Raw genomic sequence first — 72,089 nt, 5'->3', positions numbered from 1 at the left:
GTTTGGAGGTTACTTTTAACTGACTGTAAGTCATGTGCAAACCAAGGGAGGACCCAGCAGTGTGAGCAACCTCATTTGAGTGTCGTGGCCGTGGTCAAACATTCAACTGTCAAAAAAAAAACCCTATAGAAGTATATAACACTATAAAGGGCAAGGATAATTATCTACAGATAATGACCTCTGCGGAGTATATTAATGGTAGTATTAACCAAACAAATGTTTTTTTAAATGTATTTTTAGGTTATATTTTGAAGGCATCTACCTGAACCACACCGCAAGAAGGTTTGTAATACACTTTGAATGTGTCGTGTCCCATACAGTTTTAACAGGACATCTGTTTCCATGTTTCAACTGAAGGACAATACAATTTTAAAATGTCCAGTTTGCACTGTTTTCCTTGGGTTTCCAGCACACAGTGGCTGCGGGAATCAATTCACAGGTGTACCGTGGAGGAGACATAACCTATTTTGTTTTTATTAGATGTAAGTCCAAATTGCAATAATATTTTTGATCATGTATTATTAATGTGTGTCTTAAACTTACAAGACACTGGATTTATTTTTTTTCTGTTGCTGACTTAGATGTTCTTTTGTGCATACTCTCTCTTTCACGTCAGCTCAGGATTTTAAAGGAATGATACTCTACCTCCCAAGTACAGGAAAGGCTGATGCTGACTGTCTGACACCACCCATTGCTTCCCAACTAAAGTCAGACTTTTGCCTTACTTTGCAACTTCCTCTATGCCTGTGTGGGCTGCCTGTCGGGCCTGATCTGTCATCGCTTTTGCTGTTAGCCCTTTGCAGGCTGCAGCTCTGCATCAGTAACACGCTGCCGAGACACTGCCCCTTTTCATCTATGATTGCAGCCCTTTTGTTTCTAAGCTAACTTTCCTGTTAGTCACGTGACACTACAACAATTGAATCAGTGTTTCACTGATTACTGGAAATGATTTACTCTTTCAATACTGTAGACCTCTGAAGTGATGTAGGAAAAACAACACAGCATAGCAGTTATCTGGTCCTGGTCTTGGGTTTCTATGTAGTTTTTGTCTGAGCTACTTTCAGAAAACTGAAATTATAAAATTAACTACACTGGTATTGTGTTCATGTGCTGTACAAGTTATAATATACAATTGTTTTTCTGAAACAGTACTTTCAGGGGTACTCTGCACTCCTGGGACAGTTATGACTTATTTCTTCTGGTATATGAGAATCAATAAAAAAAAAATAAAAAAAAAGATTAAAAAATAAAAGCTTTAATTCTTAACATTTATACAGGTTATTCTATAAACCTTTTAACTGTACATCCCTGCACCACCTGAGCACTTTGAGTATGCTTTTGTCAAGGTCTAGCTAGACCACTGGCTTCTGCTTGATGCCAGATTGAATAATTTCAGTGGAAGTACATGAGTTTAGCTGGCGCCTGTTGACCTTTACTGGCTGATCCATTGTACCTCCCATTGCAAGTTTTAATTTGATGAAACAACGCTGCTGCCCTCTTCAGGTCATTAAAACAATTATAATTGAATGAAATTTGACAACCAGTGTATACAATCAAAATTAAATGTAAAGCCTCCAGACTGATGTCAGGTAGCACCAAAAAGGAGAATTTATACAACAGATACCACCGAGCTCACTTTCCAAATTTCCCTTTTAACTCATCGGTGCGTCGACCCGAAAATGAATGTCAATTCAAAGCAATGTGACGACTCATGAGAAAAACAAATTAAGTCATTTTCATTATGTATTCTTCATTTCACAGTTTCATTTTTTGAAGAACAAACAGATTAAAATTATAATCTATAAGGGAAGTCACAAAAAGCCTTCATTGGTGTGTATACACAGCTTCAATACCTCGATTTAGATATACAGAGTTTAACAGGTAATTACAACTAAGTAAAATATTAGTTCATGGGCACACAACACAAATTATCAACTGATTTACCACACCTGGTATATCACAGATACATGTTCATCAGTTTTCATTTAGATTCTCCAGCACTGAACCTTCAAATACCCCATAAACCAGTGATATAGAAACACTAATAAATTAATAACCCATAATAAATTAATAACCCATTATTTTAATTATTAGTCAATGTTTAGTCACTATTGATTTTTGAATGTTAATGCGTAATTACGTGAAAATAGTTTTTGTTGTTTTGATTTTTTTAACAAATAAACTGTCACTCTTGACACTTTTGACTTTATAAATTTGTATCTTTAAGCCATTTTTCTATCATCCCCGTGACAGACAGTGGTCCAACAGGTGTCTAGACTGTCACTCAAACGCCAAATCACAAATCCTGCGCAATCTAAACAATTGGCTAATTGGAAGTCCTCTCTTTAAGGCGATAGGATGATAACTGTCAGCTGATAATAAAGTATTTTTATCTGTTGGTTTTCTGTATGCAGCGGTACTCAAACGATTTACATTCTTATATAAATAAACAACCAAAAAATGTATCTGATTGAAACTTGTTTTCTACGGTGAAAGTGGTTGACCCGACTCTTGTATTGATGTAGTTAACAAAATCATTTAAATTAACTATCCCAGCTACAATTGGTCGTATAGGGGGATCGATTAACGATTTGTGAATTTTAGGTAGAGTATATAAAACATATCTTATAGGATTTTCTGTTATTAAGAAGTTGAATTCTTGTTCCAAAAGCCAAGTCCAATCCAAAATGAATAACGTATTCCCTTAAAGATGATAGCCATCCTAAATAAAAGATTTATACCACACAACAGAATATTTATACAAAACTGTCAGCCGTAAAAAGCATGATTTCTACAAAAAGTGCCAGATCAGCCTTATAAAGAACAAAACTCTTACTTTCCTTCTTAAGCCTAAACCTGATAGCTCTGGTAAACATTTATGTGAGCAGCTTTTCTGCTGTTAACTATGACTGGCCCAATATGAGGTTTGCCTTCTGTAACAGCCTCAGACAATCACCATGGCTTACATTTTGTCATCCTCTGAAAATTGTTTTAAGAAACACCCATAACACTCAGATAAGCTGATCCTCACAGTACAGCTAAAACTGTAACACCGATTCCGACAGACAAATGTGTTGCTGCCCATAGGGGATAATTAAGAACTGTTGTAACTATTCGATTTTGATTCCAAAACTAAGGCAAACCGCTGGCTACATTCCATTGGTAAGGTTTTTTTTTTTTTTTTTTGGAATCAATACAGATGCAATTTTATAGGGGCCGCATAACAATGGGGTCATTAGAAAGGCTTGTCAGCTGAAATGTTGAGTATGGTCCAAGTCGTTATAAACTGTTAAAATAAGCTACACATGATCTATTATTTGAATTGTTAATGCTGAGTTCTGGACATAGCACCAGCAATATTTAGATTTCTTGTTCTTTGTTTGTGTGTGAATTTGTGCACAGGGACCAGTGAAGTTTACATTTATTGTTGTTGCTGTTTTCCTTATAAACAGGTTTCAATTCCACAGTTTGATGCTTATTTTTAAAAAAAAAAATAATTCATATTGCAAAATCACATGTTACAGTAACTGGACAACTTGTGAAATGGACATGTAATGCTCCAAGACCTGTATGGCCAAGAGTGTAGCCGCATTTCACACATTACAGTATATTATTGAAAAATATAGGTGACCATGCCCTAATGGGTGCTTTTGAAAAGTCAGCTGTCATTTACAGCAATAGAAATGAGATCGAGGTGATTTCTCCACATCAGCACCAAAAGTCATCAGTGAGCTTCTGGTGCTTGGCAGAATGCTGGGAGACCCTTTGTACTAAACTTCACTATCCCTGCTGAGAACATTTTCTGTCTGGATGATCCTCCACAGGCTAGCTCATTGCTGTGGGGCTGCACTGCTTCAGTGTCTGTGTAGATCACTGTCCTTAGATTTCAAAAGCCAAACACCGATTCCACCTCAGTGGTCATGTGTATTCACATGTATGTTGGTTTATTCAATATTTAATTAAAGTCTTCTTTACACCAATCTTCTTGTCTGGGATGATTTAAATAGGGCAGTATGGAAGCTGGATACATATGGAAGCTGTGCCCTTACTTTGGTTTATGTTTGCACCTTAGTAAATTGGTTTCCATGACCTACAATTTGCGTTTTCAAGTGCAGTATTGAAGACCCCTATTTGGGGAGTCTGCGGTTGCCAGTTTGCATCCATCTTCCCTCCTGTTACATAAGTAAACAGTCACAATATCACAATGAAACAATGCAGTGTTCTCAGTGGCTGCTTGTACAAGGGGAGTTCAAATCCTGCTTGTGTCAAGTCGTAGATTTTGGCTGGGGACCCACAGGAGCGGTGTAATGGTTTGCCCAGTCCTGCTGGGTTACAGAGAATCAGCAGGTTTCAGAAACTTTGTAACACGCATTTAAAAGAGACAAGTGGCTTGACAGCAGGGTAGGAGTTTGTCCATATATTGTCCATTTATGTTCTCTCCTCCTGGTCGATAAATGAGTTTCTGCAAAAAGGCCACATTGCAATTTGACATTTTAAATGGGAACCAATTGTACAATTTTATTTCATGGATTCTTTAAAAAGAAGCAAAATAATTGTGGGGTTTTCTTAATTAAGCCTAATTAATTTATTAAAATACAGTACTCTATGACTAAGAGAACACCTCTTTGGGAAGCAAGAGAAATGTTCTTATAGCCGAAGTGTTCTCTAAAACGAAGTTATCTACCAGACAAAATATGAATAAATAAATAAATAAATAAATAAGTAAATACACATACATTACTTGTCATGAAGCACGTGCATCAACATATGAAATTAACTGAAGCAAAAGATAAAAAAGTAAATGTTAATACACTATAGTAATAAAGTAACAAACTAATATTAATAAACTAACTGTCAAACTAAAGTAACATTGGCATACAAGGCATGCACATTATTTAACAGAATGTTGAAGCAACTCACCAGACGGGGAATCACAAAATTGGTCGATGACCTGTGTCTTATTCAGGTTTTTTTCAAGAGCTCAATCAATTTCCAACTTTTAGCAGCAAGAGAAACAGCAGTACTTTTTGCCGTTTATTTACATGCCATTTTGTGGCGATAAGGTGCACTCATGGAAATCAGAATACAGTACAAATTAATTCAATGATATGATAGTGGTTCTGGACAGATTTAATAAACCAATCAGTGTCCCTCAAGACACTCTCGTGATGAATTGCTATTTTACAAAACAGTGCTTTATCCGTTGTGAACGAATCGCTGTCGGTGCCAAGAAGATGTTCTTTTGTGAAGTTCCTGTTCCTTTAGCCGGATCATTTACAAATGAAAAAATCAGTTTCACCACAAGGGTGCTCCCTTAGGTGAAGTGTTCTCCTTGCAGGAGTTCCTATATGCAGAGACGACTCTATATATTTTTGGATGCCAGTATTCTATTATTATTGTACTGATGATTTCTTTCTACTGCAATGGGCACCCAGGTTCAATCTGATGTACGCATCGGACTGATTACACAACTCTTACTGAACTGAGAATTTAGTAGGTAGCATGGAGGCTGCCACCACCTTTGATCGACCAGAAGGTTTGGCAAATTATAGAGAGAAGAGAGGGATCAGGAGACAAAAGAAATAATCAAGGGTCTTTATTAAGAAAATAATAAATATAAAATCGATTAAATGCAAGGCAGCTACCCTGGGAATCAAACCTAAGACCATATTTGGGACAACACAGAAAGTGATCCCTAGAGGCAGCTAGTTGTAACTTCTACAATGCCCAAAAGAACCAAAAACAATCAAAGCTAAATACAAAAAATGTGACACACAAACACAAACAAGTAGACTTATATGTCAGTGCAAACCAATATACATAATAAACCAATATATGACAACACAACTGTAAAGGAACAATCATGTGAGAATAGAAGCACCTAAACCTTGTGCTCTTTAAACAAGTAGTCGCCTTCAGCGGGTTCACAATATGTTGATGTATCTTTCCAGGAGAGCCGTCTTTAGCCTTCGATGTAAAACGACAAAATAAAATAACCCTACCCAACTTTATTATAAATTAACCCCTTTAAAAACTATTTATAACAATTATCTTAGACAGACAATTCAAACTTCACATGTATAACAATTACTGAAAATAGCACTGTATATAAAAATGTAAAATGAAAATGAAGAGTTAAAAATGCTGAAAGGCAGGCTATAAAAGTATAAAAGAGAAACACTGCACTTGAGAGGTTTAAAGTTGTCCCATTTCACCTGGCTGAATGAGTCCAAATAAAACAAAAACTGACCAGAGTCCAGGCACTTGTGGAACATCAAACAAGAGCTCAGTTCGTCCAGAAATCCACCTCTGCTTCACAGTGTCTCTGCAGCCTCGCTCCATCACACCATCTATAGCAATGATGACTACTGATTACTGATTACTGATTACTGATTACTGATGACAGATTACTGATTACTGATTACTGATTAGACTGGTTATTACAGTTCAGCTGTTTCGCTCCAGCTCCTGTCTTGTTCTCTGGGAGATGACTATATGCAGGAAGGTTTGAATTCTATGTGTAAATAAGTGTTCAGACTTTACAGGGTTCAATTAAACTATTGGTCTCCACAGGGTGTGACCAGAAATGCGACAGTCATTACATTTATCCCAATTTTCCCACATTGTTCCATGTCCAGATCCTGTGTCTATTATCCCAATCACATTTATACCACACACATGCATGGAAAAACTATTTGGCTGTTTTTAATTATGGGACAGATGCTTCACCGTACATTTTTGGTTCTTCATTTAAGTTAATACAAGTTATGCAAATATTTCAAATACAGCACTGTGTATAAACTGCTGCCGCTTAGTATATTTGCTGAAGGTCACATGGCCCTACTGTAGATCATTTGATTGTGTTTGAACAAACAGGAAGTGATGAAGGACTAGGAAGCAACAGCAGTTACTGGCTTGCATTTAAAATATTAGCAAATCCCAAATTAATATAGAAAACAAGTAAAGAACCAACATATCTTCAACATAGGAATTACCCTTTCTTTTTTGTGTTTATTAAACAGAATACTCAGTGGGCAAGTGCTGGCAGCATTAAACACGTTACCTGCCAGCAATCAATAAAACATCCCAGATTAGCAAAAAACTTAACCTATGATGTAGATAAGAGACATACTGTACTTTTTGTATGCTATTGATTAATTGCATTTCAGGTATTGATGTGACAGCCCATTTATAAAAAAAAAAAAAAAACATTGAGGGTGTACAACAAGTCTGCTACAATATTTGATTTACTGTTACTTTGCTGTGTGATTGAGAAATAGGTTTGGAGATAATACAAGATTGTGTCTGGCCACTCTCCATCTATCAACCTGTTAAGCTTTTAATCTTTTTTGCTGCTCATTTTAACCCCTTGAATGTGATCTTGGCATTTTTTAGGATTTGTTCTGTGACACAAAACAAGGATCAGATATTTGAAAGTCTGCATTGTGTGCCTTCAGTTATACTATATGCTGCACTCTAAGAAAACAGCATTCAGGAAAAAGAGCCTGTGCCATGATTTTTTTTTTTTTTTGAGGTTTGAGAGATCTACAACAAATCAGAAACAATGTTTTACAAATAGGGTTAAGAGGAATGGGAAACAAAACCAAGAGTTTAGAATTGTGAAGACGTTATTTATTCCACCCTGTGCATTTTGTCCTAGCAATATTTGTACCACATTTCAAGAGTTAAGAACTTGACAGTCATAAAAAGCTCTTGAATAAATGGGAAGAAATAATTTATACTTAAACGAACATGTTAAAAATGACCAAAGAATGGTGTCCCCAGTGACTCGCCTTGTAAAAATATGTCATGCAGGCATGGTTTAATCCAAGTCATGCAAAGTTTCCTACAGTATATTGGCCTTTGCAATCCCACATGGACTGTAGTGATTTTTCCTCATCACACTCCAGTGACCATTGCTAGTCAGAAGCTCGACAACTCCAAGAGGAGAATTCCCAGGCTGGGCACTTGCCTTTAGGGCTCGGTAGCTTGGTGACATCTGTTGCTTAGTTTCAGCAGATATGGAGACAATGGCTTGACAGTGGAAGCAGAGGTTGTCCATCGATCTTCAGTCCTCCTTAGCAGTAAGTGGGAACGAAGGACACATTCCAGCTGGGCTTAAAAATGTATTTTAAAAAATGAACAAAACAAAAAACTGAAGAAAGAATACGTCAGCTAAACAAAGAATATGTAATATGTACATGTATGTTTTCTGAAATTGCATTTTATGATGTACAACAGTACTAAAAAGAAACAAACCAAGTATTCTGGCTGTCGATTTGATATACCGTACCGTCTGCTGGTAAATGAATAACAGACGAAAGAAAGGAAATGTCAGAATGTTAATAGACAGCTTCATTTTCTGCTATGCAGTACAGTAATTCCTCACAAGCTCAGTAGCTCAGAGGTTTTCTTAACTGACTGCAATAAACAAATACAATAAATACAAACTGTACATCAATACTAACTGGACTTCATTCACTAGATGCTTGTGCCCTTCAGTTTAGCAAAAAGTAGACCCGAGTCCTGCTAGGGAGTTTCTTAAGTTTCACAGCCTTGGTAAACAGACATTCACAATTGAAGTGGCACACCAAATGTTATCTATTTAATACAATACAGAAACACTGGATAGGATATATGTTCTTCATTTGACCAAAACAAAATAGATGTTTGCAATGGTAATTGTCAAGACTTTTGCACTGTGATACCAGTGTTAGAAGTCACCTTTGAAAAAACACAAAGGGTAGAAGAGTTAATCAGTAATAAATGCCCTAGTCACAGTATTTTATGTCCAAATATTTTTGTAATTACTATATGTAATTTGGGTTTATGTATGATTACTTGATTATTTAATTGGCAAGCTTTTTGTCATTGACATATTATGTTTCAAAGACAAGTTTTTAAGCCTCCTTAAATAAAAAAAAAGACACAAATAAGGTATTAGGAGTAATGGTGGCGCCTCAGGTCCAGGACTTCTGAACACATTCCAAACATCTGCTTAATATGGCAGATGCAGAACTTTGTGTGCCAAAACATGGAGTGCTTTTCCCATGAATTAATTATGTATTAGTAACTTAGGGCATAGCTGTGGTGGCCCAGTAGTGTTTTTTTTTTTTTTTTTTTTTTTTTTTATAAAGGAGGCACATCGTCTTTAATTGCCCAGTTCTGTATGCAGTCTAAACATGAGTGACTGAAATTTCACTAGAGAGACAGGTAGAATTCCAGTTCACCTGGGCTAGTTGCATGGGTAATATTTGATAATTTATGTTTAATAGCTGTATATTAACAAAAGTAACTTAACAAGTATGTCAGTAACATGCATTCTCTGCCACAGCTATATATTTAAAATGAGATCTATTGGTATGATAAATAAAGCTCATAAACATAACATATATTAACAGTATGCTGAGTAAAAATTAGAAATAAAATGTTTAATAGCAATTTGATAAGAGATTTTCAGACATATATGTAAAAAAGGAAGTCTGCCATATAGACATCTCCATATCAATCAATCTTTATTTTTTATATTGCCTTTCATAGTGGACCGCCATCACAAAGCACTTTACAAGATGCAGTAACCCATAATACCTTAAATACAGAGAAATGCATAATACATGATATACAGTGAAAAAATAAATAAATAAAAGCACAATACATTAAATACAGTGGAAAGTGCATAATACATGATAGTATCATATACATGTAAATAGTCATTTAATCCTGGACTTTACAGTTGAATGTGCAGCTGGGCAAAAGGGGGGGGGGGGGGGGGGGGGGGGGGGGGGGGGGGGGGGGGGGGGGGGGGTGGGGGGGGGGGGGGGGGGGGGGGGGGGGGGGGGGGTGGGGGGGGGGGGGGGGGGTGGGGGGGGGGGGGGGGGGGGGGGGGGGGGTGGGGGGGGGGGGGGGGGGGGTGGGGGGGGGGGGGGGGGGTGGGGGGGGGGGGGGGGGGGGGGGGGGGAGGGGGGGGGGGGGGTGGGGGGGGGGGGGGGGGAGGGGGGGGGGGGGGGGGGGGGGGGGGGGGGGGGGGGGGGGGGGGGGGGGGGGGGGGGGGGGGGGGGGGGGGGGGGGGGGGGGGGGGGGGGGGGGGGGGGGGGGGGGGGGGGGGGGGGGGGGGGTGGGGGGGGGGGTGGGGGGGGGGGGGGGGGGGGGGGGGGGGGGGGGGGGGGGCACCATACAGAGAGTTGCAGTAGTCGAATCGAGTGGAGACAAATGCATGACAAAGTATTTCGGCATCCAGGAGGGAAAGGTAAGGATGGACTTTGGAGATGTTTCGAAGATGGTAGAAGGAAGATTTGACCACGAATACACCCAGATTTCGTACTGTGGGGGAAGGCAGCAGCAGACAGTTTCCAAGGTTCCGAGCAGCTATATTTTGATTCTTAAGTTGAGTTTTAGATCCTACTAGAAGGAGTTCAGATTTGCTAGTGTTCAGCTGAAGAAAATTGGAAGACATCCAGGCCTCAAGGTCTTGAATGCAAGGCAAGAGGCGGACCATGGCAGAGGGGCTTCCAAGGTCGAGTTTTAAGTAGAGCTGGGTGTTGTCAGCATAGGAGTGAAACATGTGGCTGTGTTGGAGGATGAGGTGACCCAAAAGAAGCATATAGATATTGAAGAGAAGGGGCCCCAAGAAAAGATCCTTTGGTGACACCACAAATGACTGGGTTTGCAACACCACTACGACCAGCATAGAAAACAGATTGCATGCATCCAGATAGGTAAGAGGACATCCAGGAGAGACAGGTTCCAGAGATCCCAGCATACTTCTGAAGGAGGTCAAGAAGAATGCCATGATTTATGGCATCAAAAGCGGCTGTTAAGTCAAGGAGAACAAACACAGAGGGAGCATCAGCATCAGCATTAAGCAGGAGATAATTCCCAATCCGGAGCAGAGCAGTTTCAGTACTGTGATGTGGCCAGAAACCAGACTGTAGAGATTCAAGCAGTTTGTTATTCATGAGATGTTTCATCAGCTGACTGGCTACAGCCCTTTCGAGAGTTTTTGAGAGAAAAGGGGGATTAGAGATGGAACGGAAATTAGATCAAAGTCAGCCGGGTCGAGGTAGGGACAGGTTGAGAGTGTGCATAATTTGGGGAACGCCACCCTAAAATACTTTTTTTTATTGAAGTTTCTCTATCCTCCTGTGACTTGTGGTTCTGTAGTTACTGTCTAAAATATTAAAATATTGCATTGGCCACGGTGAGGTTAGTTTTTGAGTATCAATGACCATATATGACCATTTGATCTTATTTTCTACTGATTTTATTGTACTTTATAACTGCTCTTAACTGTAATGTGATATTCTATAATGTGAATTTCTGCACTTTGCGTATATATATATATATATATATATATATATATATATATATATATATATATATATATATACACTCCTACTACACTTACGATCATGCTACTATCATTTTATTATGAGCCAGTTTAAAATATTCAAACATTCTTTAAATGTTATGTTTTCTAAGTGCACATTTCAAGATGCTCTTTAGTTTTTAACTGTAATCTGTAATAATCTCACACTGAAAAGTATATATTAAACTTGTAGTAAGAAGTTTCACCACAATTGAAGTGTCATACACAGACAGCCAGAACCATGTTCTCCATGAAACAACTGCTGCTGCAGAGTCACTTCAATAGGACCTCGGTTTCTACGTCTCATCACAAGGACAGAGCACAAGGAGATTAAGTGATTCGCTCAGAGTCACACACAGTGAGTCGGTGCCTAGGATTGAACAGGAAACCTCCTGGTAACAGTCACTGGACCGCCAAGGCAGGTTCCAGAGAAAAAGTGGGGTTTATGTATTCTCTATGCTACAATACATTAAATGTGTTGTTTAATTGAAGATTTCTCTTTGCTTTGTTAATAGGTTTAGCTGATGTGTTAGAGGCACCCAAATAAATAAACCTTATACAAAACTATGGTGCAAACACAGTATATAGAGTGGTTTGGTTATGTAGCAGGTTGTAAAAACAATGTACCATAAGATGGCGGATGTGAAACATGAAGCTAGATGCTTGTGTCTTCCTGTTTTTAAGTGCAGTTAACATTGTTGAAACTGCTTGGAATTTTCCAGCCTTTTAACAAAGTATTTTACAACGCTGCTTTTATAGCTTCTGCTAAAATGACCTTTCCTCCACCCTACACCAGAAATTTCCATTCTATAAAGGTACAATAAAGTACCGAACATAGATGGAGACATTTGTTTGCAATTTTGTTTAATTCTCATTAATACTGCCTGAAATGTCCTAAACTTTTTTTCATATGCATGCACCTATTTAGTATCTTTATATCCAATATGTTGCAGCTGGATATTAAGGACACTGTATTAAAGAGTAGGTGAAGGAGAACTTCCGCCTGGAACCACTTTCATACAGTATATCGTGTGGACAGTATCCTCTCACAACAGCTAACCTTGGCCAGTCTGTGTCGTCGTCAAACACCGCTGAGGGCCTTGTGACCTCCTTATGACATGGCTTGGTTCTAACAATCTACACATTTTTTATATAATAAGACTGCCTGTTTTTTTCTTTTGTTTTGGGTTTTTTTTGCATAGAGGCTAAAAACGTGTTTAATAACATCAATGTTTTTTATTAGTAGTTACTCTGTATAATATTTTAAAAAGACCATTGACACCTTTACAAAAGTTTACTATAGTAATTTTGCAGTTTGCCCATGCTTTTTCATGATGTTATTCTATGCATTTACCACAGTTTACTATAGTTTATCTTTATTACTGTATGCTTTATCTTACTTCTCTGGGCTTTACGATGCTTTGTCACATTTTTACTCCACTGAATTACGCTCTGCTATTCTCTTCTTATGGTAAACTTTGATAAGAAAAGTACAAAAAATAAAGTTTCATACATTCATTAGACCTGGCCAGGTTATTAAGCACGCCCCACTGCCCTTTTGTAACAGCAACTCTGCACACAGTGCAGCTGGTGTCCAGCAGGTTTTGTTGCTATCCAGGTGATCAATTAGTGTGCATATCCAATGATTCCCAGCTACAGGTGACCTGCCAGTTGCACATTTTCAGCCACCACAGATTGCATTGGCAGAGATGTTTTTTGTGATGCAATCTAACTCCTTTAAATGTCACCGCATGATTTCCTGATTGTTATATGAGAAACATTCCACATGAGATGCTGGGACCAAACTTCCAGTGTGTTGTTTTGATAAGGCTTAACAACAAAATATTCTATAATCCCTCTTTCTGTAATTCTAAGTTAAATGTTTTTTCATATTGGATGTCTCTTAAAAAGTAATTAGCGCAGTTACGAAAAATATAGAATTATACCTCGCCACTTGTTTCTACAACTGTTTAAATAATATACCTGTAATTTCTCTTTTCATTGTTAACATCCTGACAACTTTTCACACTTATAACTTTAATGTCTGTTCCAAAGCTCTTTTCAAAATGGCCGCTCCAGTGCACTGGGGTTTGAGCTCTGTCCTCTAAATCACTGCAGGAAGAGCGATTAAAAAAAAAACAAAAACAAAAAAAAAAGCATAACAAGTGCTCTGGCTTTTCTTTTCCATACCACATCATGGATCGTTATTGCTGTGTTACCTGTTTGTCAGTGTGGGCAATGATCTTTACACTATACAGAAAGAAGACATCCACTTAGTAGTAAAAATAACAGTTTATTGGTTGTGAAAGATATGCTTGATGGCTAATGAACAATTGACAAACAGTTATGCCCGACATGAACATGATAACCAATAGATACATAATACATTCACATTACAATTGGCTCAATAGAGCTCGATAGCTGCCGCTGTGCTGGCCGAGCTGAGATGAATGCAATACAGTGATTAAGAATGGCTCGGCCAGCGGGCAGGACAAGTGGCACTTGGGCCACCATCCCTCTAGACAAGGCACGCTGCAGGGTGGAGGCAGGGAGGAGGATCAAACAAAGAAACGACAGGGGTTTGTGGTCAGAGAGACATATTTAACTGGTCAAACTGATTGATGGGTGGAGTCTCCTTTCGGAAAGACAACAAGTTATACATATATATATAGAGAGAGAGAGAGAGAGAGAGAGAGAGAGAGAGAGAGAGTACCAAAGTACAGTAAAGCACCATGTTTCTGTAGAATAATGAATTTTAAAAAAATGTATGACAAATCTTCGAGCCATGGTTGTGTCCCAAGAACTACCATTAGGTGGAATTCATTTAAACTGCACTATCAACAATACATGCTTACTGAAGAACACTTAAGACTACAAACTAGGAAATATAATAATATAGAATAAGTACGACTGAAATTACAGCAGGGGAGTCATATTTGGTTAAGTAAATAAAGCCATACATATAAAACTAGCATATGTTTTATGCAATTATTATTATTATTATTAAATTCGCAAAACGGCCTGTATTATTTTGTGACGTTTCATTGGGCCTCTGCGTGGCCCTTTTACCCAGAATAGGCGGTGTTTGTTCAAAGCAGACAGATTGAGCAACATTTACGTCAGACCCGGAAGTTGACTGTTGGGAAAAACCCTGCAGCACTGCTGACCTAATCTTCTACACTACAGTGTTTGTTTAAATTACAGAACTCTATTGCATTGTCTGATGAGAGCTATTGTTGTTTAGACTTGCTTTCAGCGATTAGATTACAGTTTAAGGAAAGCATGGTGAGCTTTGGGGGTTTGTATTTGTTCAGTGCTTAGCAACTCTGTACGTGGCTCTTTATTCACCGATGTGCCTTTGCTTTTTTGCAGGTGTTTATGACAGAAACTTGACTGGACTAGAGAAGGTTTGGATTCATAATGACGGATGAAAATGGAATCGGAATCAGAATGTGATTCTATTTTAATGACACTGGAAACGGCGTTGATTTTTTTTATTTTTACCTAACATCCGATGGACCATATTTTGACGTTGTCACTGAAGTGAAACTACATCTGAAGCCTTGCATATGATATGACAAGTTAACTTACTGAATTAAAATCCACTTTTGCTTATACATTTCATTTCTTGGAGGGTCAAATGGAGCATTCTGGCTGTGTAAATTTATGCAGCCTTACCAGCACCCTCCCTGTGATCCCCTATCAGAAGCTCACTGACTTGCACTACCTGAGCAGGGGAGGGTTCGGCACGGTGTTCCGAGCTCAGCATTCTGACTGGAGGACTACAGTGGCAATCAAGTGCCTCAAGTTAGACTGTCCTGTCGGAGAAAGGTAGGTGCATTGATTGCACAGTTATTTCCTTGCCATCTGCCTTCTGTCTGCATTAGTTGGGAATCGGCTGCCCCATCTGCACATGTTTGCATGGTCCTGTATTTACCTGTTGTGACAATGGAGCGGCAAAATCAGTTACAATAATAAATACACGATTACTTGTCAAACATGATCTGCCCTAGAAAAAGGCCAAATGTGTCCTGTATTAACATTTGACAGAGAAGTTTAATTCAAGGTGTCGATTAGCTGTTCTCCTGATCTGGGGTCAGATTAGGTCTGTCTCAGGATCAGAATCAATACTGTAGAGACTGAAACAAACCCGGAGTCGCATATTCTGGCAAGAACTAATAGTGGACTACCTTATGAAAGTTAACACCGGGTAGTCCAAGACTAGTGCTAGTCAGATTATGTAAAACCAGCCGCTTAAATGCCCCTGTTTAGATGATTCAAATACAATCAGTACCATCCTTGCCCCACATTTAATTGAGTAACATTTTTTTCTCAGTTTTTGAGCAGGCCTATAAAAAATAAAATCAATATAGAAAAGGAGATTATAGTTTATGTAATGTATGTACCATAACTAAATAAATAAATGAAATAGATACTATTTAGAGTTTATTGGCTGGCCAAAAATCTCTTCTAATATACTGGCTGCTTTTAACTGCTTAGCAATAAAAAATAAAGCAATACAAATGTATTAAGTTCTGGTAGAGAACAAGCTAGTAAAACAAGTTCATTGTAAATCCTGTACAAATCAGGTCCCCACCTACACACACTCATTTCCACTCTTGTCATATGATGCAGGTTCCTGTAATTTCCCCTTTGACTTTTGTGACAGACATGCATAATCATGTAGTGTATACCCCACTGGTTGGACTGCTATTGCAAACTCTTGGAAGTGGGAGCAGCAGAGTTAAATCAGACTGCAGTATGAAAAATAACTGACCCCAGTGTGCACTAGTGTCAGCACACTATGGACTGTGTACTGGTCATCTTGTCTGGATGATTTCAACTGAAGTAATGCATTCACACTGTACTTAACCAATTAAAAAGAAAGAATATGAGCTAGCTCTATACCCTTGTTTACTGTACCACACATGTTATTTCTAGTCAGTACTGGTATACTGTAAAATATTTTAAATGTTAACAAAACGCAGTCACGGTGTAAGTCCTCTCGCACATTCTTTCCAGCATACCTCTAAAGCATTAGCTTTCCAGAGAGAGTGACAACAGATACAATCTGCAGTGCTGCTTCTAAAGCAAAGACCACAGGATTGCAATACATACAGTACACTGGTGTTTTAATACTCCATTTATGGACTTCAATCAAAGTACTGACCTACAACAAAAGTTGTCCACATTATATTGCCAACCTACTAAGAAATGACTGTCATGGTTGTGTTAAATATTGTTTTTGAAGTACACACTTGTGTCTCATACAGAAGTGTGGTATGGTACATGTTTGTTAGTATAATGTAGATAAGATAGTTCAAATGTGTCCTTTTATCTTTGCTCAGGGAAAGAAACAGTCTTTTGAAGGAAGCAGAGGTACTCCATAAAGCCAGGTTTAACTACATTATCCAGATTTTTGGTGTCTGCAATGAACCTGAATTCTTCTGCATTGTGACAGAATATATGAGCAATGGATCGCTGGACCAGCTACTACACGAGGTATTTATTTATTTATTTATTTTGATACATTTAATATGGGGGGGGGGCTCTGTCTCTCCATCCACCTGCCACCATAATATTTTAATTTCAATTCAACATTTAATTGCTAATTCCTATTCCATTCTGTACGCACTGATGACATGTCAGGGTAAGCTAATTTTGCATCATACAGTTAGCTGCAGTTATAAACTCACAGCTGTGTCGGCGGATGCTTGGTACTGGTGTTTTGTTATGTTTCTATTTCCTGTGGTGTAATTTCTGATTCTTTAGGATTTCTCTGACAAACTCACTGTTTGAGTGCTAATGAAATTACTGGTGCATACCCCAAGAACACCCGTAGTGGTCATTTTAAACTGGCGTCATAACAGAAATGTCACTTTTCTCAGGCTTGCTCTCAGACTGTGCTGGTGCTTTAGTAAAGGTGCCAAGAAAAGGGCTTGTAACCAGGAGGTCTCCGGTTCGAATCCCGCCTTCCTCACTGATTCCCTGCAGCTGATGCACAGTTCACACACCCTAGTCTCCTTATATAAAGGCATCCGCTAAAATAAGCAAATAATAAAGAAAAGTGTGACTCATCCCCTTAATATACCATATACCACTGGACGTTTGAGGAGTGGAAGTAGGTCTTATGGACCGATGAGTCAAAATTTGAAATATTTGGGTCCAACCGCCGAGTATTTGTAAGACGCAGAGAGGGTGAGCACATGAGTTCTGCATGTGTGGTTCCCACTGTCAAGCATGGAGGAGGCAGTGTCATGGTCTGGGGTTGCTTTGCTGGTGACAGAGTTGGTGATCTTTACCAAGTCCATCACAAGCTCAACCAGCATGGCTGTCATAGCATACTTTAGAGGCATGCCATTTCATCAGGGTTACGGCTAGTTGGGAGTCCTTCATTCAGCAAGATAATGACCCGAAACGCATCTCAAAGTTGTGCAAGAACTATCTGGCGAAAAAGGAAAGTGAAGGACAAGTCAATCTAATGACCTGGCCTGCCCAGTCTCCAGACCTCAATCTCATAGAACTTGTATGGGACCAACTGGACAGAAGAGTCAAAGCAAAGCTACCCACAAGTGCCCTACATCTCTTCGAATTTCTGCAGAAGAGCTGGGACGACATGTCTGGTGATTTCCTGCTGAAACTTGTTAACCGAATGCCTTGTGTTTGTGAGGCTGTTATTAAGGCAAAGGGTGGCTATTTTGAGGAATCCAAGATTTAGAGACAGTTTTCAATTTTCTTGAACATTGCTTTGATACTCCTTATGTTTTGTATATTGTAACATGTGTTTTCATTTTCAAGTATTTACAGAAATGTATACGACATAAAACATTGTCAATTATGAAAAAAACCTAGTTTCCACCAAGTGTTAGCCATTCAGTTTTCTGCTGAATCAAGCTGCTTTCAAATTATCTTATAAGAAACTTATTTGTGAAAGTTTGAGTCATGCAAGGCGGTACACCAGCACTCACTTACTGGAAGGCACTTAAGATCATGCCTTAACTTGTGATTGCAGCAAAAACCCATTCAAGACATTGCAGCAGAAATACTCTTAGCATAACTGATCTTCTATCTCTGCAGTCAGTTATCTAGCTGTAGGTATGAAGCAGTGGTATTAAGCCCATGTCAAGTGTTTTTTATGGTAGAGTACACTTTGACCATGAAATGACTCGGATAAAACATGGCCATTCTATGGCAGTGTGTCACTTTCTTTTTTTTTTTTTTTAAAGTAATAATGAAAAACAAAATCAACATTCACGATCCATTCACATACAAATTCATACTATCAACATCTGATCCACTGCATATCATTAAAATAGAACCCTTTTGCAGTGTTACATTTTTTTGCTGATAGAAATATGTTAAAAACACCCTGAAGCACAATTAGTTAGATTTTTACAAGATATGCGTTCAAAGAGCCCTACTCTTATTTTCTCAACTGTAGCAGAATTTAGATCCACCATTGTTTTAAGTACATTTAACAGACCCCCCTCAAGCCTAGCTTGATAATTTCCTTTGATTGAACAATTTCACCATGCAGTTTCAGCATGGACTGTTGATGAGTATTTTGCACATTTTCTGTCATAGAAAGAAATCTACCCAAGACTTGCCTGGTCATTGAGACTCCGTATCCTCTATGAAATTGCATTAGGAGTGAATTTTCTACATAATATGACACCACCTTTGTTACATCACGACCTGAAGACTCAGAACATCCTTCTTGATGCTGAATTCCATGTGAAGGTATGTTAATGTTAAGAGATTCTGTGGAGTTTACATACAGTACACACTGCAAAACAAAACAAAACAAAACCCTAGATATCTGTGCAATCAACAGTTAAAGTAAGTTTGAGATGCAGTGCAGTATAGCCTCCAAGTTAGAACCACTACACTTGCAAATTCACCAGTCAACCAAGTACTCTTGAAGTTTGTAACAGAGGACTGGAATTTTACTGGTTAAACATGGCGCTCTAGGCTTTAAAAATAAATAAATAAATGGGTTTCCTTATTACTTCTCAGATTAAAAGTGTTGACCTTTTAGGACAACGGTAAATTAAATCATTGGAAATAATGCAAGTTTCTTTTCAGACTTAAGACTAAGTTTCCTCTATGGGGAGGTTCTTGGTTATATTCAATTGATCGAAATACTGGCAGATCCTAAATCCCCTTATCCTTTACAGAAATGCACTCGAGAGACTTGCATACATTGTCACATGTTTGATGTTTTTATAACCTTGGTACACAAGTTGAAATTATTTCCATGGCAGGATTTAGATCAGTTGAATTAACCGCACAGTCTTCAGTCTGGTGGGTACCTTTTGTGCGTGTGTGTGTATCTGATCCCTGAAGCATCAACAAATATGATTTGAGCTTTATATAGTGTTTAGTTAGAACGAGACAATTATAAATAATTGTAAAAATTGGTCTTCAAATTAAGACATTACAGTTTTAATGTACCTTTTTACTTTTCTGTAGTAGTTAAATAGCCTATAATTTATTTTACTAGTTCATCTTGTGCAATTATTTATTCAACGTGATAGTGAAAAAAGCTCAGCCACAGCTACTGTTAAATTTAGAAATGGGAAGCAAGGCTTTTTAAAGAGGAACTAATCTAATATGTCAGTGAAAAACAGCCAGTTTTGTACTGTGTTTTATGTATTGGGAGTCTACTGAAAATGAGAAAAATATATCATTCCCATGAAGAAAGTGAGATTATAGTTTGGACAGTAGCTATTTCTGTGTTTAAGGAGGAGACTCTGCAATTGCAGTTTACACTTGGGGCATTTCCATGATTTATTGTTCCAAAGTAAAGAATTTATTGTGTTGTGACTGGTGTAAAACATATCCTGTGTTTGTAGTGAAGACTGGTTCAACTCTGCTCATATTCTTCACCATCTTAGCCCTTGGTTTTGTCTGGAGTCCTACTGGAAATCCCCTTACTATTCCCACAGTTAACCAAGCATGGCTGTTCTTACGTGTGTATCCTACTTCCAGGAAAACAAAAAAAACAGACTGTATGTGTAACTGGTGGACAGAATCTGTTATCAGTTATTCCAGCCTGGTGATTGATTAATAATATTAATAATGATTAAGAGCTTTGTCACTTTTCAGTAGAAAACTAGAATGATGTGGTTTTGACAGATTTTATTTATTTATTTATTTATTTATTTTTGTATTTTAAAGCTTTTGTCCCAGGCAAGTTCATTGAGGGTGTACTTTATCTTGCTGCCTGTCAAAATGACATACATTCTGTGATATCATAAATATGTGACTTTGTTAAACCTTAATTACCTCGTTATACTCGGTATAGAACTTTCTCATAGACCAGCCTGTGGGAATTGCTCTTTAACCATGTTGAATGAACCACTAAGTGTAGTTTTAGATCATGTTATTACTTCCAAAAATAAATATTTTGATTTCAGATAGCAGATTTTGGACTTTCAAAATGGCGTCAGCTATCTATTAGTAAAGCATCTGGCTCCAAGCCACCTGAAATGGGAGGGACGGTTATCTACATGCCTCCAGAAGAGTATGAGCCTTCCAGGAACAGGAGGGCAGATGTGAAGCAAGACATGTACAGGTACACGCGGCCTTGAACAGACATTTATTTACAGGGGCTTTGTGTTTTGGTTGTATGACTACACTTGAATAAACATGAATGTATTGAAACAACTAACATATAAACTTCAAGAGGACCGTTAAGAATATTTATGAGATAGTAACAGTTTTACATGTGGTAACTGATTACGATTCGAACGGTGATGGTGTTGACTTGGCTGAGCCTGAGAAAATGGCTCCCTTCTGCCCACCTTGATAAACTGATAATTTTTAGTGTTGTTCATCATGTAGGGATTGAATCAAATACTTCCTTTACAACACTGCACTTGCCCTTATGGAAAGGTAGGAATAAAGATTGAATTGTATTAGAAATTGAAATAAATTATTAAATGTATGCATTTCAACACATAATATGTTACTTGGTTGGCCTGTGCTATCTAATCAAGACATTTGTTGCTCATGATTTAAAATTGAAAACTCTATAGGCCATTATGGAGAACAGACTTCACTGCTGGTGTCATTACTTTTGACAAATTATAGCTTCTGTTTTAATGGGACTGTATTTATTTATTTATTTATTTTGCTTTAACCAGGCTGTTTCTTTTATAATATTTTCTTTTATGTATTTATTTTCATTCAGTTGAACATTACGATCACACAGTTAATGGATTAAAGTTTAGCAAATTAAATGGAATTTGGTTGTTTTTGCTGGAATAGTTAGTAAGCATACACAACAATAGAGGATCTAACACAGAACACAATATAATTTAAAAAAAATAAATAAAAACTGGAGATAAATGAAATAATATATTGTTGTGATTTGTGACAAAAATGTAAAATTGTTTTTACAGACTTTTGTAATTGTTTTTTATTACAGCTATTCAATAATTATGTGGGAAGCCCTATCAAGGAAGATACCATTTGAAGGTAATATCATATAGCATTTTATATTTCATGCTTTCAGTGCCACAACACGCACCAGGTACGTCATCTAAACGTACTTACCCAGTGCCTCTACCAGATACATCAAACTGAAACAAAAAATAAATGACATACCAACTGACTACAAACACTCGAAAGAGTTCACTGGGACGTTCTTATTGAGGTAAAAGGGCCTCTCTTGGTTCAGCTGGTCCAGTTAAGGGTATAAAATAACTTTCAAAGTAGCAGTGTTGTTAGAATATAATAGAAGGGCCTGCTTTTATACTGTTGCTCGTCATTTGCGGTAGCTTTAAAACGATTGGCTTTAAGATTCAACCTCTGTTTCAACAGAGATTGCAAATGAGTTCATTTACTGATCCAGAGTTGAATTTATTAATATGCATCACATTTACAGTATAAATATGTAAGGTTGCATTTGTTTATGTGCTGCAGTTTGACATTGTGACTTAACTGCGTGAGCAGTTTACTGGTTCAAGCTCTAATAAGTGGAATAGCTTTCAGCAGTCAACCACGTGATGGTTTGATTGACCTGCCTGATACAACATGGATTGTGTCCAGCAGGAGTGGACTGCTGTCAATCTAAAACGAAGAAACGCAGTCTTACATCTTTTCAGTGTTTTGGATCCTTTACTTTTGTGTGGTTTTATCATATGCTGCATATTGTTTTGCAACCCATTTGTATTTCTTACACCTTTCATTCCATATAACTGCTGTACTTGATATTTCATTTCTGTTACCCCCACCTCCTTCCCCATGTACTTACCTGATTATATTTATTTCTCATCTCAACTACAAACACATTTACTTTGTAATGATATCGTGTATCTAAGTCATCAGATAGTGTCTATAGTACAGCAGGGGGTACTTAAACAGTCACTGTTTATGTAAAGTCATCTTTCCCCATGACATTGTTAATTTCTTCCAGTAATGCAACTCCCCCACCCCACAAAACCATTCTCTAGTTACTTTTTCAATTACATTTTCATGATATGTGTGTGGCATAGGTTCAGTGAAAACTCTTTGTCTCTTAAAATGGTGTTTAATTATTTACAGAAGCTACAAACCCCATGCAGATCATGTTTAGTGTTTTGAGAGGAAGTCGTCCAGATACCAGCGAAGAGAGTTTGCCGTTTGACATCCCTGGCAGAGACACCTTGATAGAGCTTATGACCAGTGGCTGGGCAACAAATCCAGATGTACGACTCTCCTTCATAAGTACGTTTTTGATTTTTATATTTTACGTATATATCCACCACTAGGCCACCAGAGGTTTATTTAATAATGTCAACATTTAAGTAGCTAGTGGAAGGTCATCAGGGTCGGTGAAGAGGACAGACATAGGATTCTGCATCGACTGAAACAACAACCCAATATCCCAATAACTATTGTTGTTGTAGATCCCACAGCACACCATGATGCAGGGATTGAGTTGCTTATCTTCCCTAACTAAGTGTTGGGGTTTTCCTCAGCCCAGTGACACATGTTCTGTAGTTTGTGGCCCCGTTCAGGTGAAAAATTGCCTCATCTCAGAAGATGATGTTATCTGCCGCATTGGCAGTCTGTTTTTTCATTCGTTCACATAATCACTTTAAGCATGCTGTATCTGCTACTGCTAATGTTTGCACAGAGGTAAATTTGTATGGATGAAACTTACTACGACAAAACATCGTCCATGCAGTTTACCGGCTAGTACCAGCCAGCTGTGCTATTTGTTTTTTCTTATTGACTGTCACGGACTCGCATCTTCAGATCCCAAAACGTTCCTAGTTCCAACTTCAACAATTGTCTCTTGAAATCTGCTACGCTTCCAGTCTGAAGGAATCGTTCCACTAATTTCTCGGTGATTGGTCTTGGAATTGTGCCTTGAAGGTGCTTGCTAGCAAGAGCATTAGGTATTGTAGCACTGTTAGCTCAATTTTTCGCAAAATGAGCTCCGTGCAACCTGAAAGTGTAAGCTGTGAATACAGAGGAACTAATAATCCAGCCTCTTTATGCCTGAACAACTCTCTGGTGGCTTGCTGTGGAACTCAAAATATAGTTCTAGGTATAGCATTGATTTACAGTGGTATTCATTAATACACTTTATTTAAAAATCTTCTTGAACTTATTGTAGGCTTGCTCCTCACAAAATACTGTAATAAATTGCTCACTTGTCAGTGTTTCATTTATTTTTGCGCCAGGGTCATTAAACTATGTTAACTGTGTACCAAGTTACAGGGGCTTTGCTACTTGATGTAAATGTGGCTAGGGTGGAGATTTCCAAGCTAATGATAATCGCAGCAAATGAAACAGGGGTGTCAGTCTTTGTACTTGACAGTCTTCATACAGATTTTAGAGCAGAAATAAAATAAAAAAAAAAACTTAATTTTTGACCCAGACCTCTCATTTGAGGCACACATTTAAGAAACATTGCCAGATTGAGAGGTATTTTTTCCAGACAGGAAGCTGAGCGATTTGATGCTGCTTTTATATCGTCAAGAATTGATGATTGTAATGGTGTTTTAATTGGTATTGGTAGCAATGTGATATCTCATCTGCAACTTTTACAAAATGCTACTGCAAGAGTTTTAACTGGTACTAAGAGATGAGTTCATATCACTCTTTTGCTGGCATCTCTACAGTGGCTTCCTGTCTGATTTAGGCTAGATTTTACAGTGTTGTTATTAACTTGTAAGGCTCTAAATGGTCTTGCTCCATCTTACCTTAAAGATCTGTTAACATCATACGTCCCCAGTCGGTCACTCTGATCTGAGGATGCCAGGATACTTTCTATACCCATTATTCAGAAGAAAAAAAAACTCAGATTCTACATGCTTCAGCTGTAGTGAACCGAAATTATGGAATGACTGCCCAGTACTGTAAGTGAAGCTCCCTCGGTAGATGTTTTTAAATATCGATTAAAAACACATTTTTATAGTCTGGCATATCCAGTTATCTAAAATGATATTCTCTCGCCTCTATATGACATATTTTACTATTTTTACTTTTAAGCATTATTTGACTTTTATTAATTTGAAATACTTTAAACAATTTTATGGGTATTCTTGTTATTACAATTACTGTTTTTTTTTTTTTTTTTTTTTTTTTTCTTCATGTAAAGCACTTTGTGGCGACCCTCATTGAAAGGCAGTTTAAAAAAATAAAGATTGATTGATTGATTGATTGAATCACATACTATATATATATATATATATATATATATATATATATATATATATATATATATATATATATATATATATATATATATATATATATATATATATATTGTAATGAAGTGTGGGGCATTGTGGTCGAGGGACAATATTTTGGGCCACGGATTATGCACAGTCTGTACCCGTTTTAAGGAAATGTAGTCTTGCCGGTCTGGCACAGCAGGACTTCAATTCCCAGGAGGCCATGTTAGACGGCATAATTGGACAAGGTGATTGTGTAATTGATTCAACAGCTGCCATCAATTAAACAATTGGGAGCCTTTTAAAAAGGGCAGGGTCAAATGGTTGAGGAGAGTTGGAGAATGAGCTGGGTGAAGGAAAAGAGTCTTTTTAACAAGGTAGGACTTAAGAGTCCTGGTATTTGGAGCCGGTAAGCAGCTTAGCTGCCCGGACTGTTAGTTAGGGAAACTTGCTGTTATAGTTAGTACTCTGTTAAAGAGTTAGGCTTTTGTTTGTTTATTTTGGATGTTTTGTTGAAGCACTGTAAATAATAAACACACAGGTACCATCCTGTTTAACTTGCATTCTGGGAAGTTTGACTTTCTTTTATGCTAGAGGACAGTGTAAAAAGTCTGGAGAAGTGACAAACACACCAAACCTTTCCAGAGTTGTCGTACATGGTGGAGAATGTGGGTAGCATAGTAGTTGTCTGTGCATAAAAGAAAAACTTTAGGAATATGGAGGAGTGCCTCAAGGCCCTGCTGCAGGGCATGGCAGCGCTGTAACAAGTGGCTGCAGCACAACAAGATGCAAACTGGTTACTTCGGGAAGAGCAGCGACGTACTGCACTTCAGACCCAACAGGAACTAAAAGTGCTGACCCAGAAGCTGGACGAGATGACCAGGGAGGCACGGCATCCCTCTGCATCAATCAGGGCTAGTCAATATGTACAAAAAATGACTAACACCGATGATGTGGAGGCATTTTTAATGGCTTTTGAGCGGACCGCAGAGACAGACCGGTGGCCGTTGGAACAGTGGACTGGCTTGCTGGCCCCATTTCTAAGTGGGGAGTCTCAGAAGGCAGATTACGACCTAGACCAAGCCCAAGCTAATGACTACGCTAAACTCAAGGCAGAGATACTGGCTCGGTTAAGAGTTACCACTGCTATATATAGTTTGCTATGGATACTAGTAGTTCCGTAATCTCAGCTCACCTAATCAGAAACAACTCAAACTGAAAGTAGTGTAATTAACATGTTTCATGATGTTCAAAAGATGAACCCCAGTCAAAAAAAGGCAAGTGATTTATTATGGTATTATGTGAGGCCCTGAAAAATAAACGCCAAAAAGGAGAAAGCTTAATTATACTGTACTGGTACAATACATTGTAATAGAGACTGATAAATACTAGAATAACCATTTCTTTTTTTGTTTTGTTTTTTGCAGAGTGTTTAATCGAACTAGAACCTATGGTACGAATGTTTGATGAAATAGATGTGCTTGAAGCAGTGCTGGAAGTAAAGAAATCCAAAGTAAGAATCAGTGTTTGTATTGCAAAATCAAATTACCAAGTCTTGTTTTGATCAGTTCTGATTCAAACAGTAGAAAAGTATTATCCAGCCCTGGTTACACTTGGTAGCCGTCAAGCTGCATGGTGGGATTTTCTTCTTGTTTTTCTTAAGGTGTCGTGGAATATTTATTTAAATTTGGTTAAACCCTTGCTATTGTCCTGTCTTCACCTTTAAAACATATCCCAGAGTACAGCAATATAAGGCAGACCTCGTGTGTCCCTTACAATGTCCCTTACAGATCCTGTTGTCTTTCATTTTAATTATCAGGAAGGCAAAGCATAGAGAGTTCTCTGTCCATTTAAAGTAGGAATGGGGAAAGTGTGGAGCAACACAAAGGTGAAGTCTGCTCTACAGTGTGGTACCTTCACCCTCTGCACTGGATCAAGACAGAAAATAGACATGCACAAACTAAATAATGCTAAACCATATAAATCTGTGACTGTTTACATCGTGCAAAGAATAAGTAAAACCTCTCTTTGTCTGTTTTCAGTTAGTCAGTGGATCACGTTATTCATCAAGTTCAACTTCTGAGAAGTGTCAAAAAGGACAGAAAACTCTGAATGTAATGAAAAACATCCCTCCTTGGCAGGTAAGACAATGTGTGTAATATTTAAATATTGTTACAATGTACCTGTTCTGTTCTTATCACGTTATTGTAGCAAGAACACAATGCACTTGTAGAGCATACTACAATAATCTAGATAAGTTGTGGCTAAACTACAGTCCATTATATCATACAAAACAGTCATGTGTATACATTCACAGACATGCATTCCTTAAGATATATTTAAAGGAATAATAAGCAAGCCTTTTAAAAAAAAAAAAAGTTCACTTCTGTGCAGCGGGTGTTAAAACCCTGTACGGGGATCCTGTGTGCGTTCGAGAGGGAGTAGAGCGAATAGAGTGTGAGCCTTTGGAGTCGTCCTAGTAAAGTACACAGCTGTTTTAAGACCCTCCCAAATGTCTTGCTGAACTTTCTGGACGGCATGTTTAATTGTTCTGTACGTACTGTTACAAAGTTTCTCATGTTTTGTGTTGTAGGATGACAGCTCTGCCTCGTGGTCCTGTTCAGAAGAAGCTGGCTTTTCACAGCCCCAGTTCCTGACTGTCAGCTGTGCTCCTCCTTCTAACATCAGTCCTTCCAAAGGCAAGTTTTACTATATAAGCAGACCCCTCTGTGGCACACATCATTGAATGTGGTATCCTAAAAACAACTTTCATACATAGGTAACCTGTGTTACCACAGGTGATCTCAAATGCCAGATTTCGATTTTTGTTGTGAGGATAGTTGAGCAATCTATAGGTTTCACTATATTGTACATTACAAAGTCAGTTGTTTTTTGGTTTGTTTTTATTTTTATTAGGGCTGTCAGTTAAGCCTCCAAATAGCAATCAATTAATTGGGCACACAAAGTCGTTCAAAAAAAGATAGAGTATTGTACCACCCACATACGTTCTCACTCCATGCCTCTCCCCCCAACGTGATTACACAGTGTAACAAATTATTTTTATTTTTTTGGTTCCTGGGTAGTAAGTGTTATTTCCTAATTGCTTATGCCTCAAAAGTATAGAAAATGGCTATTATTCCCCACAAACTTTGCTTTTGTGACCAGGACAGTGATGTTTTGAAATTTACCTATTTTCCAGAACATTCCAGATAGATTCAGTGCTGAGTAAACTTGGAGTAACTTCTAGAACTTTCCAGTAATATAAATAGTAGTATAAATAGAGGGGCGTTAAGCCCACCAGTTCAGTTTAGTTCCAGCTGCCAAAGTGGATACATATCTGAGATGGCATCAAGAGGCTGCAAGCATCCGGCAGACGCATTTTGCTATGTCTGCGGCCAATTTATCAAGACAAGAGCGAAAAAGTACTCATCTGCTAAGATGTGTGAGGCCTACAAGGCATATTTCGGCATGCCTGTCGGAGATCAAGACAAACCCTGGGCACCTCATTTCACCTGCGAGCACTGCAAAAAAACTCTGGAAGGTAAGATGGACAATTGTTGCTCGGAATTTTATGTTATAAAATTTGTTAATTTTTAAAATTGTAAAAGTTTTTAATTTTAAAATGTTTTACAATTTTCAATGTTATTGAAAAAATATATATGAAAAATGTTGTGAAAATCTCTTACATTTATTTCACCCATGACTAATGTGTATTTTTGTAGGATGGTACAGAGGGGAAAAGACAACCATGAAGTTCGCTATCCCAAGAATTTGGTGGGAACCCACTGACCACTCAAGCAACTGCTACTTCTGCATGGTGGACCCTTCCAAACGTCAGGCTGGCAAGAATGCACCTGCTATCACGTATCCGGACCTTCCTTCATCCATCGCCCCAGTGCCACACTGCCATGAACTCCCCGTACCCACTCCTCCGGAGAGAGAGCAGCCGTCTTTAGAACAGAGCAGCAAGTCAGAGAGCGAGGAAGACGTTGTAGATCCAGATGACAATTTCAGAGGTGGAGCTGAGGAGAGAAACCCATACTACCCCAACCAAAAAGACCTCAACGACTTGATTAGAGATCTTGGTCTCACCAAGTCCAATGCCGAGCTTTTGACGTCTGGGCTCAAGTAGTGGAACTTGTTGGATGAAAGCAAGTCGCAGATCAGAGGAAGCATCACCAACCTTTTTCTAGCTTCTTCACCCGTCAAGATGGGCTCTGCTTCTGCCACAATGTGACCAGTCTGTTCAAGGCAATCAGAATCACCTGTAACTAGAATGAGTGGTGCCTCTTCATTGACAGCTCATCCAGGAGCCTCAAAGCCGTGCTGCTCCATAATGGTAACAAGTACCCGTCTCTTCCCCTGGCTCACTCGGTGTACCTCAAAGAGGATTACAACAGCATCAAGACCTTGCTGGACGCCTTGAAGTATGATGAGTACGGCTGGGAGGTCATAGGAGACTTCAAAATGGTGGCATTCCTGATGGGTCTCCAAGGCGGTTTTACCAAGTTTCCCTGCTATCTTTGCCTTTGGGACAGCAGGGACACCAAGGCGCACTACCACAGGCGGGACTGGCCACAGCGGACTGAGTTCTCTGTGGGGAGGAACAACGTCAAATGGGAGTCACTGGTGGACCCCCGGAAGGTGCTGATGCTACCACTGCACATCAAATGAAACAATTTGTCAGAGCTCTAGATAAGGAGTCGGCAGCCTTCAAGTACCTTCAAGACTTCTTCCCTAAGCTGTCTGAGGCAAAGGTCGAAGCCGGTGTCTTCGTCAGGCCACAGATAAAGAAGATTCTGGAGTGCAATGAATTCCCCAAGAAGCTCACTAGTAAGGAGAAAGCGACTTGGAACAGCTTTGTCGCAGTGGTTCGGGGCTTCCTGGGCAATCGCAAGGCCGAAAACTATGTGGAGCTGGTTGAGACTCTGGTGAGGAACTACGGCACAGTGGGCTGTAGGATGTCCCTCAAAGTCCATATCCTTGATGCTCATCTTGGTAAATTCAAGGAGAACATGGGAACGTACTCGGAGGAGCAAGGCGAGCGCTTCCACCAGGATATACTGGACTTTGAACGCCGCTACCAAGGACAGTATAACAAGAACATGATGGGAGACTACATTTGGGGCTGATTCGTAAAAGTGATTTACAGTATAATCGTAAATCTCGAAAAACTACTCACTTCTAAATCTTTTGTAGTCATTTTTGTATTACTTTAGTATAAATACATGTTAATTTGGATTCATATGTTGTTTTTTTCTGACTTTATGTGAACGAAAAGACACAGATTCGCCCGTTTTCTCATTGGAAATAGGTAAATTTCAAAATATCACTGTCCTGGTCACAAAAGCAAAGTTTGTGGGGAATAATAGCCATTTTCTATACTTTTGAGGCATAATCAATTAGGAAATAACACTTACTACCCAGGAACAAAAATTGTGTTACATAGTGTTATTTTAATGTCGTTGTTGCTATAAGTAAAAGCTAGTCCACAACAATGGTGTCAAGGGATAATTACACCTTGGTAGCGTCAGGAGAACAACAAGACTAAAGCAAGTTTAACATACTACAGGAGTGTTACTAAAATATTTATTCCAAACAGATTACAGTACTTTGGAATGTAATCTTTATAAACTAGACATGAGTTTATGAAAACAGCTGCAGCATCACGCATTGCAACTTGTTAATATTGTACCACCAAACCTTCACTATCTGTGAAACGCACAATGCGATATAGCAGTTCATTTTCAAACTCCAAAGAAGCACAAACTATATACAGTCAGTTTTCTTCAATGTGCACAATTTATTTACAGGCTGTTTGCCAGGAATACAAGCCTGTCATCCTGCTCTGGATTCAAGGCAGTGTGCTTTTTGGTTTGTTACATCGAATACACAGAGAGGCGTACTTACAAAGCACTTTCCAAACATTCGCTGATAGGATGGGACCAGCAAATCAGATGCTAGTTAACACAAGCAGGAAAAGAGCACACCCGCTGCTTGTATCACACGAATACTGTAAATAGTAAGGCTGGCCGTTCGGTGCATTTTCATTGATAAACTTAAATGTTATTAGCTATGCACATTACAAAAATGTAATTATTGCTTATATAGAGGAATGGAATCGATCGAAAAATCGCAGCCCTAATTGTGACACACATTTTGTTAAAAACAATGAAGTTTACGCAGTAAGCACCGTTTCATCACATACATCCTGGCTTGGCTTATTCAGCAAGGTCTAACCTTGATTCAGGCATACAGAAATAATGTGGTTAGTTTGAATGGTTACGGGCCGTTCAGCCATGTTAAGTATTTGTCCTGTTTTATCACTTGCAGTACAATTAAATTATTGACACATACAAAAATGCTGTTTAAGTTGCTTCTCTATTGAGATTATGTAATATATACACACACTACGTACTTTAATATCACACGCCGAACTTCAGATTTTGTTATGATATATACATTTTAAGAGTTGCTTGATCATTACCTTCTCATCCCCTCATTTTTTTCATTAACAGATTTGCAAGAGTCTTCAAATGATTCGTATTCAAAAAAGATGGATTTTAAAGAGAATTATAATTATAACATACCAGTGCAATCAGGTAGTGAACTTTTACAATATTGCTTCATTTTTCTATCATGCCAAACAGACAGAAAATCTCTTGTCTTTCCACATTTGTTTTCATTCATTGTATCAAATATTAAGGACTTTGCTTTATGAGACATTTATGACACTTTGTGTGCCAGAGACTTTATAAAAACAGTTAACAGAAATATAAACTATTTAAAAAAATAATAATAAAAAACATACACCACAACACGTAGAAGCCCTTAATTAACACCATAGGATTTGAACTACAAGTTTGAACCACAGTTTTTTTTTTTTTTTAATTTAGAAATAAATGTTACTGTAAATCTTAGAGAATAGCTTGTATAGAGCCAAATGTGTATGTGTGTGTGTGTGTGAATTTAAATTTTGTCTATTGGTTTTTAATACATTTTCTCTATTATAGGGCACATCCATCTGAATCCTCTATCAAATATCCCGGCTGCAGGGCAAGATCTGCCCATGACTTTGATTGCCCCAAGTTTCGAGGAGAACATGCCTAATCAGCAGATTTACCAAAGTGCCAGAGCACAGTCAGGCTTCAACATCCCTTGCAAACCGTCTGTCCCTGAGTCTGAATGTTCAGACCAGCTTAGTAAAATGACAGTGCAACCCAGCCCCACAGGTATGTAATCTGAATGATTTATACTAGTAATGCACTTCGATAGTTAACCGGAGGATGAATTTGAAGAGGCAAATGTAATGATGTGCACTATGTTCCGTCAAGGTTTAGCAGCAAAATTAAAGCAAATACCAGTTACCAAAATAGATGAAGCCACAATACTACTGGACCATCGGGTCTTTTTTAATGATCAAAATGTCAGCTGATCTAAATCATAATTTTCATAAGTTTAAAAGCAGGAAAAAAATACCCACACTGTTTAAAAAAATACTTGTGAACCAATTTAACTGGAAATGAATCCTTCAACAAAATTGTATGTTTGCAGTCAAGAAAACCTTGCACAACATTTGCAAACCTCAGTCATGCGAAGCAGGGATTTTCAAAAGTTGTCAGTTTAAGATAGCTTTTTAAGAGGTTACGTGGCTCAGGAATGCTTTTACTAGAATGTCTGTACTTTCAAAATCCGTAATCGATCCTGGATTGTTCTTTTCTTAATGCTATTCATGGCTTCTTCCTTAAAGTGCTTTTGTATGAGATTGTTCAGTGCCATGTGAATCGGTGGTCTTTTGAATTTTTTGATTTACCAAATACCATGTCTGATTTGCTTGACCAGTATGTAGATTTATATTGAAGACAAGTGTGTATGGCAGTGGAATTGTGTGAGTATGTAAAAAGGATTTGAAGACAGGTTTGCATTGAGAAAAAAAGTGGTTACTTACCTTATGTGAAAGAAAGTGTTGGTAATAAGGTATGTTCCTTTTTGTTTTAGTTTTTATTCCAGAGTATGCACAGCCAGGAGTAGCGCATCAGTGGATCCAAGCCAGAAGAGAAGATGTTGTTACACAGATGACTGAGGCTTGTATTAACCAGTCTCTGGATGCACTTCTCTCCAGAGAGCTCCTAATGAGAGAGGACTACGAACTCATTACCACCCAGTCAACAAGAACTGCTAAAGTCAGGAAGCTGCTTGATATTTGTGACAGCCAGGGAGAGGACTTTGCAAGAATCATTGTTCAGAAACTAAAGGATAATAAGCAAATGGGACTACAGCCTTACCCAGACGTGTCACCTACCATTTTCGGTGCATCTTCATTGACCTTCGAGAACCGGAAAAATTTTTAACGTTTCATCCTGTTTTTCAGTGCATATGATATTGGATTGCCTTCTTCAAAAGAATGTGTTCTCAATAATTCTGTGTAAGTGGAGGTGTATTTATAAGTATTGAAACTCATTACAGTGATCTTGAAGAGACTAAGAATTGGACCTTGTTATGCAGGATTCTGTCATAATAAAAGTAAAGACCAAACTCTTACTCTGCAAAACTTTTTATTTGATTGTAAGTCTGAAATGTCCGCCGCTCTGAAAATTAGTTTTCGATGGTTTTAATAAATGTGTACACCTCCTATCTACAGCCTTAATCTGGCAAATAATACAGCGATACAGCCCAGTAATGCAATACTCCTATGGTTATGGTTTTAAAGGCTTTAAAATCGTACTACATAGGAAAATTGAAAATTTATCTTCCTATTCAAAGTGTAACTGTAGCAAAAAACACAGACATAAAAGGAACAGCTGGGTTAACATAGTGTTTGATTCAATTTTTTTAAATTCTTTTTTTAATTATTTTATCATTTGTGCTGTTTGCTAGTCAGTTGGCATCCTTTGGCTTTAAAACAAACTTTGTTTTGTTTAAAACTAAAATGTTCCTGTTAAAATTGCTCGTACTTGCTTTGAAGTCTGCCTCGCCTCTGTCTGGATGCATTTGTTGTCGCAGTTGTTTTTCCTTCTCCATGAGCAGCACATCGTTTATGGAGTGCTTTATCATCTTCAGATATGCGTACGATACATCTGTTTGTATTGCTCTGCTGTCTTTCACCTCCTTTTCAAACTGTTGGATTTTTTTTCTTGGCCTTTAATTTTTTTTTTGTACTTGGCTACCAATTTGCCGGTACGGTATTCCTGTTGCCGAATATGATGCCGATGTCAAAAATTACTTCAAATGTTTTCTTTTTGAAAGTGTAACATGTTTGCGTTTCCCAGTCCTTACCATTTCAGTAGGTTAACGTTGCGCTTTTCTAAACTGGTTTCTGGTTGCATTGTGACTGGTTGGAAACTTGCAGGTAAAACTGGGCTGTTCGTCTGAGCGGTCAGTTCATAAGTGTGGTGTTTGTGACTCTGATCTTCTACTGTAGCTGAATCCGTTCCTAAACAGATTCAAAATCAGGGGGGGGGTGGGGGGGTAAGGGTTAGGCTATTCCTCTTCCACCTTTAGAAACTGCTTCCATGATAAAGTACTTCTCAATAGACATGTATCCTATAGTTCCAAAAATGGCTTTTCAAGGTTGTGAAAAACTTTGACACAAGGAAGTTACTTGAGGAGATGTTTCCTTTTCAGTGGCGTGTGTTTTGGCTGTGTTTTGGTATCTGAATATCCTGATATATTCTGTGCTGTGTCGTGCAAACCTGTGCTTCTGAATAATACCGTTTGTAGAAGTCATTTGTGTTACATCATGACCGTTATCAACGTGCCATATTCAAGAATGGATATACAGTATGGCAAACTTCTTTTTTTTTTTTTCAGGATTTTTTGAGCAGTTGGTGCAAAATAAAATGAAATACAAACTTTCAGTGCATATTTTGTACTTCTCAGTTTGTGCTTTTACTACACCTGCTGTACTCGCAGTACACTGGGGGGGTGAACTATAAAAATACATTTAAACTGTATACGCCAAATGTAAGAGATTCTAGAAATATTTTTGTGTGTATCAAGTTAATTTTAATGCTAGGGTTTGTTGTACACTGCTTTGCCCAGATTTGTGGTGTGTGTGTGATCAGTAAGCCTCTACAGCATGTAGTAGTTTATGTATAAGTGCTAACAATGAAGCCTAGGGTATTTCCTGGGGATTCATTAACTAAGAAAGAGAGCTGTGATCAAAAGGTTAAGTGTACGAATATATATATATATATATATATATATATATATGTATATTATATATATAATATATATATCTATATATATATTATTTAAAGACTGTCGTTTTATCTGCATTCTTTATTAGTTTCATAAGATGCAAATGTTGAAATAAACACAAAGTTTTAACTTCAAACTAGTAAATGCTGCTAATTGTCAAGACATTTATTTATTTATTTTAAATAAAGCCGGTCATACACAGTATCATTCACACTGCATTTATACAAGAAACAGCATACCGTACACCTTGGAAGAAAAGCACTGAGCTTGCTGTGAGCACTGTAGCAAGTCTTTTGAAGTAATTGTTTGTAATGTCATGCAGTACCATACTATAGGGTGGTGACTGTGAGGAAAAGGGTGTAGAATGGAAGATTGTTGTCATGCTTGTCTAACTGCTGTAAGGAGATCCAGTAGACATCTTTGTGAGCAGCTCAGAGTAACATTGGGTCCTGTTTTATTTTACATGCCAATGTAACTCTCATACAATTCCTGACTTTTTAAGTGAAATATGGAAATACTGTCTGAAAATAACAGCTGGCTAGAGCTGTTGATCATAGGGAATCATGATGATATGAACAACTGTTTGCAAAACACCAAGAGTAACACTTGAATCTCAATGTATGTTTAATTGGTAAAAAAATGTTAATATGAAAGTTCAAATATCTCCCAAAAATGCATTAGTTACACTACCCCGGCCTAAACACTGCCAACCACAGTGCAGACCTCTGCTCTAGTTCCTCGTTCGTACAGCAAGTCTGCTCTTGTCAATTACATCCAGGTTGAAACCCCTGTATAGGCTCATTCCTGTTGATTCACTGCCATCTGCAAGATCCGTGGAAAGTGTCGGTAGCATTCAGCAGCTGAAATGACAACTTGATAAGTTTGTCTTGATAATAAAGTGTGTTGTGTTTTTTTTTTTTAGTATGCAAGTGGCAGCTGTCTTGAAATATGCCTGTTTTGTTTTATACACCTCCAGTAATATTAAGAGCAAGGAAAACGTGTCATTTAACCTTTAAAAATTCTAAATCGACGTCTGAATCTACAAACGGGGTCTTCCGAATAAATATAGAAAGTCCAAGCCAGAGGAGTAATGAGTTTGTTTACTGTGATTCGAAAACACTATCTGTGTTGCATCATAAACTGATTAGTTTTGCCACTTCACGGAAGTGAAACCTGATAACAGTTTGGCTGAAATGAAGTGATAGTTGTGTGTGTTGGTTTTTCCAAGCAATAAAACTAGTTGATAATGCTGAGCTATGCAAAAAGGCTGAAGACTAACAAATACTATATTGTTGTATTTACATATTTTAATTATTAAAAATGTGATTTACAGCTAACTGTGGTGAGAAGTTCTCAAACCAATATCGGTGTACAGGATACTAACTTCCTTGGTTACAGCTACCAAAATAGAAGGCACACTAGACAGTATTTCTGTTAGCAAACAAGTCTATCCAGTGCTGAGGGACAGACTAACTGTAAGCAAAACACACATGGTCAATATATCTTAAGGCAACTGTTGTGCAAGTGTTATGTTATGACACGTTCTTACTTTCATAAAAAATATGTACAGTATTTGATTCTGGTTTCCAGGAGGGGATAGAACCTTAAGATTTTCACTTTATGTAGCCACATAAACCAGTTTTTACAGGTAAGTGTTTTTTTATATTTTACTTGAATGGTTTATTCCAGATAATTAAAATGAACAACTGATTTTAAAATATGTGCCTTTTTCTACCCAAGATGTAAGCATACAATTTCAAACCAAGATTTTAGTTAATTATTATTATTTTATTTTTATTTTTTTAATGATGTGGTCTTCAATATTCTATGTATTTGTTTGTTTATTTTAAAGTTCCTTATTCGAGCATGATAATGTGCTGCCACTGATACCAAGGATATAAGAACAAGTCATCTAATTCATTGACAAAAACAATGTCTGTAAATTGCCTATTTTGGCTCTAGAAAGAGACATTTCCTTAAGCCTGTTAATAAAATGTAAGCAAAAAACAGAATTTACATTTTCAGAAATACACCATTACTGAAATATAACCACGAAAGCATACTAAGAAATTTTAAATCCTGAAGACACTCTCAACCAATCAAAAGGCAGGTTTGGGAACATACAGTAAGTGGCAGCTTGTGCATGATAGAATACCAACTGAACAAAAATGTAGACATGGATAACACAAATAACTTATTTTGTTCTTTTTTTTTTATAACTAAAACATAAAGCTCAGCTTATACCATAAGAGATAGGGTAGACTGTACACACTAACTTATATAACACAGATTTCACAGCAATATTGTTTACATATATTAATATAAAATAACAAAATAGGTGTTATTGATGCCTCAAGTACAGTGTTATTCATTGTTAATTCAATGAAGCTTTTTTCCTAATGTGTCCATAGGAATCATGAAGCTGTTATAACAATGGCTCTGGTAGACAGTACCTATTGCTCCAAAGAAGCCAACACACCTAATGAGACGTTGAAAGGCTCTAAAGACAAAATGCAGATGAAAAGGGAAAATACTTTACTAAGTGGTGTCTGTCTAATAGTGTGGAATATGATAGGCTCAGGGATATTTGTTTCTCCAAAGGGAGTTCTGATGTACAGCGCCTCCTATGGGCTGTCCCTGGTTATCTGTGCTTTTGGAGGCATCTTCTCAATGTTTGGGGCCCTTTGTTATGCTGAGCTCGGGACAACCATCACCAAATCAGGGGCCAGTTATGCCTATATCTCAGAGGCCTTTGGTAGCTTTATAGCCTTCATCAGACTTTGGTCTTCCCTTCTCATTATTGAACCCTCAATGCAGGCAGTCATAGCAATTACCTTTGGCAACCATGTCATCCAGGCCACCTTCTCAAATTGTGAACCTCCTAATGAAGCTGTCCGGTTGATTGCAGCTGCATGTCTTTGTAAGTATCATACATGTATATTACATATTATATATCCTTCCCCCTTCTGAATTATTTTTGTCAGAATGGGTTGCATCTAAAACTCCTTTTGCTTCTCCCGTTTACCACAAGCTATGATTCAGTACATAATGAAGACGTATCCTATTGTATTTTATAAAAAAAATACTTTTATAAAACAAATATATAAAATATTGTTTATTGCACAGACTCATTGTAAGTAACTGGTTTAGAATAGTCACTTAGGCCTGATCTGCAAGAAAGTGCACTCTGTCTCCTCATAAAAAAAGCTGGAACACATAGAGGCTTAGAGATGTGTAGGTTCAAGATAGCTGTCTCAATCACTGTTGTCACTGAAACGCTCTCTTTCAGAAACACCACAGCTAAAACCTTATTATGTTTAATTTGTTTTGCTGTCATACCTTCATCTCAGAGCATCTTAAAACAACCATTGCAATAATAAATATGACCCGAGGTATAGCCTGGTTATGAAAACAACACTAACAGAGCATGCAAGTCTTTTACAGTTTTTATAGGGAGAGTGCTATTTTATGTGGCTTTTAGAGTTTTCTCTAATTTACAGTATTGGGCATAAAACAGAAACAAAACACTGCTCTCCCATTACTCTATAAAGGAACAGCAAATACAGCATTGCTGTGATGTTTTACTCATAATCTTATTTGACACAATCCTTCCAATGTTAAATACAAATAGTTTATTTACTGCTATGGGCTTCCTTAGTGTAGTCTCTTGGTCTGCAGATATAACTGGCTGACTGAATAGTTGTTTTTTCTTGCCTGTTTTAGACCCTTATGTTTTTCTTGTTTTCATCTGTGGGGTCTATTTTTTAAAGACTTGAACACCGGGAGATCTAAATACGCTTGTTCTTTATATCTATATGAATTCAGTTGCGGTTTGCCTGTGCTGGTACATTTCAATATTTATACATTTTCTGTATTGTTCATGTCAGGCTTGTTTGAACAGAATCATTTTCTACCATCACAAATGTGAAATGTAACAGCAATACAGGCCGTAACCTAGAGCAAATATTTACAAATGCTCTTCATTTCTGGTTTCAAATATACAGCTGACAATTAGTTGTCCTGTCGCATTCTGCAAATTTGGTAATTATGTTGTAAGTTATCATGTGGTATTTGTTAATCCTAGTAGAGTGCATTTAAAATGAAACAGAACCCAATGTGTGGAGAGGCTTGCTGTCTGTTTGTATAAAAAGCTTCTCTCTTCAGTTTTGTAATGATATTCTATATATTATTAACAGAAGAAGTTGAGTATTTTTCTTAGCCCTGGCATTGGCATCTGAACCCCCTGCCAGGATTTACACAGTCTGTGAGGACACAATGTACAGCCAGAAATGCATGATTCTCTGCCAACTAGAACGCCTGCTAGAATCATATAAATGTTAATAAACACTTACGTTATCATGTACCAATAATTTGAACACAAGAAAAGGTTAATAGTAACGGTTGATAATGCTGTCAGTGTATGTCTGGTAATGGATGCAGGGAAACCAAGTAGTTTTGGCACTAAAGTGGTAGGCCTAGAATCTTGATGCTCATTTTTAGGGCCTCTACTTGCCCTGCAGTAGCAGGTTTCTATAGCACTGATAGTAAACGGTCAGTTTTCTACACAGCGTTTCTGTCCAGTACCAGTACAGCATTGTACTTTTCCAGTCTTGCTATAATCTATTTTATTATGTGTAGTAATCTAAGCCGCCTGTCAGAAATTCCAGCCCTCCACCAGTGTTCATGTCAAATTCAAAACACACCCTGCAGACTGGAGCATGGAATACACAACCTCCATGAGCACTGGGAAAGAAACACAACTGTGGAACTTGGACATTAATGCCCTTTTACCAAACATAGACCACTTGCTTACTATAAATCTTAATGTTTGCTAATAGATCATCCCTTTTTGATATATCTTATCCAGTCATTCTGCATTGGTAGCAATTGGATAACATCTGGGGTTGTCAGTGCATTTATGGGACATCTTGCTAATTAAAATATGCTGCCAATTTTGGATGTATGCTACCATCTGTTCAGGGTTATCAAGATATTTTAAAAAGCAAGCAGTCTGTGTGGCAGGAGATGCATCACCCCCAGCCATTTGTCATTCCTTGTAAATAGATTACACTTTGGCTTAGCACTGCTCTTGTGAGAAAGCTTGCTTATTTAGTAATATATTTTATAAACAGGTGATTCTATCCAGGGATACCAGTATATTTAGTACACAAGCCATCTAATGAGTCTAAATGGGCTATAAATGTCCATTTATTAATCTCTCCCAATAATATTGTCAAAGGTAGAGTACATACTAAAAAGTATTACACTGCACTTAATATATTAATCTAGTGACCATCTGCTGCCTTGGCATTCATGGCACATTGCTCTGTCTATCAACCCCTGCAGCTTAGTGCATCTGTCATACAACTATTGCATTCAAGTGGGTGAAGCTAACAACATACTTCCTTAAATCTTTCCTGTCATCCACTTTCATTTACTCTATACTAGGTCTCAAACATGCAGTTTTGAAAGAAAATATGATAATGCAAGCACTATGTTGAATTTAAAACATTATGTTGAACTTACTTGTTTTTTAACAAGGTAAAAGAAAGGTTTGCATTTTGCTTTCTTTGTCTTCAAGGAAATGTTTGTATGTTAATCTTCCTTCTTAGGTCTTTTCACCTTGGCAGCTTATTTAGGCATTTTACTGGCTGCAAGCATGTCTGTAATTAGGGGAAGCAGCTAACTGGTTACCAACAGGAAAGAAGGCACTAAAGGGGCGGGGACAATTTCCCAATTGAAATGACATGACTGTGCAACTATCAGAACTTCAAGGTGTCAAGGCAGTTGATCTGGAGGGGTTGTTTTCCTTGAGGGAAGTTAGCAGTAGGTAGCCACAAAAACGTCTTCTCTCCAAGTGAGCTCATTCCTCTTATGATTGTTCCTTGTAAAGCGTCAGTACTTTGTGCTTCCAGTTGGGGAAATGTGATTGATTTTGTTTTTTGAATTCTAGAATATTCAAGGCAGGTACCCAATCTCTTTACCCAAGTCAGCAGCCCTGGTCCTATACAGAAGTATGTATTGTAATTCTCATCATTAATACTCCTGACATTGCTGAAAGACTTCACACATACACACACGCACCTTCTGATATGAAATAAACCTTTCATAGGCATCACACACTGTGGGATTCAGTTGTGTTTAACTCTATGTGGAGGCTGCAGTGCTCGCTTCTCACAGCATGGGTTTTGTCCAGATGAAGGTTGGAAAATATGTATAATGTGAAAGAGACACTGTATAAATTTAAGATATATATTTTTTGTATTTATGTTTTGGGTTTTGGGGTAATTAAGGATGGGCTGAGATTTCAATAGTGCATTTGTGAGGAAAAAAAGCGTAATTTGGAAAATAAAATGTCATTACAGGAGTGGAAATAGCTGAAGTTTTTTTTTTTTTTTTTTGTTACTGTAGCAACAGTTTCACTACCAGGTTGTCTCTGTTTTTGTTTTTCTCAATCAAGTACTCTCACCTTTATAAACTGTGCCTATGTGAAGTGGGGCACCCTAGTACAGGATCTCTTCACATATACCATATCTGGCTTGTAAACATAAGCCAAAGTAAGACAATAAAATTATAATCGACCATAATTGTCAAAACTAAGAGAAATAGTAAACCACAACTGGTTAAACATTTCTCTTCTCTCTCTCTCTCTCTCTCTCTCTCTCTCTCTCTCTCTCTCTCTCTCTCTCTCTCTCTCTCTCTCTCACCAAAGGGTGGGATTATAATGTGGAGGGGAGAAAAAAACTAACAGAGAATTTAACTTGCAGGATTGATGTATCAATTTTGATGAATTTTCTAAGCTATTTATATATGGGTACCCTTTTCATATTTTATATGTGGTGGAAATAAAAGCTTTGAGAATCATTCTTGTTATGCAGTAATTGTTTTACTTACAGGGGATAGCCTAATATATGTCGCCTTCTCTTTCCTCAGGAATCTTCCCCTTGCCATTGCCATTGCCATATCCATGCCCATTGTAACTATTATCTACCTCCTTACCAATGTGGTCTACTATGCTGTACTGGACATGCCATCTCTTTTGGCCAGTGATGCGGCTGCAGTGGTAAGCCTCTGAAATCACTTCATTTTAATGACATTTACCATAATACACAAAAATGATATAAAGTAAACAGCAAATGTATTTAATCACTGAACTAAACAACACCGTGAAACCCAATTTGCATATTTTATTGACTAGACAAATGTAAAAGATGCAAAAATGAATCCTGTAGACTACATGATTATGGGCAATTTTTTATCAAGTGATTTCAAAGGAATACTGTTATTTTAAAAGTCCAAAACTAACAACAACCTACTTCATATATACCAAACTCATAGCCCTAATCAATACCAGGCTTGTACTTGCTAGCAGTAACATTGCTTGTTTCATTCCTCTTTGGAAATTCACCTCTACCTTTCACTACTTTTAAAATATCCCAGTTCCTTTTTTTTAAATGGCGTCCTATTCAAAATGCAATTGCTGTTTCTGTGCCCATGTCTTGCTATAGCGGATTAAACACATCAATTATTGCAGCCTCCAGGTATTTAAAAGACACATACTGTAATAAAACAATATTTCTGATTCAATTATTTAGTTACAACATGGGGCCTGTTTGCTTTAAAGACTGCTGATAATACAAGACTAACAAGGCATTAACAGAAGTTCTTAGAGTTTATGTTCTGTTTTGTAGAATGTTCTATGTTGGGGCATGAGAAGGACATCTTCCTGATAGTTTAAGCCTGATTCATATTGAATGCTTCACACCTGTTCCTGCACTTCTTTTTAATGTAAGTGCACTTTCAGTCCAGATTGTCTGTGCATTGAAACTTCAGTTTTTGCCAACCCATATGAACTGTCACTGCAAAGCACAATGTGGATATTTTGTGTGTTTCCACGGGTTTATGGCTTTGGTGTACCTCTGTGTGGAAGATGTGTTTCTTCTTATTAACTACTACAGCTTCAGCTATTGGCTATTTATGGGCTTGTCCATCGCAGGGTTAATATATTTGCGGTTTACTCAGCCTGACAGACCAAGACCCATCAAGGTAAGAAACATGAATTTAGTATCTCCTATTATAATACTTACCCTTATATATTTTAGTGATAATTGCATGGTATAATAATCTTCTAATGGATGAAATCCAAGGTTTGTATACTATCAAGAGAGACAGTTGTCCAGAAGCACACTTGATTCTCTAGCTATTATGTATTTTGGTCTTTCCATATAAAAGTGACTAGCAGAGAGATTCCACTTGTCATATACCATGCAAAGAGTTTTGAGGAGTGTTACAGGTGAACTGTTTCTGGAAAGTACAGTATGCATGTTAGGCTTTGTATGGTAGTCAAGGTAACTTCTGGCACCCCAGAAAGTGGTTCCAGTCTGTTGTGAACTGATGAATCATCTTCTGTGTTTCTTCATTCCCATCTGCAGCTCAGCCTCATATTTCCTATGATTTATTGCATATGCTCCCTGTTCCTGGTGGTTGTTCCCCTGTATGGTGACACCGTCAACTGATTGGAGTGGGAATAGCTCTCTCTGGAGTCCCTGTTTATTTACTAGGGGTCTATTTACCTGCAGAAAGGGGGCAGAGAACTATTTGGCATATAGGAGGTAAGTGGGTGCTGTCTGAATACCTGCTCCACATAGTATTTCCACTGCCTGGAGAAGGGGATCATTTGGTGTTGATTAGATATTGCATGTCTTAATGACCCAGCATTTCTGAAAAGAAAAGTACGCCCCAATATATTTTGAATAGGGTCATTCGGAATGGCCTGACTTACAGTTACTGGGGGCTTTAATTAAAGTTGTATTTTTTTCACGGATATCACAGATTTCATGATTTCCTTGAAATATGCCCATTGCTGTGCAAATGTAGTTCCCCTGTCAGGATAGTCTAAATATGCATATTTTCTATCACTTAAAAATAAATACAGCAAACATTTGCATTAGGAATCTGGCAGCCGGTTTAATTTGCTTCTGGTAAATTGTTGCACAATCTGCATAGAGTTCTTTAAAATGTTTTCAACGATAAAGATCTGTTGCATCAAAGATTAGAAATATTTCTGTTAAAGATCGCTCTGTCCATTACAAGAAAGGGGCATTTCACACGTGTGTTATTATTTTTAGATTTTATTATTTTGAAATAACTATTTTTAAACCTTGAAATGCTGTTAAATAAGGAGGGTTTTGTTATTATTATTATTATTATTATTATTATTATTATTATTATTATTATTTGTTTGTTTGTTTTTACCGTTGGAAAAATACAGCCCTAGCTTTAATGCTTGCATTCCCTTAATCTTACTATTGGATGTTTTATTTTTTAAAAATTGTTACAAGATACACACAGATCCTGTGCAAATGCTGTCTGACCGAGATGGACATTGAGCCTGAGAAACTGAGTGAGAACAAAGCCAAGTAAAAAGGTCACTCACAGCATGACCTGCAGGGGCCGCTGTGTAATACGTTTATTTATTGGTGGATGCTAACCTTGTTGAGTGCTCTACTTTGCATCAAAATCAAAGCAGCATCTAACAGCATCTTTTTGTCCACATCCATAATATTCCAGACTGATATCTTTTCTAGGAAGATATCAGTCAAACTTACATTTGTTTTTAATTGTTGTGTGTTGTAGTGCTGTGGTAACAGATGAAATGCTGATTGTGTGCCGTTTTCATTGTTTATAAATAGTGTGTCAGTAAAATGAAATCGTTGCAATAACTGGTTATTTTTTTGATAGATAGATATAGATAGATAGAATGTAAGGCATAAACCATCCTGGTTTCCCAGCAACATCCCTGTAAACAAGATATTAAATATGATGCCATCATTTTGATCTATTATATATTTATCTACAGTCTATCTTAATATAAGTTAAAATTTCTGAAAGCAAACAAAAGGACCTAACAGAAGCCTAATTACTGGGCATTGCTGTCTGTAGGTTGACAGTGTTGGGAAGCTAAACAGACAAGGTCAGTTTCTATGAGAAAGCCCAATAAACACTGTTTTTTTTTTTCCAATAATCGTTCAAATCTATATGTTCCCCTTTTTTAAAAACAGCTTAATTACATTTCTGGAATAGAGAAGTGGCACCAAAATAAAAAGTTTAAACTGTCACCACAAGAGGGAGCTAAAAGCTTTTTTTTCATTAACTCATTATGAAGGGTATACAATGAAAGTTCTTCCTTAAGAATAGCTTCTCTATTATTGTATAAATATATAATGTTCATATTTAAACAGCATTGTGGTAGGTGGAAATACACCTGCCTATAATATTACATCTCAATTCCAAACTCTTCTTAATAGGTCTACTTAATATAGTTGTTTTCTTATTTTTTGTTGCCATTTGGTTCACTTGCTTTTCCTATATTTTACTCCTCTCCACCAGTCTGCTTTCCCCTAAAATGAGATACACCCTAGAATTACTACTGCAGTCTCTCTGTTCTGGAGTAATTTGGAATGGCTGTGCATATCATTTTTCTGACTTAATGAAGACCTTTTGAAAACTTATTTTCATGTGTCAGCAGGAAGCCACACACATACACACACAATGCAGCTTTGAGAAACGTTTTTGGTTTCTTTTTAATCACACGTCTAAAATGCACACATAAGTGAATAGCCGATTTAATGTCTGTGAGCTACCTGATGAACAGGCCTACCATAATACCAGTCAAGTCTTGCCTACTCTCCCACTGAAGGTGCCACATATGAAGTCATTTGAAGTTTTGGACTTTCTAGAACCAATCTAGCCCCTAGACTACCTTTTGTTACCTCATGTGTGAACAGGACTGCATTATGTAAAGGTCAGTGCTGCTTTCGAACTTGCCTTTAAATTCTTATCATGTTTATTGGTGATTTGAAACTATGCATTCTTGAAAGCGAAGCTAGACTCCATGTTCTGCACACTGAAGGCTGCTCAGAATAAAGTGGGGAGCAGCTGGTCACTTCAGGCTGATGAGTGATGTTTCCAGTGATAACATTTTTTCCTGTCACCTCTGTTAACAGCATGTTATTTGCAGTGTCTCATAGGGTTTTTTTTTTTAATTTCTTTTACCTTGTTTTCAGTTGTCCGAGTTTAAAGACGGTTTGGCTTGAGGAACTAGAAAGTGTTTTACTGTATGCGAGTTGTTTCCTGCTCATATTGAGACCTCAAAGACCTCACTCACAAAGAATCAGTGTCTGGATCCTACTTTTTCAGACGTTAACAGAGCGAGAGCTGGATATTCTCAAACTGATATATACACATGGTAAGTGTGTCCTACAAACTACCTTGCTACCCATGCCTGCTTTCAAACACAATACACTAAGACTAAACCATGAATGAATGTGGCAAGAAAGCCCTTTCCTGTCTTGGCACCTTGCAGGTGCACAACAGTGTGGTTATTTTAATAAATCCTGTGCAATTAACCTGTATTCTTTTTAAGGTTGTGCTGTGTGTAATGTGTTTTAACAAATTAGGTTACCTCACTCTGAAAAGGATTGATAACCTAATTATCTGTCTAGATACTTCAGGAGTGGCTATCGGATGCAATGCGGAAGCTGAAGCTGAACATGATGCCATTATTGTAATTAACAAAGTACAACATACGACACAAGAATCTTTTATTTTGGCGCAGGACAGAAATGCACGTATACAGTTCTATATGGCAACATGATTTTTGGCACAGTATAACCAACACAATACAATTTACAGAATTAAAACAACATCCAGAAAATGACCACAGAGTGCTGAACAAATACCAATTACTGTGTATGACTGGCGGTGTACATTGGAAACCATATAATTGCTGTTGCAAAATGTATGTTTTATGTTATTGCAAAATTGTAATTAATTTAAGCATGTAGAAGTGAGTGCTAGGCTAAAACTAGAAGGGGCAATGGTACTGTACATGTAATAGAGGGTCCCAGGTTCCTATGTTTAAAGTGTAGATCAGCACTACATGAAAAATAAAACAACCTATCCCACCTTGCTGTTTTGAATGTATTTGGTCATTGTATAATAATCTGTATACGCCCAAACATCTGCATAATGCCACACTGCTATGTACAAAATCACTATTCTCGAGCATCTCTTCTGAGCCAAAAAACAAGACTTCCACAGTTAACAGTTTCAATTCTAATTTTCCTCAGCAACAGTGTGACTGTACACAGGGAACGTCCGAAATAATGCCAGACAATATATCAACATCAGATTGTTCAGAAACTGACAGGGAGATTAAATTTGTTGCCGAATTCGACTTTCCCACTCAACGGTGTGGAGATGATTGTGCGTGTGTTGTGTGACGAAATGCAAACCAAAAATCAAAAATGAAAACCAAATCCGAAATGTGCAATAGTTATTTTTTTAGGTTGGATCATCCTCAAAGACATCATTCCAAAAGAAAATAGATTGTTTCCGAATCTCATTTGCTAGTTTATTTGATACGTGTCCATTCTGCAAACATTCTGAATCAGCTGGAGCTATATCTAAGACTTTGGGGACGTATATTGAAGTAACACAGTGCTGCTGTAATTGTGGGTAGGTCCCTTCATTAGTTGGAAATGAGAACAACTCGGTCTTGGTTTTCTATTCCCTGCAACCACTTACACAGCACAGATGTTTTTATGTAATGCAACATTAATCATAATGCATCATCAAAATACGACATGCAAAGGAAATGTGTACAGTGTGAAAGGTGTCTAATACACAAAACGAAATCAGGTTACCACACGGAGGTAATATAGCTAATACAACGCTTCACTGGGCATGCGCAGGTACGTTTCAGAGCACATGTAAGGGTACATGCGGAAGTCATGTTTTTTTGGCTCAGAAGAGGTGCTCGAGAACAATGATTTTGGACATAGCAGTGTGGCATTATGCAGATGTTTGGGTGCATATGGATTATTATACAATGACCAAATACATTTGAAACAGCAAGATGGGAGAGTTTATATTTTATTTTTCATGTAGTGCCGATGTACCCTTATAAAAAAATGATACTAATAAGCAAATGACCATATCATTAATATGGAAAATAATAAAACACAGTTCTTCGGCCATTGGGTTGTTTCTGATTACACAATTTAACAAGTGAAACTGGGTTTGAGCACAAATTTAAAAGAAATAAAATTCTGCATTGTTTTAATTGTTCTAGACTGAGTTTGGTTTCTCAGTCTAGAACACTTTAACGAATATGTAAATTTTCATGAAAACAGACTTTGAACAAACCAAAACCCAGCTCTGTTAATTACTCTGGATTTCAGACTTTACAAGATCACTCAGTACAATTTCCCAGCTAAATACGAGTTAACAGAGGGTTTGTCAGGAAGCGCAGTTTAATGTTTGTCAAATAGCTTCTGAGTATTGTGATATATTTACACAGAACAGTCCACTTAAGTGTTGCACAGAGAACCTCTCCTCGCATTACACTGAGAAATGGAAGCTCTTTGTGGAAATAGAGTCAGCATTTCATTTCAGCTGCTGTTTAACATGTAGGATATGGCAAGGGCTATCTTCAACATTTACAAACAATAGTTACTGTGTACTACTGAGGGCAAGATTTGACAAAAAAAGAAATATGAAATATTAGAACAATACTCAACCATATAAACTGTGTTACATTTTTAAGGAACTACAATAAAATGAAGACTAGTAATACCCTGACATTGTTAATTTGTCTGAGTGTGGCATACAGGATTTCGGTCAGGTTTATTTCAACTCATCATGTTCAGTTATTTTATGGAGTACTGTAATTCATGCGCTACTGTTTTTACATAACAGTAATGCGCTCTGGTGAGACCTGGGAGGCTGCTCCTGAAACCTCACTTCTATACTGGCTGTTCTCCCAGCCTCTTCGGATTCGTCTGAGTCGACCGCTCATACAAGGAAGCAGCAGGACAATCTTACCCACTATAACTGTTACAGGCAATACCAGAGCTATGACAAAGTTTGGTGGCATATAGAACTTGTAGTATTCTTGGTCAAAGGCTCGCTTCCAGCCATAGATTAACACATGAAATGTAGTTATGAGCAGAGCTACGTACCCCAGTGTAGACTGTGAAGAAACACAAGGAAAAAAAAAAAATGTCAAAATGTTTACATATAATTAATAACCCAGCAGAAGGTTGCTAGAATGTGACATTTCACCTAATTGGTGTTAACTGGGTTAAAGCATGTCAAGTCAATAAGAGAAGCTGTTGAAGTAGTTGGGACAATTTCACCCTCTAGTTGAAATGACCAAGGTAGTGCAACACTATCTTCAAGCATGGCTTGCAAACAAGGATTCAAATGAAATGTCAGTGACTGTTTACTGGAACACGCATTGATTTCAACACTTTTGAAACTATTACACCAAATGGAAGTGCACAACATGGAATGATTTTGTCAGCAAAAATCACTTTAATCTTAATACTGTCTGGAAATGCTTATGGCATATTGAACACTCAAAAGACCACATCATCTTGTACGGGAAGTCAGTAAATGTAAACTGTTCCTGGATTCCCAATGATTATTGATCTGCCCAGCCTTTTAAATCTTGTACATAAGAGGTGGCAAGGATGCAAAGCATAAAACACAGACATGACAGCCAACAGAAATTATAATAGGAAAATGATAATTATATCTTTAAAAAAAAAAAAAAAAAAAAAAACTTCTGAACTGGAATTTTCAGTTTTTTTATGAAGTAAAGTCAATGTGAAAACGAGGCTGTCCAGAGGTTAAACCAATGTAGCAGTTAGGACACCCTCTTAAAGTGGGGCCTGTATCATTGATATAAGTTAACACAATGTCAAACGGTTCGTTTTTAATAGTTAACACTGCTAATTAAATTTGTACCGCTCTGCACCAACTGTAAAAACAGTGCTGTATGTCAAATGTGGTCTGTGTCACTGGTATGGCCAAAGGTTTAAATTGTATGTTAATTTTCAATGGACAACAAATGGAGCTTGTAGAATACAGGTGTGCACCACATATTAACACAATAACTCCATGTGGACTGCTTTGACGTTCTTTAACACAAGTTGTTGGTATGTATGTGACATTGTTTTACCTATATCTGCAGAACAGCTTGTCCCACTGTGATGGAACTTGCTAATGCACTTCTACATCTTCAGTTACTTAGTGTAACATAATATGGAGGTATATGGAGTCTGTGTCTGTCTCACTGTATGCCTCACGTACACATTTCTAATGTGTCTAGAATATGCCTTGTCAAATTCTACTATTTATTTACATGCTTACACACATTTTGGTTTATATGCAAAGATCGTTGTCTGGTATTTAACTATAGGAAGACTGAACAAAGACCTCAGAAACAACCTAGAAAACTGACACTTGTATATTCCTTGGTCACTGGACCGTGAAAGTTATTATAACCTGTCAGCTTCAATCTATCACCCAAGGACAATAGATTCATATTTTAACGATAAACACTGGGATGCCTACCTTGTTTTAAATACATATGCATACTTTATCTAAACTCCATATGAAAACACATGCTGATAAATTGGCTGCTATAAATACAATGAAAACCAATCAATAATGAACTTCAAGAAGACAATAAAAGAGCTCAGCCAATGGTAAGATCTTGTGGGTCCTCTGTGCTACACTCATTAGAATATCTATAGCACAGTCACACTCATGCACTCTTGTACAGCAAGTCTCTAATGAGAAACCATGTTGTTGACTAAAAGGTTCATCAGGCCCAACCGATTTTAAAAGAAGTCTAACAAGGGTCCACTGTACATTTTGTAGGGTTAATTGACAATAAAGGTCTGGCCAGGCACCGAGTACTTTTCCCCTGTAACACCACACAATGTACAAAAAAAAAAAGTTAGTAGTCTGTTATAAGTTACCGTTAATTAAGAATAGAAAATCTTAACAAAATTGCTTGAAGTGTGTATTACGTGTAATCACTCCAATGTAGAAAAGTATTTATCTGACTGCACCATGACAGGGGGTCTGACTTATTGATTTTTTTTTTTTAATGACACATCCCACTGACTCTGAAGTGCTAACCACTGCCTGTGTAAATAAAAGGGTTTTGAATAAAAGATGCTTCTTATCATAGAAACACAACTCTCTTTCATTTGAAGCACAGTTGTAAGTAAATGATTAACTAAATATTGTTATCACACAGTAACAACCAACGTTATATCCGAATATTCTGTCTGACAAACTTCAAAGCACAGTGACTCAATGCTCTTGTCTCCATTCACTGTACAGATTAAAGCCTGATTAGAAGTTTCTTTTAAGTTGTACATTACCTCAGAATGTATGACTAACGGTTGGGTTCACAGACCCCGATTAGCACCAGTCTTGGTCTCCTTTACCTAAACTAGCATTAGTTTGTCCAAGATGAGTGACAACTGAGGTCTGTGAAACCTGCCGAGTGTTTAAAGCTATAGATGAAAGATTACTGACTGCCACTTACCTGAATGAAGCTGAATTCTCTCCAGTTAAGAGCACTGTTAACTGAAGGAATAGACGTAACAGCCAACAGCAAGAGCAGTCCAAGACTCATGATTCCAAAGGAAATGTACATTTCTACTCTCCATACCTCTTCCTCGTTCCAAGAATTGTCAATGTTGGCATGAACCTACAATGAAAGCTTGTTAACAAATTAACAGTAATGTTTGAATGACATGGTTCTTTGGCCCATCCAGCCCTTTTAAAGAACCCTTTTCTTCTATTGAAAGGCCCAAGCTCTTGTATTATCTTTTTTTTTTTTTTTTTTTTTAAATCTAGGATTACTTATGCATTCAGTTTTTCTGTTTATAATAAACAGTCACCAGTATTGCTGTCCTATGTCCAGATATAGCGAATAGAGATAACCATTGATAAATGTGACAATTAAATGACATCATCAAGTTATGCAAAGACATACAATTGCCTTAGTTGTGTTGAGCTTGAGGCCCATTCCACGTTAAGCAACATTAAGAACTTCCTTTTGGAAGCTATTGGCTATATCACTTTAAGAATATGTGTTACACCAAGTTCTCAACCTACATTACAATGCAGGAGGGTGTGCTCCAAACTTCAACACACATAAGGTGGGATGGGGCTTGAGCTTACCAGGCACCTGGCATGTAGAGGTTGTTGCAGCACAGAGGTGACACAGTCCTTGCCAATTCAGCCTCACTGACATGAAGAATGTTACTATACTGGCTAAATGACACACACAAACTGTCTGAGTGTTCTCATATACACATTGGAATGCCTGATATCATCCACTCAGACTGTAAGATTAAGCCAATGTGACTTCTTTAAATTAAGGCTACTACTATTCAAATCTAAACTAACATTAAAATTAAGATGTCTGTAAAACGTTTTTTGGGATACCTGTTGAAATGCCATGTTGAGAAAGAGATACCGTTCAGATCTTCTCATTGGTAAACAGATACTGTAGAGAACGTGAACCGAAGCAAAGAAGACACTGAGCAGCCCCAGCTGCTTCCTGCACTGCAGCCACCCATCCAGCCAGTGAGGAAAGCGCCGGTATTTAGTTCCGTAATAAATCTGGTGAGCTGCAGCTAGCAGACCTGCCAGGTATACCAGCGACAGAAGAGTTATTGCGACGACGGGCAGGGTCTTATTGACAATCTCTATGGGGATCTTATAGAAGTCGCTCTGCTGATTCTTAACATAGGGGTGTATAATATCTCTGATGAACGAATAGATAAAAAACAAGATTGAAAGGCTGACAGATAGAAGCACAGGTCCCTTCCAAAGGGTGAACAGCTGAAGAGGTATGTTTTCTATTTCTCTGGCAGAAGACAAGGTCCCCAGGTCAACAGGGATGAAGTTTAGCTGACGAACCACTTCTAGGACTTGATGGCGGGCTTCTACCAAATTGCTGCAGATGTACACCTGTCAATGAAATGCAGTTACAAATGACATAGTTATCATTTAATGAAGGGCCACATAGATGGTGAAAAACTATTTGTTACTATGTTGTTACTCGTTCCTATTACATTACTTTAATATAATGTAGCAAAAGACATAATGCAAAATAAATCAAATGTATAAACAACACTATACTGTACAGTGTTTCTGGCTTTCTTTCAGATCATTTGATGGGGTACTTGGTTTAAGTTACTTCAGAAACATTCATTTTAAAGTAATAACATTCGTATTACTATTATAGCAATGTTTATTTAATATAAAAGATATCAAACGGTAATAAGTATAATGACATCAAAACAATCTGGGCCATTCTCTTGTATGTATTAATATTGAACAGACATCAACAGAATCAATATAAGCTTGGCATTAAATGTCAATACTGATATTTAAGGACTATCCATCAGTGCTGGAATTGGCCTGCAATTATAATGACAGTATATAGTGGATCGTAATCTGATATTACAATGTAGGTGTTCGCTGTTAATTATATGGTCTAGAGAAATTCATAAATTCCATCAAATTTCATCAAAAATGTTTGAATGGAAAATTGAAGTTGCTCATGTGTTCTCAATTTGAAAGCAATGCTCATGAGCCTAGCGTGACATTATGCTTGCAGACAAGGATGTCTCTTTGACTCAGTATACTGTATGTTGACCTACTGCAGCTAACTGAACTTAAAGTATAATTGTTGCTAATGGCTACTTGCAAGACACTATTCATTCGCATAGTGCTTGATGTGCCAAAACAGCCTTTTCTCGTTACTGTATTAAATTACAAAATAAATTTCTTCTGCAAACACAATCCTTTAATGCTGTTTCAGTCTGAAACCAGCATGTACAGCTCGATCTCACCTTGTTCTAATAAGGCATATAAAAAAAACACGATATCACATTACCTTAAAAATAGATTTAACACATTACATATTCTCATTTTGACAGCACGCTGCAAGCCACCAGTGCTAAGAATGGCAAAGCTCAAAAGGCTCACATTTGTGAAACTTGCACTTTAAAAAAATTAACTGCTATGGGGCCTGGCTGGATGAGAACTTGATCAAAACAAATAACTGAACTGGAAAGGTCAGGGTATATTTTTTATGTGTGCTGAGGCAGTGTTTTGAAACCAACAAGAATGCTTTTATGAGTATGATTTTTAAAAAAAGCTATATTGGTCAAATTTGGACAGTATTCTGCTAGAGAAACCAAGAGTTTTAGTTGCACATGTAACAACTTTCAGGGAGAGTGATACAAACTAGAGTCAGAGTTCTTTTTGCAAAAGCTCTAACTCCTAGAAACAACTGCAGCATGCTACTGCTGTTCTCAGTGACCAGTTCCTGCTTTCCCCTTGACCCTTGTGTTTTCAATGTTGAACTTACTGTGTTCCCTCACGTGACTACTGAAAGTGCAGCATTGAGACTTAGAAAAAGACATTCACTTTTTTGCTCACCAATTGGTGTGAAAATAATGCATAGAGTAACAAAAGGATTTAAAAAAAAAAACATTGCGATACCATAATAATATCAGAGTATCACCCTGAAGAAATTTACTGTGCATTTCCACATTATAATGGGATTAGATCAAATACATCACAGTGCCTCTCCAGTCTTTACCTGTCTGGTGGCATCCTTTGGCCCGGACTGCATTGCCCAGGCTGAGATAACGTTGAATCCTTTAACCACAAACGAATCAGGAAAAAGGGAAGCCAGGTATTCTGCATTGGATTCTGGATACTGGTTCATCCGAGTATTGTTACTCACATCCACAAGTATTTTGCCCACTAAAAGGTGCTTGAGGTCCCATAATGAAGCGTAATGTTCTCGGTGTATGGCAACAAAAAGAATATTAGCTTTGGCCACTGCATCTTCGTGGTGGGTAACATCAACCACATGCGGAAAGAACTCAGCAGCCCTCTTGGGGCTCCGGCTCCCAACCACAACATGGTACCCACACCTCAGGAGCCTGAGAGACAAGCACTTGGCAAAGTCCCCGCTTCCTATAACCCCGATGGTGGATCTGTTTCCTCCTTTGACACCATTCATGCCGTTTGGTAAGAACATCTCCTTGCTGTTCCTTGGACTTCCCATCATGGAAATGGATTCCATTGCTGCTCGTGTTTCCATTTATTCCTAAGAGACCAGAACCAAACAACTGTTTTTAAATTGTTAATATATTACACATTACAACACCTGCATTCAGACTGAAACAAAGGACAGGGAAATGTGCCATTCAAAAAGAATATACAGTGAGAGCTAATAAAGGCCATTTTTATTAATTAGTCATTTAGCTGATGCTTTTATCCAAAGCGACTTACAGAGGGGAGGAACTATGCGTCAAAAACTGCTGCTGCAGAGTCACTTACGATAGGACCTCAGTTTTACGTCTCATCCGAGGGGCAGAGCACAAGGAGGTTAAGTGACTATTGGATATTTAAGAAAAGATTGGTTTTGATTCAAGAAGGCTATCATAGTAAAACTATGGAATTTCCATAATTTTCATTGGGGTTCACAAACTTTTTTCTTGGCACTGTAGATACTGTTGTCTGTAGATACTGTTGTCAGTTGCTCTGAGTTGAATTTTAAACAATACCCCTGAGACCTGATAAAAAAAAAAAATAAATAAATACTTACAAGGAGGACTACATATTGTTTATTTTCATAGTGTTTTCATTAAAGAAACTGAAGGTCAAATGAACACAGCAGTCCTCCAAACCATAAACATACATACACGTTAGATCGCCTAGTCAGACTTTATAGATTTTTGTCCAGGAAAGGAGTGAAGGGCACCTGCTTAGATCTCTTATAAATTACATTGCTTTGATCACAACTGACACCACGTCTCTTCTCATTATCATCTATTTCTCTGCATCACTGCCAGGTGACACCTGAAGCTGTTTCTCAATGTTTTTTTTGTTTTGTTTTGTTTTTTTGTTTTTTTTTACTTGATAGCTGCCGAAATAAAAACATCAATACACAAACTGGAAAGGGAGGTTTACGAGACAGGTTAAAATGAATCATACAATATTAATAAATATCATCACAACAGCAAAAATAAAACCAAATACATCATCAGGAATATGAACAGAAGCGCAATGCTGCCGTCAACGAAAGCGATGGAGAAAAACTAAAAGCTTAAAGGTTGCTGGATAATATAAATAAATATGAACAGTATCGGTAGTAGCGTATCGGTAATACAGAGTACATAGCATGTTAATGTATCATAAAGTCGCAAAAATCGTTTTTAGGAAGTCGTTCTAGGAATAAATATCGATATTTTAAACTGGATTCGTTTTTTTTCTTTTTTAAGTACAAAGGTTAAACCTTACCTTATTTACATGCAGGTTTCTACATTCAGTTTGCATCAGCTGCTGCCTGCTTCACGATGTTTCTGTGTTTGTCTCCGCCTCCATTGATAGATTTTTTGTCACGCAAACAAACCCTGTACGCTCAGGCAGGCAGACCACGTTCCAGTATCTCAGGGATCGGGAAACTGCACAACGCAGGTATCATGATCCTCTTCCACAGACTCCCAACAGAATGGCAGGAAAGCTGTTGTCGTTCTATTTATTACTCTTAGACAGGGCAGTGACCACAATGTCACTCCGGAATTTATGTTCTTTTTTTTTTTTTTTTTTAAAGTGTGATATACTATAACTTTAATATTTAACAGTTGAATGTTTTCTTGAAAAGCCGAATTTAATAAAATTGAATTGTATTGTATTTTCAAGAAATTGCTTAACAGGTCTAGGTTGCGTTTATTACACACACACACACACACGTACGCATTCCTATATTTGTGGGGACTTCATTGACTGTCACTATATATTTATTTACCATTTTTAACTCCAGTCAGACAAAACCCCACACAGGGTGAAAGTCGACAACAAACTACATATTTTGTCACTTATTATTTTGTATTTATATTTAGTTGTTAAAAACGAGTTTTACAAAGTGTACGTCCCAACAACGTCGTTTTTTTTTTTTTTTTTTTTTCAGGGATTGCTGTTATAATTAAAAATATGTTACAAGACAATTAGAGACATGGTTAATTTAATATTCTTAATTACAATTTTGAAAGCTCAAAACACAATGAACAATCTCTAACTGTAATTTTAGACCCTGATTAATTGCAAATGAATACAAGGTGTAACATTTATTCTGACAAGATCTTACAATACAGACAAAAAAAAAAAAAAAAAAAAAACTTGATTTTGACAGTATGTTATTTAGACTTGTTTTACTACTGCAGAACCGTTTCCTTAATACAAATTTCATTTCTACTCATTGTCCTGTTGATTCTTAACTACAGAAAGAACGTTACCAATGTGTTCTGCGGCAGGGCATAGCCAGGCATTTTGTTCTGTTTGGGTGATAAAAGGACGGAGCAGAGTATAGTTTTGAACGCATAATTTGGGATTTGGTGCATTGTTTCCTGATGCACTATAAAATCTTCGCTTCCTTTCATGTTAGATGAAGTTTACTTTTGTGATAGGGTGAGGTGCCCCTTATTGCACTGTGACTGAGTTACTGCTTTATTGTGTTGCAGTTTGACATAGGGACACACTTCCCTATCCCTGAATGTAAATTGGTCTGGCTCCCTTCATTCCAACCATGTGAGAAAGTGACTGGCATGGAGGAAACTGGTCATGTGGTTGGCTGACCAATTAATGAATTAATTATTCAATTTGGTAATTGTACAGTTGTGTATAAAAGACCACCCAAGTAGGCTTGAGGAACTTTGAATTGAAGCTGGTTCAGCACTGACACAAGCCTTTGCTGAATGTATATAATGGTACCAGGGAAAGTTGTGTCATCCAGTAAAAGCCTGATGATTTTTATTTATTTGTTTATTTTTTTGTTTACAAATAATTCACAAGGCAGGAAGCAGGCCTGCATAAGGGACTACTAGAATAAAGAAAGTACTTGTGACTTGGTAACAGAATAGGGGTTTCCCCTTGACTACTCGGAGAACCACCCTCAAAAAGGTAAGGCCGAACCGATCGACCTCCAAGGATGGGAAATGAGGAACTTCCTCCAAGGGGAAAGTAAGGAAGGATGGCGAAGCAACGTAGTTGGACTTCAAGGTCAGGAAGTGAGCTTTACTTGTCCCTCCCCCCGAGGGGACCATTGCAGAGGTGACGCAGCAAAGGGGAGGAGGGAGGATGAAGGAAATTGAAAAGCAAGACAAGAATTAGGAAGCTGGCTACAGTTTAAATAGTGTGACTGACAGGTAGTTAAAGGTTAACTGAGATTTTAACGGGATGACTCGGGAGAGGAGTCCCGGCTCCATCCTCCTGAAATACAAAGGTTCAAATAAAGTGCTCAAAAATGCTTAAATATGTTCTTTATTGTTCATCTGCTGCCTGCTTGATTTGTAACACTCAGTCTATCCTGTCACCATTTTACTCAAATGTTGTATGCAGGTGTAAATTTAGTAGTGCTGATAATGTATTATTTTCTTACTATTATCAAATACACTTGGCAGTACAGTGGAATGTGATGGGTAGCACCAGGATACCATGCTTGGAAAGGAAATACTGTATCCCATGCTAGGGGGCACAGCCAATGCTTTACAGTCCCTGCTGGGTGGCATCTTATGCAGGTATCCACCCCTCCCCACAGCCTCACTCCTGATATTTGCTTTATAACATTACCAACCATAATAGTGGTATACATGAGAAACTATGAAAACATTCCATGAATACCTTGATACTACAGCTTATTAAACTGTGTGTATTTGCAGATTGACTGATGCATTTCACTTTGCTATTTCATCACTGTCACCTCAGTATTGTCTCTGGGGTCATGTCACTGGCCTTGAAGCATGTCCATCATTAGGGGAAGCTGCTGGTTTGGAAAATGACAGGAAGTAAGTATTTAAGGGGTGGGCAGAATGATGCATTTCTGAGGTGAAGTAACCTAGGAAGTACTACAGACTAGCTGAAAGTAACATCGATTTCTACCAGAACTGCACATGTGAGACTTAAAATACACTAAAGGTGTGTGGAATTATTGTATCATCTAAACCAGCTATTAAATAGTTTAGGAAGAAGCAGCTCCAATCTTTTGGCAGGGTTCAATTTAAGTATTATTTCTGTGCACAATCTAGTGTAGGCTTTTATTCACTGGCAGTAAAATGTTTCTCACTTCTATTAAATATTATCCAGCACAAATCATATTGACAGCCGTAACATGTGAAATGAACTGAAGTACAGATATTAAACATTTAATCAAGTACCAGTGTGCCACCATCAAGGGGAGACCATGTGCTTCTAGCCAGCCTTCTCTTTTTTATAGAATGACAGCTCACAAATACATTAAGAGAAATGAACACCCTTTTGTAAGTGAGTTTTGTGCTCTATACAAAACTTCAATTTTTTTTTTTTTTTTTTTAAAGATCAGTTTAAATTCTAACTGCAAAATGCAAGGCCAGTCTAAATCGACCTAAAAATGATTCAGTGTTGGAATTATTTCACTAAGCTTTTAGCAGATACGAAGACTCATTTCTGTGTTAATTCTACTCTGCATTTGAATTTTAGATGCCGTGGTAATGAGAATGGCGATTGAAATAAATGCAAATCTCACGAGACACATTTGAATTAAAATAGTACAGCTTAAGGAATACTTCCACTTCTTTTAATTTTCTAACTGTATGATAAACCTAAACAACTTATTGTCAATACACTATGCAAGTTCTGGTCCTTGAAATATCGGCTAATTCCGCACTCCCAAAGGCTTGCCCGTCACTTTTCTGTTACCTGACGTGGGGTATTGAGAAAAGATCTTGAAGTCCGGACCTATGTGAAGTTTTCATTAAAAAACCTGCTTTTTAAAGTTAGTGTAGTAAACAAAAACAAGGGACCAATGTTGTGAGATCAGCTTTAAGACATTGCTTCTACCACCAGCTTTAAAGGCTGTTCAGTTTATTGTATCTCTTTACCAAATGAATATGGTCTACGGATCTTTCCTCAAAGCAAAGGTCATCTGTATGTGTATTCATTGCTTGGTACTAGCACTTTGATCACCTAGATAAAGACAAAACAATGAGACACTTACTAAAAAGCATTGACTACCCAAAAAACTATCCATGATAATGATCGTTTCCTAATGCAATGTACTGCTGGAAACTGGTGTTTTGGATGCTACAGTACAATGGAAAAGGCCATGGCAGTAGCTCATTAGTACGTTTGTAATCAAAATTAGTCACGTCACCATCAAAGACATCTGTACTATTTATATTAACAACTCACTAACATGTATTTAATTACTGTGTAGTGCAGCTGGCATACCTTGTGAAAGAGTAATATATAATTATGAATTACCATTCACGTAATGCTAGTATTTTGTACTGTCAAAAACTGTTACTAACTCTTACAAACGTGTTTCGCTGAATCCCATGGAAAAGTGTAGTAAAACAGTGTAAAAAAATATAGTGAAAACATTGTGAAGCACAAACCAGCAAGGTATATCACAGATGCATACTTGTCAACATTGTAAACAGTTCGGCAGACGCTGGTCCCCTGGGGGAGCGGAGGGGGTCATACGCAAATAACAGTCTATGTCATATAGACTTATCCCCTCAACTCAACACCACACAACCAGCATGACAGTAAACATAGACACAAGCATTCTTACCTTTGTATACCGGTAAGTTAGTGTATCAGCCGCACAAAAAGTACAGCGTGTGGTTTTCACTAACTCTACGAATATATATATATATGTGCAGAATATATATATAATATATAATATATATATATATATATATATATATATATATATATATATATATAATATATATATATATATATATATATATATATATTGTAACGACCCTGGCGATGGCAGCATCCTGGACGTTGTGTTTGTCTTGTTTGTTACGTCCTGTTAAGGTTCCGTGTATTGTGAGGGTACAGGACACGCCGTTAGTGTGTGTGTGTGCACGCAGTGGGCGGTTCCCTCAGAAGAGGCGGCCTGACCACACACCACCTCGAGCTTGCATGGCCCAAGCAGAAGAAGAGGAGGCCCCGTACTGCACCACTGACCCCACCTGGCCCCCAGAGCTTACCACCCTCATCAGGGCGGCGATCAGCCAGCCGGTTCGGACTTCTGAGACCCCCCCCACAGCTGTGCTGGGGCTGTGGACAGCCTGGCCACTTACGGCGCCACTGTCCAGCAGCAGCTGCTGCACCACCACACCTGACACAGCAACCGCAGGGAAACGCCAAGGGGCCCGCATAGACGGGACCACGTGTGCCCCTAGTCCAGTCCCCTTAATCGCGGACCACCCAGCTGCAGCTGCCGCCACCAGTACTAACCCGTGTAGCCGACAGAGCACGGCGTCACCCCCCACGGAAACAGCCGACCACAGACAATGCCAGCCAGCTATAGCGGTAGGAACGACCACTGCCGGGGACTTCTGCCATGTCCCTGTCTGCATTGAGGGGGTCCCGTGCACTGCTCTCGTGGACACTGGCTCCACGGTGACTCTCATCCGCCCCGATGTGCTCCCTGCAGGAGTCCGGCTGGAGCCCACCACCGTGCAGTTGTGCAGTGTGACTGGAGAGCTAGCCCCCATGCAAGGAAAGGGCAACCTTGCTATTGAAGTGGCTGGACGGACCGTGCACCACCCCGTCTGGGTAGCAGCTGTACAGGACCCCTGCATACTTGGCCTGGACTTCCTGCGCTACACCGGCGGATAGCTTAACCTCCGGACCAGTACACTGCACATACAGGAGAGCCCGGCTTTAGCTTTAGCCTCACCCCTTGGACCGCTGGGTCGGAGTCGGGACCCCTTCACACGACAGTTTCGGGATCTGCCGAGGACACAACGGACCGCTGCAGTGAGACCGGAGACCTCAGCACACCCCCAGGCTCCATCATTCGCCAGTCTCATCAGGGACAATACAGTGTCTCGACGGCCAACCTCCAGCCCGCAACCTGCTAGCAAGTGTCTCGACGGTACTGTGACGACAGCCACGAGGACCCTCAAACCACACCGGGTCCCCTATGTCGATCTAGCGTGTACAGCCACCCTCCTGCAGTGGCCCAGGGGAATGCAGCCCTCCCCCAGGCAGCCCCGCCACCCTGCCCGGCGCCGCCAACCGCTACCCAAGGGCTGCAGGAGGATACCGCCATGCCACGCCCTACTGTCAGGGGTAATTCAGCGTCCCCAGCAATCTCCCCTCTGCCACCAGTCTCCACTGAAGACCCAGCTCTCAGCGCAGTGCACGCAGTCTGGCTCAGGAGCTGCGAAGGGCTTTGCGCAGAAGAGCGTCGCCAGCTGTGGGAACTGGTGCACGAGTATCGCCACAGTTTCACTACCGCCTCGGATGATGTGGGGCGGACACACCTGGTGCAGCACCAGATCGAGACAGGAACCACCCGCCCCATTAAGCAGCGCCCTCGCCGCCAACCGCTCCCCGTCCAGGAAGCCACAGAGCAGGTGCTGGAGGAGATGAAGGCGGCGGGGATCATTGAGCCGTCCGACAGCCCCTGGACCTCTCCGGTAGTCATGGTGCGGAAGAAGGACGGCAAGTGTCGTTTCTGTGTCGATTACCGGCAAGTGAACGATGTGACAGAGAAGGACTCCTACTTCCTTCCCCGCATCGATGAGTTCCTTGACTTGGTGGCCGGATCTAGATGATTCTCTTCGCTGGACCTCCACAGTGGTTACTGGCAGGTTGCTCTGGATCCCTCTGCACGGCCAAAGACTGCCTTCTCCACTGGACGGGATCTGTGGCAGTTTACTGTGATGCCGTTCGGACTTTGCAACGCCCCCGCAACGTTCGAACGGCTCATGGAAAAGGTGCTGGCCGGAGTACCCCCATCGGAGTGCCTGGTCTACCTGGATGACCTGCTGGTCCATGGAGGGACCTTCCAGGACGCCCTGGCCTCCCTGTGTGAGGTGCTCCGGCGCGTGAGGAGAGCGGGGCTAAAACTGCACTCTGAAAAGTGCCAGCTGATGGGCCAGGAGGTCTCATTCCTCGGGCACCGAGTGGGAGCAGAGGGGATCCAGACAGAGGTGGACAAGATCACCGCAGTGAGGGACTGGCCTATTCCCGTCAGCCCCCGGCAGGTTAGAAGCTTCCTAGGGCTTGCGCCCTACTACCGCAGGTTTGTGCAGGGCTTTGCCACCATCGCTGCCCCCCTGCACCACCTCCTGAGGAAAGACGAGCCCTTTGAGTGGACCCTGGCGTGCCAAGAGGCGTTCGCCTCCCTGCAACATTCGCTGTGCCAGTCCCCGGTGCTGGCTCCCCCGGATGTCCCTTCTCCCTTCCTGCTGGACACGGATGCGAGCAACGAGGGGATCGGGGCTGTCTTATCCCAGCAGGGTCCGGAAGGGGAGCATGTGGTGGCGTATTTTAGCCGGTCGCTCAGCAAGGCGGAGCACCGGTATTGCGTCACCCGACAGGAGCCGCTTGCGGTGGTGGAGGGGGTCCGCCACTTCCGCCACTATCTCTGCGGGCTCCCCTTCACCATTCGCACGGACCGCGCTGCCCTGCAGTGGCTACTGATGTTCCGGGAGCCGGAGGGATAGGTTGCCTGTTGGATCGAGCAGCTCCAGGCGTTTCTGTACCGGATCCAACACCGGGCTGGTGAGAAGCACGCCAACGCGGACGTGCTGTCCCGTCGTCCCTGTGCCCAGGAGGGATGCGCCCATTGCAGCAGAAAGGAGGAGAGGGAAGCGGAGCTGTCCCACCGGGGGGAAGAGCAATGCCGGGTGGCAGTATTGGCTGAGAGGGTGGATTGGAGAGCCCATCAGGACAGAGACTCGGACCTCCGCCCCATACTACAATGGCTAGAGGAGCAGCGAAGGCCCCCTTGGGAGGAGGTAGCCCCTTTTTCCACAGCCACTCGGGGGCTGCGGGCTCAGTGGAGCGGGTTGGCCTTGCATGATGGAGTCCTTCAGCAGCAGTGGAAGGTGCCCGCCACGGGGGAGGTGAGGTGGCAGGTGGTTGTCCCCAGGGCAATGCGCCAGGAGGTGCTAGAGGCCCATCATGGGACCCCAGGCACTGGTCATTTTGGAGTGACAAAGACCCTGCGGCGGCTCCGCCAGTCGTTCTACTGGGGGCAGTGCAGGCGAGACGTGGAGGACCACTGCCGGCGCTATGACATCTGCACTGCCCGGAAAGGACCCCAGGGCCGGTCGCACGCCCCACTCCAGCAGTACCAGGTCGGGGGGCCTATGGAGAGGGTTGCCGTAGACGTACTAGGCCCCTTTCCACGCTCCGAGAGGGGGAACCGGTTCGTTCTGGTGGCCCTCGATTACTTCACTAAGTGGCCAGAGGTGTACGTTTGCCAGACCAGGAGGCGGAGACAGACGCTGAAGCACTGCTGGAGGGGTTCTTCAGCCAGTTCGGGGTCCCTCAAGAGTTGCATTCCGACCAAGGGCGCAACTTTGAGTCCCGGGTCTTTGCCGGGATGTGCCGGCGCCTGGGTATCAAGAAGACGCGGACCACCCCTCTGCACCCTCAGAGCGACGGACTGGTGGAGAGGTTCAACCACACGCTGGCCGTCGCCACCGCCACCCACCAGCGGGACTGGGACACCCACCTGCCTGTTGTGCTGTTGGCCTGCCGCTCTGCTGTCCAGGATTCCACCGCATGCACCCCTGCCCTGCTGATGCTGGGGCGTGAACTGCGCACTCCTGCGGAGCTAGCTTTTGGTCGTCCCCCAGATGTCCCTAGTGTACCCCAGGGCCCTGAGTATCCCAATAGACTACAGGACCGACTGGAATCAGCCCACAGCTTCGCCAGGGACCAGTTGCAGGCCGCTGGGGTACGGCAGAAGCGGAACTATGACCTCCGAGTACGGGGGCGCCACTTGATTTTCTTTATTGGTTTTATTCAAGCTTGCAATTCAACTGCTGAAATCACTCCATATTTAGTGTCCAATCAACCGTCTCACTAATTTATTTTATTTTTATGCGAAAATATCGTGACTTTCTTCCTATGCATCGGACGCAGGACAATTGCTATGAAATCGGGACTGTCCCGACCATATAGGAACTTTTGGCATAGATGAACATTGAAAAAAAAAAAAAAAACAAAGACAACCAATGTGGAGCGCAGTAAACGAGCGATTCTAGAATAAAAATGTAGAGTTTGAAGCATTAGGAATAGATAAATCAAATTGTGTCCTCTTTTCATTTTGATCAAGTTTAGGGTATTCTTATTTGGAAAACACATACCAATGCCTAATTTTTGTGTTAAAAAAAAAAAAAAAAAAAACCCTGGTAAATCTTACATTATTATTCAGGAATTGCACAAAGTACATACGCTGGAGAAACCTAAACCGCAGCATTACCGTGGCATTACAATAACAACTTTTTAGGAATAAACACAGCTATAAACTGCATAGGTTTCTTTGCTTCACGTGTTTTCAGTCCTCGTTTTACAAGCATTTGCAGTGACATTATAGTAGCCAACTGTGGTCACCTCAGCAAATATCTGAGCACTTCTCGAGCTAAACGTTTTATGTTGAAAAACTACAAAAAAGCCTTTATGCTTTCCAAAGTGTTATGTTACCACCCTATCCCTCTCCCCGTCCCCGTCCCCCCGTCCCCCCCCCCCCCGTCCCCGTCCCTCTCATCTTTTTATTTTAAACATGATTTCCATGGTTATTTTGGAGTTTTACAAAAAATTACACTGAAGAATATAACTGAGTCAAAATACTTTTATGGGTTAGCCTACTAAAGATTAAGCATGCTGGACAAGAAATTCACAGTCACTGAGCCCAGCAAACATCTTCTTAAACGCTTCACAGTCCTCTGAAGGTATACTTGCCTCATGTAACCAATGCTGCACATACTGTATCACTGCTGATGCAGCAGTTTGACAACCAGGTGTTGGTTCTGATTGGATCGTCCACTTTGATTCTTTCTCGTATTGTCCAAATGGGTCCTTGCATGATTTTCAAAATGTTTGTAGAACAGCCGTATGGAAAAGCACAGAACATAAAAAAGATTCATGACGTTTGATTGCATGATCCCCATTTTAACATACTGCAATGTGGTTGGAAAGAAAAACAGATAACAGACAAACCTAACATTTATTTTGCAATAAAACTGGAAAATAAACAGCAACCGTGAAGGCAGTACTTCTAAGTCTGGTATAAATTCCACTGGGAATATCCTTTGATCTATACAGACCCTAAAATTTCAACTTAACACTATCAATAACGTTTGCTGAAGAATGTCCTTAGCAAGTTTAGTCCCAATTGGATAAGTGGTTCACCAGAAATATGTAAAACTTTCAAGTTTGTTGGGGTGCACAATAAAATAAAGTACGAGATATTGGAATCATAAACAGTTTTGTTTCTGTCCCACTGATTACAAGAACATTTGTTTAAGGTTTAAAATAAAATTATTTGCATATGCTGGCAAACAAGTGAATAGTGAATAAAGACTCAGCTTTTTTATGTTCTCTTTTCTGTTAATAAAGATCATTGGAAATGCAGAACAAGCACTAGATGTCATGAAGTTGCAATTTGTATTGAATGAAATCTTATCCCGTCCCCATGATCAGCAGCTCCTCAGCTGCCAGGTATTGTGGAATGTTCTTCTGTTAGAGCTTTTTGTTATCTTACACTTTAGTAACACCCCCACACATTTGAATAAGTAAATGTTTCCTTTTGTCTGCCTGATTTATACATTCAGTTTACATCACAAGATCACATGCTTCTCTTGAAAGAGCATGTATATCTTGCATTTCACACACATACATATATACAGTGAACCTTGATTCCTGGTGTTCTTTATCGTTGACAGGCAAATTTGAAAATATTGCAAAACATTAAACTCTGCCTTGAACTTTACCAAAGCTATTTACTGGTTTACTTTACTTTGTGTGGGGGGTGTGGGGTTGGTGAAGTAGAGGGTTGCTTTATACATGATCAGATATGGGTTAGATAAAAGAAGGTAATTTTTGCTTATAAATAATAAATACAAATCCCTAACTTTAAACAAAAAGTAATATAAAACTAATGAAAGTTAACAATCACTGAAGACAACCACCAAATACATTTCTATTTTAACAAGATCTTTTTAGTATTGCTTAACAATTAAAGAAAAAAAGACAAAATGCAGAGTTATTGCTCTAAGTAGATCTATAGAGGAGTTCCACTCATTTCATTTCTGACCATGAAGCTTGTTCTTTAGATACATGTGTTATCTATTATTTACTTCTGTTCTTCATCGTTCTGCATTTCATTGCTTTTCCAGAAAATGAACTTAGATATACACTGACTATGAAGTTTAATGAAGTCTATCTTTCCTTTAATAAAAAAAAAAAAAAACTGCATAGATTTTAGAAGTATATTTCATGCGATTTAAATACACTGGTAATCATGTTAACAAGGAGTAAGAATGGATGTTTGACAGAGTTGACCTGTGATAGCTGTGCCCTTCTGTGTCACCTGGACAGTATTCTGGGATTTTGTATTGATTCCAGGATTATCAGTTTGTTAGAAGGTTTATTGGGAAGCATCAATGCATCATTAACATACATGGCACTTTTTTGTACCCCATAACAACAGTAAAAGGATAGGAAAAACTGTATATTGAAAGCACAGGCAAGCAAGCCATGTAAATCCAAGATACCCAAGATAGCTTTGCTCATGACTCAATCATGTATTTATTTTTGTGTTGTATTTGTATTGTCAGTATTTTATTTGACAAAATAAAATACTAAAGTGCTGTATTAACACAGTGTATATGTGATTTGATACCAGAGCCCATTGTTTAATCAGTGTTAAATAAATACAGAGCTTGCCACTAAACTGTTTTGAATTAATTATTTTGAAATTTTTATAATTCTCATAATTCCTCTTTTGTTTAGAATTTCCTCACAAATCCGTGCACGATTGTAATTATGTGATAGTTGAAACTCAAAATACAAAACTGTATAAGATCGAACCAGAACATTACAGCATCATCAAATTAAGTAACGACAACGTTTTCACAGTAAAAGAAACGTTGAAAATGTGATTAATGTTTAATAGAATGCATTTAGTTATCTGTACTGCCCAAGTACTGCAATTCTCGACTTTTCCACAAGAGGTCTCTCCTCTACTTCAAAACACTCCCAAGTTCCAGCTGGTACCGTCAGATAATTGTTTTGGTGCTATTTCCTCACTGTGACTCAAGCGAAAGTCCCGTGATCGTTTCGCTTATCAATATAATGCTTGAAGAACTTGTTTAAACTTTTATGAGGAAAGAAAACTGACGACATTCATACTAGTATATTTTCTTCAAACAACTGGGAGCAAGAATTATTACAGAAAGCAAAATGCATTTCAGGCTGTGTTTGCTGAACACCATAATATTTGCGACTTTTTGAATGGTACTGTTAATACTATATATTGTACAGTATATTTGTTTTGTTAGTTGGGTTTTCTATCTGTATATTATACTTTGCTACTGTGGTATTATACTTGATAGAAGTTACTTGGGGCATTGTACTTGACTGAGTCTTGATGGCGTCTATGCACTAGGACGAAATTGGACAACAGTATGCATCGCTTCGTCATACTTTATTTAACATACGTTTCTAAACACTGGTGTGCCTTAACTATGACAGTCTACATGGGAGCGGGCTTAAATCGAATGTGTTATGTGTTGAGTGTTGGACAGGTTGTGCAAGTTAACTGCGGATCAGATGACACGACACATTGGGTCAATTAAAAATAACTTGAGTTAGTACGGAGCTGCGTACCAGCTACCACCATATATATGTATGTGTGTGTGTGTGTGTGTGTGTGTGTGTGTGCGCACACACACACATATATATGGTGGTAGCTGGTACGCAGTCGTGTGTCGTGTCATCTGATCCGCAGTTAACTTGCACAACCTGTCCAACACTGTATAAATCGCGGTAAAATTACAAAGTTTTAACCTTAAACCTTAAAATAGTTACATACAGTAAGTAAAAACACATACACGACACACATTGCCCGAACACGGAATTATTTGAATTTAGTACTTCTCTATACAGAATATTTCAGCTGTAGTTCTCCGAGGTTACAAATTAGCGCAACCAGCACAGCAGAAAGAACGTGTCAATGCAGTTAAACAGAAGCCTGTTTTCAAGCACTTGCCCTAAACAAACTAATAGTCCTGGTGTCTGCCACTGCCTCCACACTCCGTTCACAAAAAAACTTCTCTCATATTAATAACACTATGTAACACAATTTTTGTTCCTGGGTAGTAAGTGTTATTTCCTAATTGTTTATGCCTCAAAAGTATAGAAAATGGCTATTATTCCCCACAAACTTTGCTTTTGTGACCAGGACAGTGATATTTTGAAATTTATCTATTTCCAATGAGAAAACGAGCGAATTTCTGTCTTTTCGTTCATATAAAGTCAGGAAAAAAACAGCTTAGGGAAGAAGTCTTGAAGGTACTTGAAGGCTGCCGACTCCTTATCTAGAGCTCTGACAAATTGTTTCATAAGGCCCAATTTGATGTGCAGTGGTGGCATCAGCACCTTCCGGGGGTCCACCAGTGGCTCCCATTTGACGTTGTTCCTCCCCACAGAGAACTCGGTGCGCTGTGGCCAGTCCCGCCTGTGGTAGTGCGCCTTGGTGTCCCTGCTGTCCCAAAGGCAAAGATAGCAGGGAAACTTGGTAAAACCGCATTGGAGACCCATCAGGAATGCCACCATTTTGAAGTCTCCTATGACCTCCCAGCCGTACTCATCATACTTCAAGGCGTCCAGCAAGGTCTTGATGCTGTTGTAATCCTCTTTGAGGTGCACCGAGTGAGCCAGGGGAAGAGACGGGTACTTGTTACCATTATGGAGCAGCATGGCTTTGAGGCTCCTGGATGAGCTGTCAATGAAGAGGCGCCACTCATTCTGGTTACAGGTGATTCCGATTGCCTTGAACAGACTGGTCACATTGTGGCAGAAGCAGAGCCCATCTTGACGGGTGAAGAAGCTGGAAAATGGTTGGTGACGCTTCCTCTGATCTGCGACTTGCACACTTTCATCCAACAAGTTCCACTGCTTGAGCCTAGACGTCAAAAGCTCGGCATTGGACTTGGTGAGACCAAGATCTCTAATCAAGTCGTTGAGGTCTTTTTGGTTGGGGTAGTATGGGTTTCTCTCCTCAGCTCCACCTCTGAAATTGTCATCTGGATCTACAACGTCTTCCTCGCTCTCTGACTTGCTGCTCTCTTCTAAAGACGGCTGCTCTCTCTCCGGAGGAGTGGGTACGGGGAGCTCATGGCAGTGTGGCACCGGGGCGATGGATGAAGGAAGGTCCGGATACGTGATAGCAGGTGCATTCTTGCCAGTCTGATGTTTGGAAGGGTCCACCATGCAGAAGTAGCAGTTGCTTGAGTGGTCAGTGGGTTCCCACCAAATTCTTGGGATAGCGAACTTCATGGCTCTCTTTTCCCCTCTGTACCATCCTACAAAAATACATTTATTTCACCCATGACTAATGTGTAAGAGATTCTTGCAACATTTTTCATATATGATATATTTTTTCAATAACATTGAAAATTGTAAAACATTTTAAAATTAAAAACTTTTACAATTTTAAAAATTTTAACAAATTTTATAACATAAAATTCTGAGCAACAATTGTCCATCTTACCTTCCAGAGTTTTTTTGCAGTGCTCGCAGGTGAAATGAGGTGCCCAGGGTTTGTCTTGATCCCCGACAGGCATGCCGAAATATGCCTTATAGGCCTCACACATCTTAACAGATGCTTCCACGGAGTACTTTTTCGCTCTTGTCTTGATAAATTGGCCGCAGACATAGCAAAATGCGTCTGCCGGATGCTTGCAGCCTCTTGATGCCATCTCAGAAAAATGCAGATATGTATACACTTAGGCAGCTGGAACTAAACTGAACTGGTGGGCTTAACGCCCCTCTATTTATACTACTATTTATATTACTGGAAAGTTCTAGAAGTTACTCCAAGTTTACTCAGCACTGAATCTATCTGGAATGTTCTGGAAAATAGGTAAATTTCAAAATATCACTGTCCTGGTCACAAAAGCAAAGTTTGTGGGGAATAATAGCCATTTTCTATACTTTTGAGGCATAAGCAATTAGGAAATAACACTTACTACCCAGGAACAAAAAAAAAAAAAAAAAAAATTGCAATGTTTACATTATGTGATACGAAAATGTTTTACAAATCACAAAATAATTTTACTAAATGATTTAATGCATTTTAATTCAGTTTTTTGAATAGGCTAGTTCTTTTTTTTATTTTTTTGAGGCCTTATTTATGATATAACCTAATTTAGCAAAATAAATAAGATCATAGTACTAATGATTAACTGACACAACTTTATTTTGTTTTATATATATATTTTTTTTTAATAAAATCTATATCACTTTTAATGTTAGTGCACATATAACACGTTCAAATAATGGTTGTTTTATTTATGCCTACTTAGCAGAAATTAAATAACTAAATTTAAATTGAATAAAAATAAAGCACTTGAAAGGTTATGTGTTTTTAGACATCTTCATCGTCTTCCTCGTCGGTCAGGAGTCTCTCAGACGAGCTTTAAGGAGGTGTATGTGAAGGCATATGCGTATGCTTTTTATTACACCTATAACATTAAATACATTTTCCATTTTGCTTGCATGGATACAAAACTTAAATAAATATGTAAATATATTCTAACACTATTTGGGCATATAGCGTGTGTTTGCTATGACAATTCAAACAAAATATTGCTGTTCTATGATCATTTAAAAGCTAAATCCACCTCTGCAGTAGGATCACAATAATCCTGGTATTTTGGATCAAAGTAATCCTGATCTCTTTAGATTATGAAAAACCCAAAGTTTTGAAGAGACGGCCCCAGGAGATGTAAAGACGTAAAGACATATCAAAATGATTATTTTTACTAGTGTTTAACATTAACAAGTTCACCTTTTTAAGTTTGATTTCACTTTTTTTTGCCGCAGTTAGCTAGACAAAGAATCAATTTATTTAATGTACTTCTAGTTAT

At 38.9% G+C, this 72,089-nt stretch overlaps 3 protein-coding genes across 5 annotated transcripts; 2 read left to right on the top strand and 1 right to left on the bottom strand.

The window, feature by feature from the left end:
• Positions 1–14,498: 14,498 nt before the first annotated feature.
• Positions 14,499–35,208, top strand: LOC121314155 (receptor-interacting serine/threonine-protein kinase 2-like). Of its 3 annotated transcripts, XM_041247147.1 has the most exons (13): positions 14,501–14,650; positions 14,738–15,196; positions 16,714–16,867; positions 18,950–19,105; positions 20,785–20,942; positions 21,798–21,847; positions 22,916–23,077; positions 26,466–26,551; positions 27,081–27,179; positions 27,632–27,737; positions 31,557–31,640; positions 32,052–32,270; positions 33,037–35,208. In XM_041247147.1, the coding sequence occupies exons 2-13, from the start codon at positions 15,006–15,008 to the stop codon at positions 33,387–33,389; spliced, it is 1,818 nt and encodes a 605-aa protein (XP_041103081.1). In that variant the 5' UTR covers positions 14,501–14,650; positions 14,738–15,005; the 3' UTR covers positions 33,390–35,208. The 3 variants fall into 3 exon arrangements, with proteins under 3 accessions (XP_041103082.1, XP_041103081.1, XP_041103083.1); XM_041247148.1 differs by lacking the exon at positions 31,557–31,640 and having other exon boundaries at positions 14,499–14,650; XM_041247149.1 differs by lacking the exons at positions 14,501–14,650; positions 14,738–15,196 and having other exon boundaries at positions 16,779–16,867; positions 18,954–19,105.
• A 1,516-nt stretch (positions 35,209–36,724) lies between these two features.
• LOC121313795 (Y+L amino acid transporter 2) lies at positions 36,725–44,410 on the top strand. Its single transcript, XM_041246590.1, is given in 8 exon segments — positions 36,725–36,886; positions 38,056–38,158; positions 42,172–42,301; positions 42,679–42,779; positions 42,930–43,024; positions 43,133–43,284; positions 43,671–43,749; positions 43,752–44,410. Coding segments are annotated over 7 exon segments (759 nt in total). The 5' UTR covers positions 36,725–36,886; positions 38,056–38,150; the 3' UTR covers positions 43,946–44,410.
• Positions 44,411–48,130: 3,720 nt separating this feature from the next.
• On the bottom strand, positions 48,131–56,648 carry LOC121314154 (metalloreductase STEAP2-like). Its single transcript, XM_041247146.1, has 5 exons — positions 56,440–56,648; positions 54,728–55,243; positions 52,558–53,085; positions 51,650–51,814; positions 48,131–49,273 (listed from the first exon to the last, which is right to left on the bottom strand). The coding sequence occupies exons 2-5, from the start codon at positions 55,235–55,237 to the stop codon at positions 48,989–48,991; spliced, it is 1,488 nt and encodes a 495-aa protein (XP_041103080.1). The 5' UTR covers positions 55,238–55,243; positions 56,440–56,648; the 3' UTR covers positions 48,131–48,988.
• Positions 56,649–72,089: the final 15,441 nt, after the last annotated feature.

The sequence above is a fragment of the Polyodon spathula genome, chromosome 4 (assembly GCF_017654505.1).
Source record: "Polyodon spathula isolate WHYD16114869_AA chromosome 4, ASM1765450v1, whole genome shotgun sequence".
Taxonomy (NCBI): domain Eukaryota; kingdom Metazoa; phylum Chordata; class Actinopteri; order Acipenseriformes; family Polyodontidae; genus Polyodon; species Polyodon spathula.
Note: the sequence above shows the minus strand (reverse complement) of the source record. Positions and strands in the feature narration are given on the sequence as shown.

Excerpts from the sequence above, each read along its gene's own strand:
- LOC121314155 (XM_041247147.1), top strand. The coding sequence starts at position 15,006 with ATGGAGCATTCTGGCTGTGTAAATTTATGCAGCCTTACCAGCACCCTC. Across the intron at positions 23,078-26,465 it reads TGTACGACTCTCCTTCATAA|AGTGTTTAATCGAACTAGAA; the intron begins GTACGTTTTTGA and ends TGTTTTTTGCAG. Across the intron at positions 31,641-32,051 it reads TAACATACCAGTGCAATCAG|GGCACATCCATCTGAATCCT; the intron begins GTAGTGAACTTT and ends TCTCTATTATAG.
- LOC121314154 (XM_041247146.1), bottom strand. The coding sequence starts at position 55,237 with ATGGAAACACGAGCAGCAATGGAATCCATTTCCATGATGGGAAGTCCA. Across the intron at positions 51,815-52,557 it reads TCAACATGGCATTTCAACAG|GTTCATGCCAACATTGACAA; the intron begins GTATCCCAAAAA and ends CTTTCATTGTAG. Across the intron at positions 49,274-51,649 it reads GAGAATTCAGCTTCATTCAG|TCTACACTGGGGTACGTAGC; the intron begins GTAAGTGGCAGT and ends GTTTCTTCACAG.